The 62329-nt window shown below is 38.4% G+C and overlaps 2 protein-coding genes and 2 long non-coding RNA genes across 4 annotated transcripts; 2 read left to right on the forward strand and 2 right to left on the reverse strand.

The window, feature by feature from the left end:
* Nucleotides 1–987: 987 nt before the first annotated feature.
* Nucleotides 988–1997, reverse strand: LOC140926489 (uncharacterized). The gene is made up of 2 exons (XR_012164435.1): nt 1956–1997; nt 988–1477 (listed from the first exon to the last, which is right to left on the reverse strand). It is a non-coding gene; the product is annotated as an uncharacterized lncRNA (long non-coding RNA).
* Nucleotides 1998–19900: 17903 nt separating this feature from the next.
* On the forward strand, nt 19901–20752 carry LOC140927254 (uncharacterized). Its single transcript, XR_012164550.1, has 3 exons — nt 19901–20040; nt 20401–20474; nt 20676–20752. It is a non-coding gene; the product is annotated as an uncharacterized lncRNA (long non-coding RNA).
* Nucleotides 20753–45898: 25146 nt separating this feature from the next.
* On the forward strand, nt 45899–57278 carry LOC140927417 (uncharacterized). The gene is made up of 9 exons (XM_073377060.1): nt 45899–46408; nt 47562–47734; nt 48459–48560; nt 49952–50067; nt 51029–51160; nt 51778–51905; nt 52628–52677; nt 55418–55511; nt 56065–57278. Exons 1-9 carry the CDS (start codon nt 46196–46198, stop codon nt 56632–56634), a joined length of 1578 nt encoding a protein of 525 aa, XP_073233161.1. The 5' UTR covers nt 45899–46195; the 3' UTR covers nt 56635–57278.
* Nucleotides 57279–57524: 246 nt separating this feature from the next.
* Nucleotides 57525–60670, reverse strand: LOC140924920 (BTB/POZ domain-containing protein 6-B-like). The gene is made up of 2 exons (XM_073374909.1): nt 59700–60670; nt 57525–59653 (listed from the first exon to the last, which is right to left on the reverse strand). Exons 1-2 carry the CDS (start codon nt 60636–60638, stop codon nt 59300–59302), a joined length of 1293 nt encoding a protein of 430 aa, XP_073231010.1. The 5' UTR covers nt 60639–60670; the 3' UTR covers nt 57525–59299.
* Nucleotides 60671–62329: the final 1659 nt, after the last annotated feature.

The following is a 62329-nucleotide window of genomic DNA, read 5'->3' on the forward strand; positions in this document are numbered from 1 at the left end:
AAGCTGACTGCTCGCCTATTGACAGAGTTTATTCAGCAACTGCGACAGTCTTTCACTCCGAATGAATTGTATTCTTCCAAAGTTCAGTTGTATCATTTTTGTTAATACAATTTTTTTGTATAGTTTTTATCGGTATTTAGTTAACGAGTATCTAGCCTGAATTTCATCCGATTACTTCGAGTCGTTATTACTCCCTCAGGAGAAAACGACTCGAAGCAATCGGATGAATTTCAGGCTAACGAGTATCAGGCCCGAAATTCACAAATCCGGTTCTGTCAAATCAGGACAGATTTTTCTGTTCGTTCATAATTAAACCAAAGTACCTGAAATTCGGTTAATCGCCCCACCATAAGGGAATCCGGATTCCAAGATTGGGGAGATTTCTGCTTATGCAATCCGGCATCCGGGAAAATGTTGCTTATGGAATCCGGAATCCAGGGTATTGGAATCCGAAATACAGCTTGACGATTCCGGATTCCCTCTAATGACTGGAATCCGGAATCCAAGTTCCACTGACAAAGACTGGAATCCAGTACCTGGATTGCAGAATCCACGGCGTGGAATCCAGAATCCAAGACTGTCTTGATTCCGTTACATGGAGTGAGGTCAAAGAAGCATTTGCGAAACTAAAAAGGTGTAGTATGGTAACCCCTGGTCTCTTGCTTTGCAGACTGTGCCAGATATCCTTGCTACGCATAGGATCCGCAATCTAAACTAAGTCTTATTTGGGCCTCAGTTTTAGAAACCATCGGGACCCGTTCACGATAAACAGAAATTAGAAATTAGCGTTTGGTTAACTGAGAATCGTCTTAGAACGCTGTTGTGTTTAGAACTGTCTCAACTCCGTTTTACTGCCCCAAAAGGTACGCTATATACTAATTACCATTTAGATTGGGAAACCGGAAGTTTACGGTAGAATACGGTGGAGAAGGTCCTTTATATTTATCAAACTTTTTGAAAAATGGAAGTGACTTCAATCCCTTGTAATTGTTTTTTAACTATTTCGTTTTTTATTCTTTCAACTTTTCTTACTAAGCATAGTACAGTAACTATTAATTCAGGCTTCATTCCACAGACATTCCACTACCACTTTCCTCGCCGATACGCTCGAAAGACACCGTCATGCCCTTCAAACGCTTTCTGTTCTTCTTGGTTACTGTGAAGGGGAATTCTAGCGTTTTCTCCTCTTCTAATTCAGCATTCCAATGCTGATTTTCGAGCACGAACTCTGTTTTATCGTCGTTCACAGACACGATTTTCGCCTGCCACACCTCTAGCCTTCTGATTCCAGGTTCGGGAAATGTCACAGTCATTTTCCAACCGTCGGGTCCTACGGGTTTTGACGGCGTTATCTTGAAAGTGCCCCAGAATTGTCTAGCCCATTCATGTCTCTTCTTCCATTCCGCCTCTCCTTCGGATTTGAGACCGGAGACCAGTAACAAGGCTACTAACGTTAACAAGACTGTGCGCATTTTACCTACAGAAAATAATAATAATAATAATAAATAAAAAACAGACGAAGAACGCATTCTAAATGTCAGTAAATATGCTGGTTTGTATTATACAATTGCTTGACAATGAGAAACGGCCGTCTATCGTTTTGATACAACATAAAATTTCTACAGATTCCACTAAATTTCCTGAGAACATGATTCATAATTTAAATCTAGATCGGATTTATCAATACATTTCTCTTCAATAAGACACATGATTGGCATGGAAGTATAGTCATTAACCTCCGCCAGACACTTTGTCAATCTTAACCTGGGCAAAAGCCGGCTCCTGTCTGAACTCAAATTGAACACGGGGATCTCTCCGACCCGCGCTGTTTGAAAGTTTTAGTAGCGTGTTTGATATAACACTGGTGTTGTTACACGAGATGATTGAATACGTCTAAATGTAACTACGTAGTTTTGCCACAAAAAGGAAGAATGCCATGACGCTGGTTAACTTACCGAAGTCCACACAGTGGTCTTCTTTAAATTGTTCGTCTACGGTTGACTTAAAAGGTAACTCAAAAACGAATCTGAAGCGCATAATAAAAGATTATCCGTCGTTTGCTTAAGTCAGCTGATCAAATAAATATTAAAAAGAAGAATTTTGACGTGTTTATTGACGAACAGTCAACAGAAATGAATAAAAAGGCTCGTTATCGTGTATATTTGCCTACGAACCATCTATTGTGTACAGTAAAACAGTTGCTTAAATAATCATTAAACCTTTGGAAGAAAAATTGAATGGACTTGCTTATCACCCTTTCAATGACCCATAAAACGTTTGAAGTTTGAAGGGCGTTTAATGACGAAATATTTTACTAGAAAGAGTTTTACATCAGAACGTAAGACAATGGTTGAGAGAAGGCTGGGACGGTTCGCTTTTTTCTTACATTCCCTCCCCCATTAACAACCTCATATCGGAGTTTCTCAAGAGCTGTTTGATCGTAGCAAATAAAAAACAGGGATGGTTTTTACTCCAATAAGATATCTTTTCTCTAAAACGCGTAGAGCTGGAATTATTTACCTACTTTCAGTTTCCAGCTTCCGTGAACAGACTTCTCCTTATAATTGGACTCACGTTGCACCATCAATCTGAACACTAACCCGGAGAGTAGTAATATATACGTATGCAAACTTAATAATATATTTTCTGCCTCTCGGTAGACTTTCTCAAAGTCCTTCGCTCCTCATTTCCGGTTTCGGTAGTTGGTACCAGGGCGAGCTCGCTTTTGCTTGCTTCGCGCTCGAGAAAAATTTTGAGCTCGACTCTACCTCTCGGTTAACAGAAGAATCACTGAAAAATGGCGATAAAACGATCATCCCCACGGTATGCAACGTATTGGATAAGATCGTTGACCAATAAATATCGTTGAACGACGTCTGAACAGCCAAAGATGGAATACTTATAATTGGTTTAAACGCCATTATTATTATTCTTTTTTTTTAATAGATACATTCAGTCTTATGGCCTGGTCTTACATACCGAACCTATCAAAACGCAGCATTCAATGGCCGAATTTATGATAGAGCGGTTTTCACTAGACTGTCGAAAGTAATTGAGGTATTGGTTTGGTTTAGGTTTTACTACGCCCTTTGGTTGGCTAGTGTATTTACTTTGGTTTTGGTTTTACGACAGTCAAGTGAAAACCGCTCTAAAGACGAGTTATCCGTCTAGATGGATTTATCCGTCAGACGGATAATTCGTCTAAGTGTAAATCCGAAGACAAATTTTGATGAATAATTTGTCTAGATATTTCATATTTATTTATTCCAGGAAACATTGCGAAAATATAGAAACCAGCCCCTCTCAAGTGGAAACTTCGTAAAAAAACCGTCTACGTTCCGTCTAGATATAAATTTAGAGACGGATAATCCTTCTAAGACGAAGTATCCGTTTGGTAGCACGTCTTCAAGACGTGCTAACGGACGAATCAGCTTCAGGCGAATTTTGCTTAAAGCGTAAAGTGCTGATCGGAACTGGTGCTGGGCTAATACAAAGACGATTTCCTTTAAATAGCAACAAAAAAAAAGAAAAAATAGCCAAAAACGTGTCTTAAATCAATGACCAAATCGCCCAAAGTTTGTTATAACTCGCGCTTGCCAACTTGGTTCCCAACCGCTGTTCCTAACTCGGTTGTTAGTTTAACTCCTCATACAGTCATAGTTTCACTTACGCGGTCCAACTCTTATGCAATGCTAATGATATTGATATTTCACAGGCGTTTCTGTGTAGGTACTGTTCCGTATAATAGATTCTCACGGATGTTTGCGAGAAAATATAATAATGATTCAAATTTATTCACCCATGCGCAAATACGGCAAACTTTATTTTTGAAAATTTTTAACGACATCGTTGTCAGGTGCTACTCTTCCACTGAAAGATTGCCGATCGCTTGCGTTTCATGAAAACCAAGGAAATTCAAGCTGCCAGGATGACATTATGAACAATTTTGAAGATCTGAACCCTTCTGTGAAGTCTCACGAACTTACTGAAAATGTATCAAGCATCGACTCTGATCGCAAAGAGAGCTCGGAACCTCAGGTCTATCCTTTCTTCTTGACCAACCGACGTGGCGATATTATTAACGGATGACGACTGGTTGATGACTGGTAAGTCAGTTGGTAAGTAGAATCAACTAATTTTATATTTTTTCACAACTCAAATGTTTTCAAAGTTAAGTTTGTGATTCGAGCTGGAACATAGCTTGATCTATCTATAGCTTGTCCAAGTAGCCCGCCAACAAAAATATTCTCTTGTTGTCAGGTTTATTTTCATTCTTTGATTGATTATTTTCATTATTTTTTCTTTGTTCAGAGTTTACTTTTTTCAAAAGTGCAGTTTCCCCTGCCGAGGCCGCGCTCTCTGAAGGAAAAGAGCAAACATTGAAACATGACAGTTTGAAAATGTGAGAAATTAATATTTACATACTGCTTTTGTCGTTGTCCTGTCGTGAAAAAAACTGAAAATTTAACTCAATCATGTTTCCTTAACACAAGCTTTTTTATTTTCTTGTCATCAGTTACATGTTGAGATCACTGACATCGAACCGTGGACAGTTGGGGCCCCCGGAATAGTCGAGAGAGAGGAGAGGTAAGTAGGTTAAAACTAACTCAGAGATTCGTTAAATCAAATCCTGATTCCTAATCAAATAATGAAACCGAAAAGAAAAACCAGTGATAATGATCGATATTGGTAAAGTTGAGGATGTACTAACAGGACTTACTAAAAAGTTTTAAAAACTGAATCATTGGATAATGAATTTTAATTGGCTTAGCTCTCATATATGAGCCATTCAGTACCACGCTCTCCAAATATGTAACTGTACCCGTCTGCACAAAATTTAAAAACAAGCTGAAAATCGGTTGTTTTCATGACAAATGAAGTCGGAGAGCCAATTCTCTATGAGCAGATGATTATAGCCGACGCGCCTCGTTGCCTATCTACCACGGCTCAAATCCAACAAATACAGCAGGCATTATGAACATTGAAGGAGAAAAAAAATAAATGTACTCGACTTGTCAGGGGCACCCAACGGCAATTTTTGGAAAATATCTGTTCGGAAGACGATTTGAGATCTAGAATTTTTGGAACATTTGTTGTAAAATTGCTTGCTTGCCTGCCTCTCCTAAGATTTTCGAACATCTACAAAATGGTATAATTACCCATTTTTAACGGATTTTGACCCTAAAAAAGGCCACTTAGAATTTTCGGGAGCCTTTTCCTGGCTGAAATTTTCGAGAAGGTAAGTTTTTATCAATATAATTTTCGGATCGCTAGACTTTCAGCTAGCAAATTCGAACAGATGAAAAGTTTTTAGGGGATAAAAATATGCCTATATCTACCGTTTAAATACTAAAACACGTTCAACAACGCTATGTTAAGTGGTTTTGAACTATATCCTCGTTGGGTGTCCCTGACTTGTGAATCAACGGAGTAGTAGTTTTGAGTATAAGCTAAGTGACTGATTTCCTCCGCTAAACTATGTGGATTTTTTAGCATTGTAAATCACTTGTAATGACACCAGTATTCAGAATACAGAATACATTTATTTCTTGTTATCTCTCTCCGTTTACAGATTAGAAAGGAGAAGGAATTCAGCCGCCTAAATACATGCAACGCCGAAAAAACACTGATGAAGGTACGCATGACCAATTTTGTTCTGTAAATAAGCTTCAAAAAACGGAATTTTTGGAAACTCCAGACAACGTCCGAAATAATATTTTTAATCATTAAGTTTCCAAAACAAAAAAAAAGATGATATATGAAGAAAAAACAATTAATAATGGTAGCTATACTAGCAATTTCATCAAAATTAGATTACACTGTGACCACTGTAACCGGGACACCTGGACAAAGTTGACCAATCGGATTACGAGAAAATAACAATACAATCATAGAAAGTTAGTTGTCAATCCACGAAACGAAATAATCAGCTATGATTTAGTTGCTTCTCTTGCCGTTGAGCTTTGGTTTATGACGTGATACGCGTGATGAGTACTCAATTCTGCTGGCAACGTAGCGTGCGAGCATTGTGAGAACATCATCATAATTCTATAGTCCATGAGAACATCGTTTTGATTTCACTAAGAGAATGTACAGGAAGTAGCTTCCCCCTCCTCTGACGTAGGCGAAAAACATATTATTGCAAAGCGCGGCAATAGTAGCGAGGAAATTGCCGCTGGATGACAAAATAACAGCTTGTGTCAAAGAAATCTGTCTCCTGGGTGTTGGGTATATACAAAGTTTCAAATGTGTTGTTATTGTCCTGTAGTCTGACTGGTGAACTTTGTCTACAAAGCGGCCCCACTTACACCTCAAGAAAGAATGATATCCATGGTTACAGTAGTCGCGCCCTAGGCGGGGTATTCCCTACGTTGGTAGCATGTCACATCATTTCGCGCCATTACAAGTCACGTGCTAGGAACAATATGGCTGTCGGAAACCAGCGTCAGTGGCAGACACTTTTTTCGAATAATTTGGCGTTTCTCCCCTCGTTTCTCGCACAACTAAGAAGAAAATTTGCTAATTAAGTTTTGACTTATGACCTGATCGACCGAATTTTATTGGTCTGCTACACAGAGGACTTGCGTGTAGAGGCTTGTTTTCTTGTGCAGGTAGGCACTTGATCTACAGTTAAGTACGCGTTGATTTCCGTAAATGAAAAATTTCTCTTTTCTTAATTCTGAAGTAGCTTTTGGGTATGACCGCTTGCTGGTCACGGTTTCAAAAAAAAATTAATTGTAACTTGTACAAAAATCTATATTCCTGTCGGGGCGATCTCCTCGGTAATAGCAAATCTAGAAATGAGACTTCCAAAACCGCAGATCGGTTTCTAGCTTGCTGGTGGCCCAGGGTACTCCGGATTTCGGTAAAACATGGGCAGGCGCGGATCCACACCGGTTTCCACTGTTTTACAGTTTTACAGTTTTACATAATTAGTACTGGGCTGCCAGACACTAAGACTTTTGTACAAACCAAAATGAATTCTTAACGTTTTTGATTTCGCTCCTCTTAAATAACATGTTTACGACCTGCAATTAGGAATTAAAGTTGGCTTTTATTAGTTCAATAACTGTAACTGCAAACCATGATGGCCATCTGATATAGGGGGCTAGTTTTTTAAAAATGCCGTAAAATTGTTGTGTGCCACACTTTACCCCCCCCCCCCCCCAAAAAAAAAAAAAAAAAATACAGAACCAATATATGAGGGAAAAAATTTCTGATTAGAGGTTTCCAGACTACATGAACCTCTAAAAATGTTAGCTCCATTGTTATTTGATGAGGAGTAAGTGTTTAGAGTCAACATAAACACAGAGTTGTGTTCTTGTCATTTTAATCCTTCGCACCTGTTTAAAGCTATCAGTGGTCAGCTTATTTATGTATGTTGCATCTTGATTTTGTTGGTACAAAAGTTTTCCCAACATGAGAGTGCCTCCAGGATTGAACTCTGTTGTAAAGATTTGATAGCCTTTTTTTTTGCAATTTTGGAAAAAAAAATGAGTCACAAGAAAACTTTGTCCGACACTTACTTGCAAATATTGCAAAAATAGCAAGAATGACAGATATAACAAAATTGTAGACTTATAAAGAGGAAAGGCAAAGAAGGCCCTCTCGAATTCCACAAATTTTGCAAAAATCACAAAAGTAACAAGACTATTTTTTCTTGTTATCAAAAAAGACAGGGTGACAAATGTCGCAAGAATAGTAAGAATGACAAATTCAGCAAAATTCTAGACTAAAAAAAAAGAAGAAAGGTAAAAAAGGTCCTTGAAAAGTTTGCAAAGACAGGTTAACAAATATTGCAAGAACAGCAAGAATATCAAAATTTAACAAAAAACTCTAGACTAAGAAAGAGAGAAGGCAAAGGCCGTCGAGAAATTCCCAAATTTTTGCAAGAATATCAAGAACTACTGACAACTAAACAACTGTAATGAATGACACCCTGTGAGAAGAAAGGCTCTTGCTCAGGATGTCAAAAAACTCAGTACTCAGTAAAAGTGCTGCTCTATCCAAAGTAGTATTTGCAGAAATTACAACCTTTGTGGACCTGAAGGTGGCACACAATTGGATTACCCTGTGAAGCTTTGCTAAAATATCGTAAAGTCCGGCCAAAATCCCCCCATCTTTATTAAACAAATATGCGTCCTTGAAAGTTTTGGAAAGAAGAACATTGTCTGATGAAAAATTTTGGTTTTTGGTAATGTTTGCCGTCAATATTTTAAATGTTGTGGTTGGACTAACTTTTCATTTTCTAATGACAAGCTTATTGGCCCAAAACTAATTTTCTTGAAAGTGTCCCCGCTTACAGTGGTTGTACCATAAACATATCAAGGTATGAGGCACTATTACAATTCGATTAGAATATTTAGAGGCAGCAAATGACTGAAGATTTCCAAATAAGCTGCAAAAAAGTGTTTAAAATGTTTTTTTTTTCTCAGATTTAGAAGCCTGTTTGGTGAATTTGAAGCTACCTTAAAAACTATTTATCTGTTTGGATGTCTAAAGGGAACTTAAGTGGTCATGCACATCTCAGAATGTAAGTGGCTTTTTTTCCTGCCATAGTGAAAAAGTTAACTTCTTTGACGCCTTACTTGTATTGGTGCAGAATTATGTGACTTGCTACTTGGGGTTTTGTGATGATATTATTGCAATCATAAATACAATTACAGTTTGACTTACTCTAACTGGGGCCACTTTGACAGATTGGATTGCAGGAAAAATAACAATACATTCTGAGAAAGTTTATCATCAATTATAATATTATTACCCCGAAATGAAGAAAAAAACCAAGATGCATCAAAATCAACTAATACCAGCCTGCAGATGTGACCTTTTGAACCTGCTGAAGTAAGCCCGTGTTTCCTGGTAGGTCGCCATTACACTGAACAATGGAGGCAAAAAACATAAACATCAGGGAAGAAATTCCTGGTAGATGAAAAAATAACAGTTTGTGTCAAGCAAATATGTCTCCAGGCTGTTGTATGTAACTTTTGAATAGAAAAACATTCTCGGATGAAACATTTTGCTTTCTTGACAGATGTTAAATTAGCAATCAATGTTTAATCATTGTGACGAGCTGCTGATTGGTCAACAACCAGCTTTCCTGAGATATGATTGGTTAACTTTGTCTAAGTGGCCCCGGTTACAGTACTTGCCCAGTAATATTACAACACTGAGGGACCCGGAATAATAAATTACTCAATATGTTAACAAAATTGCTAGCTATCATTGCTCCATACCTGGAATTTTGGCACTTTGTTCTTTTTTGTTTTCTTTTTTAATATGGAGGTGGATGTCACAAAGGATTTCATGATTTCAAAAATGTCCTTTTTTAGCACAAATAAATTCTCCTGTAAAACCCTTGTCAGAAAATGCCGTATCAGATTGTTTTAAACCTGACCATGAAAGCTGAATTAAACATAAATTCAAACAAATTATTATTATTTTGATCATAATTCATTTTGTAAATTACCATACACCTTTTACACAATCTGTTTTTGGAAAGTTTCACCTTACACTTAAAATTGATGTGCAAATTATTTCTCAGCTAATTAGTCAATCACAAACCTGTTCTACAATACGCATATTTAAAAGCTCCATTATCTTCATCTGTTTAATTTGTTACTTTCTCATTTTAACAGATAGAGAATTAGCAGAAAAGCAGACCAAATGTCTGCAGAAAAAAAAAAGGCATTCAACTCATGAAGGGAGAGGATAGAGATTTGAAAATAATGTAAGTGCTATCTCCACCATTGCCTTATGTGCTGTACATAACTAGCATTGTCTCCCAATAAATAAATTAATTACCATTTAAGGACCCAGCAAAGAGCATCAGCTTTCAATTATCATACTTCCTATGATTACATTTAAGGTTGCTGGGTCTAGCATGGGAGACAGGTGCTGTACTGCAGTCTCTATACTTCAACTTCCTATTAAAATTAAGGTAAAATAAATTCCAACCCAGCAACCAAGAGAGACAGGAGTTCCCGGAACTGATACTTAAGTCTATGATATGTGGAACTTACTAGTAAAAATAGATCAACTGCGAATCCAACCCAGCTAGCCAGGGAGACAGGAGCTCCCAGAACTCATACTTCAGGATTACCGCCCAGCAAGCAAGAGAAAGAGGAGCTCCCTGGACTGATACTACAGTCTATTATAGTTTAAAATTACCATTAAAACTAGATAAACTGGGATTCCAACCCAGCAAGCAAGGGAGACAGGAGCTCCCTGGACTAATACTTCAGTCTCTTATGGTTTATAATTACTATTAAAACTAGATAAACTGGGATACCAACCCAGCAAGCAAGGGAGACAGGAGCTCCCGAGACTGATACTTCAGTCTATTATGGTTTATAATGACTATTTAAACGAGAAAAACTGGGATTCCAACCCAGCGAGCAAGGGAGACAGGAGCTCCCTGGACTGATACTTCAGTCTATTATGGTTTATGGTTACTATTAAAACTAGATAAACTGGGATTCCAACCCAGCAAGCAAGGGAGACAGAAGCTCCCGAGACTGATACTTCAGTCTATAATGGTTTATAATTACTATTAAAACTAGAAAAACTGGGATTCAAACCCAGCAAGCAAGGGAGACAGAAGCTCCCGAGACTGATACTTCCGTCTATTATGGTTTTTAATTGCTATTAAAACTAGATAAACTGGAATTTCAACCCAGCAAGCAAGGGAGAAAGGAGCTCGCGAGACTGATACTTCCATCTATTATGGTTTCTAATTACTATTAAAACTTGATAAACTGGGATTCCAACCCAGTAAGCAAGGGAGACACCAGCTCCCGAGACTGATACTTCAGTCTATTATGGTTTTTAATTGCTATTAAAACTAGATAAACTGGGATTCCAACCCAGAAAGCAAGGGAGACAGGAGCTTCCTGGACTGATACTTCAGTCTATTATTGTTTATAATTACTATTACAACTAGATAAACTGGCATTCCAATCCAGCAAGCAAGGGAGACAGAAGCTCCCGAGACTGATACTTCAGTCTATAATGGTTTATAATTACTATTAAAACTAGATAAACTGGGATTCCAACCCAGCAAGCAAGGGAGACAGGAGCTCCCTGGACTGATACTTCAGTCTATTATGGTTTATATTTACTATTAAAGCTAGATAAACTGGGATTCCAACCCAGCAAGCAAGGGAGACAGGAGCTCCCGAGAATGATACTTCAGTCTGTTGTGGTTTTTAATTGCTATTAAAACTAGATAAACTGGGATTCCAACCCAGCAAGCAAGGGAGACAGGAGCTCCCGAGACTGATACTTCAGTCTATTATAGTTTAAAATTACCATTGAAACTAGATAAACTGGGATTCCAACCCAGCAAGCAAGGGAGACAGGAGCTCCCTGGACTGATACTTCAGTCTATTATGGTTTATAATTACTATTAAAACTAGATAAACTGGGATACCAACCCAGCAAGCAAGGGAGACAGGAGCTCCCGAGACTGATACTTCAGTCTATTATGGTTTATAATGACTATTTAAACGAGAAAAACTGGGATTCCAACCCAGCGAGCAAGGGAGACAGGAGCTCCCTGGACTGATACTTCAGTCTATTATGGTTTCTGGTTACTATTAAAACTAGATAAACTGGGATTCCAACCCAGCAAGCAAGGGAGACAGAAGCTCCCGAGACTGATACTTCAGTCTATAATGGTTTATAATTACTATTAAAACTAGAAAAACTGGGATTCCAACCCAGCAAGCAAGGGAGACAGAAGCTCCCGAGACTGATACTTCCGTCTATTATGGTTTTTAATTGCTATTAAAACTAGATAAACTGGAATTTCAACCCAGCAAGCAAGGGAGACAGGAGCTCGCGAGACTGATACTTCAGTCTATTATGGTTTCTTATTACTATTAAAACTTGATAAACTGGGATTCCAACCCAGTAAGCAAGGGAGACACGAGCTCCCGAGACTGATACTTCAGTCTATTATGGTTTTTAATTGCTATTAAAACTAGATAAACTGGGATTCCAACCCAGAAAGAAAGGGAGACAGGAGCTTCCTGGACTGATACTTCAGTCTATTATTGTTTATAATTACTATTACAACTAGATAAACTGGCATTCCAATCCAGCAAGCAAGGGAGACAGAAGCTCCCGAGACTGATACTTCAGTCTATAATGGTTTATAATTACTATTAAAACTAGATAAACTGGGATTCCAACCCAGCAAGCAAGGGAGACAGGAGCTCCCTGGACTGATACTTCAGTCTATTATGGTTTATATTTACTATTAAAGCTAGATAAACTGGGATTCCAACCCAGCAAGCAAGGGAGACAGGAGCTCCCGAGAATGATACTTCAGTCTGTTGTGGTTTTTAATTGCTATTAAAACTAGATAAACTGGGATTCAAACCCAGCAAGCAAGGGAGACAGGAGCTCCCGAGACTGATACTTCAGTCTATTATAGTTTAAAATTACCATTGAAACTAGATAAACTGGGATTCCAACCCAGCAAGCAAGGGAGACAGGAGCTCCCTGGACTGATACTTCAGTCTATTATGGTTTATAATTACTATTAAAACTAGATAAACTGGGATACCAACCCAGCAAGCAAGGGAGACAGGAGCTCCCGAGACTGATACTTCAGTCTATTATGGTTTATAATGACTATTTAAACGAGAAAAACTGGGATTCCAACCCAGCAAGCAAGGGAGACAGGAGCTCCCGAGACTGATACTTCAGTCTATTATGGTTTATAATTACTATTAAAACTAGATAAACTAGGATTCCAACCCAAGAAGCAAGGGAGACAGGAGCTCCCGAGAATGATACTTCAGTCTGTTGTGGTTTTTAATTGCTATTAAAACTAGACAAACTGGGATTCAAACCCTAATTCTAGAACTAAATGAAGTGCATTACATCTTAGCTTTAATTATTATTTATTGTATTATACTGTTGGAGCAGCAGCAATTCTTTCAATAAATTTAATAGCAGCCGTAAGTAGAAAAAGGGGATTCCAAAAACAAATTGGCCTATTGTTGCCAATTCAGTGGCCTCAAGCCAGGTGGAGGGTTTCGTGCGTTCCACAGGGTGCTTGTCTACTTATGCGGTGAGAGTGGTACTGAGCCATCAGTTACACCGAGGTCTGGGTGGTTGCCTCTGACCGACAGGTGATGTATTGGGCGCCTGATAAGAAAACGGCCGTTGCACTCAAGTGCTTATCGACTCATTCTGCAGTGGTGCAGAGCTTTACGAGTGATACTGCACGGGCCGTAGCGGTGTACCGCTCATCGGGTCATGCCATATCTCAGCTTCTGTCACGAAACAAGTCTGTTGTAAGCGCTCATGCCCAGGTGTCCCGGTATGGACGCAAGCGGAGGTCCCCCAATTTATATGGCCGTTGCACTCACGTGCGTCTCGGATACTGCACAGGCCATACACCCTTTTCTTTAGGTGATGCCATATCTCAGCTTTTGTAATGAAACAGGTTTTTTCAAGCCTTTAATTTTTTTTTGTTGTTGTTTAAATAAAAAAATCTCATTTATTTTAGGTATTATTTCAGATTTTCTTGGAAAGAGTTGTTGCTCTAAGAAGATTATCACTGATTTTCAAAATAATATGCACTTAGGACAACTTAGAATCCAGCCCAGCTAGCAAGGGAGACAGGAGCTCCCAGACTGATACTTCAGTCAATAATAAATAAAACTTCCTATTAAAACTAGATAAACTGGGATTCCAACCCAGCAAGCAAGGGAGACAGGAGCTCCCTGGACTGATACTTCAGTCAATAATAGATGAAACTTACTATTAAAACTAGATAAACTGGGATTCCAACCCAACAAACAAGGGAGACAGGAGCTCCCTGGACTGATACTTCAGTCAATAATAGATGAAACTTACTACTAAAACTAGATAAACTGGGATTCCAACCCAGCAAGCAAGGGAGACAGGAGCTCCCTGGACTGATACTTCAGTCTATTATGGTTTATAATTACTATTAAAACTAGATAAACTAGGATTCCATACAAGCAAGCAAGGGAGACAGGAGCTCCCTGGACTGATACTTCAGTCTTTTATGGTTTATAATTACTATTAAAACTAGATAAACTAGGGTTCCAACCCAAGAAGCAAGGGAGAGAGGAGCTCCCTGGACTGATACTTCAGTCAATAATAGATGAAACTTACTATTAAAACTAGATAAACTGGGATTCCAACCCAGCAAGCAAGGGAGACAGGAGCTCCCTGGACTGATACTTCAGTCTATTATGGTTTAAAATTACTATTAAAATTAGATAAACTGGGATTCCAACCCAGCAAGCCAGGAAGACAGGAGCTCCCGAGAATGATACTTCAGTCTGTTGTGGTTTTTAATTGCTATTAAAACTAGATAAACTGGGATTCAAACCCAGCAAGCAAGGGAGACAGGAGCTCCCGAGACTTATACTTCAGTCTATTATAGTTTAAAATTACTATTAAAACTAGATAAACTGGGATTCCAACCCAGCAAGCAAGGGAGACAGGAGCTCCCTGGACTGATACTTCAGTCTATTATGGTTTATAATTACTATTAAAACTAGATAAACTGGGATTCCAACCCAGCAAGCAAGGGAGACAGGAGCTCCCTGGACTGATACTTCAGTCTATTATGGTTTATAATTACTATTAAAACTAGATAAACTGGGATTCCAACCCAGCAAGCAAGGGAGACACTCCCGAGACTGATACTTCAGTCTATTATGGTTTATAATGACTATTTAAACGAGATAAACTGGGATTCCAACCCAGCAAGCAAGGGAGACAGGAGCTTCCTGGACTGATACTTCAGTCTGTTATGGTTTAAAATTACTATTAAAACTAGATAAACTGGGATTCCAACCCAGCAAGCAAGGGAGACAGGAGCTCGCGAGACTGATACTTCAGTCTATTATGGTTTAAAATTACTATTAAAACTAGATAAACTGGGATTCCAACCCAGCAAGCCAGGGAGACAGGAGCTCCCGAGAATGATACTTCAGTCTGTTGTGGTTTTTAATTGCTATTAAAACTAGATAAACTGGGATTCAAACCCAGCAAGCAAGGGAGACAGGAGCTCCCGAGACTGATACTTCAGTCTATTATAGTTTATAATTACTATTAAAACTAGATAAACTGGGATTCCAACCCAGCAAGCAAGGGAGACAGGAGTTCCCGAGACTGATAGTTCAGTCTGTTGTGGTTTTTAATTGCTATTAAAACTAGTTAAACTGGGATTCCAACCCAGCAAGCAAGGGAGACAGGATCTCCCGAGACTGATTCTTCAGTCTATTATGGTTTATAATTATTGTTAAAACTAGATAAACTGGGATTCCAACCTAGCAAGCAAGGGAGACAGGAGCTCTCAAGACTGATATGTCAGTCTATTATGGTTTATAATTACTATTAAAACTAGATAAACTGGGATTCCAACCCAGCAAGCAAGGGAGACAGGAGCTCCCGAGACTGATACTTCAGTCTTTTATAGTTTAAAATTACTATAATAACTTACTATTAACATTAGAGAAACTAGGATTCCAACCCAGGAAGCAAAGGAGACAGGAGCTCCCCGGACTGATACTTCAGTCTATCATAGTTATCTGGACTGATTCTTCAGTGTATGGTAGATGAAACTTACTATTTAAACTAGATAAACTGGGATTCCAACCCTGCAAGCAAGGGAGACAGGAGCTCCCTGGACTGATACTTCAGTCAATGAGAGATGAAACTTGCTGTTAAAAGAAATCATTCACTGGGATTCTATTGCAGCAAGTAAGATAAGTAATACCTGGAGTGATACTACAGTCTATTATGCATGTAGTTGAACCTTAAATACCCTAATTCTAGAACTAAATGAAGTGCATTACATCTTAGCTTTAATTATTATTTATAGTATTATACTGTTGGAGCAGCAGCAATTCTTTCAATAAATTTAATAGCAGCCGTAAGTAGAAAAAGGGGATTCCAAAAACAAATTGGCCTATTGTTGCCAGTACAGTGGCCTCAAGCCAGGTGGAGGGTTTCGTGCGTTCCACAGGGTGCTTGTCTACTTATGCGGTGAGAGTGGTACTGAGCCATCAGTTACACCGAGGTCTGGGTGGTTGCCTCTGACCGACAGGTGATGTATTGGGCGCCTGATAAGAAAACGGCCGTTGCACTCAAGTGCTTATCGACTCATTCTGCAGTGGTGCAGAGCTTTACGAGTGATACTGCACGGGCCGTAGCGGTGTACCGCTCATCGGGTCATGCCATATCTCAGCTTCTGTCACGAAACAAGTCTGTTGTAAGCGCTCATGCCCAGGTGTCCCGGTATGGACGCAAGCGGAGGTCCCCCAATTTATATGGCCGTTGCACTCACGTGCGTCTCGGATACTGCACAGGCCATACACCCTTTTCTTTAGGTGATGCCATATCTCAGCTTTTGTAATGAAACAGGTTTTTTCAAGCCTTTAATTTTTTTTTGTTGTTGTTTAAATAAAAAAATCTCATTTATTTTAGGTATTATTTCAGATTTTCTTGGAAAGAGTTGTTGCTCTAAGAAGATTATCACTGATTTTCAAAGTAATATGCACTTAGGGCAACTTAGAATCCAGCCCAGCTAGCAAGGGAGACAGGAGCTCCCAGACTGATACTTCAGTCAATAATAAATAAAACTTCCTATTAAAACTAGATAAACTGGGATTCCAACCCAGCAAGCGTGGGAGACAGGAGCTCCCTGGACTGATACTTCAGTCAATAATAGATGAAACTTACTATTAAAACTAGATAAACTGGGATTCCAACCCAGCAAACAAGGGAGACAGGAGCTCCCTGGACTGATACTTCAGTCAATAATAGATGAAACTCACTATTAAAACTAGATAAACTGGGATTCCAACCCAGCAAGCAAGGGAGTCAGGAGCTCCCGGACTGATACTTCAGTCAATAATAGATAAAACCTACTATTAAAACTAGATAAACTAGGACTCCATACAAGCAAGCAAGGGAGACAGGAGCTCCCTGGACTGATACTTCAGTCAATAATAGATGAAACTTACTACTAAAACTAGATAAACTGGGATTCCAACCCAGCAAGCAAGGGAGACAAGAGCTCCCTGGACTGATACTTCAGTCTATTATGGTTTATAATTACTATTAAAACTAGATAAACTAGGATTCCAACCCAGCAAGCAAGGGAGAGAGGAGCTCCCTGGACTGATACTTCAGTCAATAATAGATAAAACCTTCTATTAAAACTAGATAAACTAGGACTCCATACAAGCAAGCAAGGGAGACAGGAGCTCCCTGGACTGATACTTCAGTCAATAATAGTTGAAACTTACTACTAAAACTAGATAAACTGGGATTCCAACCCAGCAAGCAAGGGAGACAGGAGCTCCCTGGACTGATACTTCAGTCTATTATGGTTTATAATTACTATTAAAACTAGATAAACTAGGATTCCAACCCAGCAAGCGAGGGAGAGAGGAGCTCCCTGGACTGATACTTCAGTCAATAATAGATGAAACTTACTATTAAAACTAGATAAACTGGGATTCCAACCCAGCAAGCAAGGGAGACAGGAGCTCCCTGGACTGATACTTCAGTCTATTATGGTTTATAATTACTATTAAAACTAGATAAACTAGGATTCCAACCCAGCAAGCGAGGGAGAGAGGAGCTCCCTGGACTGATACTTCAGTCAATAATAGATGAAACTTACTATTAAAACTAGATAAACTGGGATTCCAACCCAGCAAGCAAGGGAGACAGGAGCTCCCTGGACTGATACTTCAGTCAATAATAGATGAAACTTACTATTAAAACTAGATAAACTGGGATTCCAACCCAGCAAACAAGGGAGACAGGAGCTCCCTGGACTGATACTTCAGTCAATAATAGATGAAACTCACTATTAAAACTAGATAAACTGGGATTCCAACCCAGCAAGCAAGGGAGTCAGGAGCTCCCGGACTGATACTTCAGTCAATAATAGATAAAACCTACTATTAAAACTAGATAAACTAGGATTCCATACAAGCAAGCAAGGGAGACAGGAGCTCCCTGGACTGATACTTCAGTCAATAATAGATGAAACTTACTACTAAAACTAGATAAACTGGGATTCCAACCCAGCAAGCAAGGGAGACAAGAGCTCCCTGGACTGATACTTCAGTCTATTATGGTTTATAATTACTATTAAAACTAGATAAACTAGGATTCCAACCCAGCAAGCAAGGGAGAGAGGAGCTCCCTGGACTGATACTTCAGTCAATAATAGATGAAACTTACTATTAAAACTAGATAAACTGGGATTCCAACCCAGCAAGCAAGGGAGACAGGAGCTCCCTGGACTGATACTTCAGTCTATTATGGTTTATAATTACTATTAAAACTAGATAAACTAGGATTCCAACCCAGCAAGCAAGGGAGAGAGGAGCTCCCTGGACTGATACTTCAGTCAATAATAGATGAAACTTACTATTAAAACTAGATAAACTGGGATTCCAACCCAGCAAGCAAGGGAGGCAGGAGCTCCCTGGACTGATACTTCAGTCTATTATGGTTTATAATTACTATTAAAACTAGATAAACTAGGATTCCAACCCAGCAAGCAAGGGAGACAGGAGCTCCCGAGACTAATACTTCAGTCTGTTGTGGTTTTTAATTGCTACTAAAACTAGATGAACTGGGATTCCAACCCAGCAAGCAAGGGAGAAAGGAGCTCCGGAGACTGATACTTCAGTCTATTATAGTTTCAAATTACTCTTAAAACTAGATAAACTGGGATTCCAACCCAGAAAGCAAGGTAGACAGGTGCTTCCTGGACTGATACTTCAGTCTATTATGCTTTATAATTACTATTAAAACTCGATAAACTGGGATTCCAACCCAGCAAGCAAGGGAGACACGAGCTCCCGAGACTGATACTTCAGTCTATTATGGTTTTTAATTGCTATTAAAGCTAGATAAACTGGGATTCCAACCCAGCAAGCAAGGGAGACAGGAGCTTCCTGGACTGATACTTCAGTCTATTATGGTTTATAATTACTATTAAAACTAGATAAAATGGGATTCTAACCCAGCAAGCAAGGAGACAGGAGCTCCCGGGACTGATATTTCGGTCTTTTCTGGTTTATAATTACTATTAAAACTAGATAAACTGGGATTCCAACCCAGCAAGCAAGGGAGACAGGAGCTTCCGAGACTGATACTTCAGTCTATTATAGTTTGAAAATTACTATTAAAAGTAGATAAACTCTGATTCCAACTGAGCAAGCAAGGGAGACAGGAGCTCCCAGGACTGATATTTCGGTCTTTTCTGGTTTATAATTACTATTTAAACTAGATAAATTGGGATTCCAACCCAGCAAGCAAGGGAGACAGGAGCTCACTGGATTGTTCCTTCAGTCTATTATGGTTTAAAATTACAGGCATACTCTAAATTAAATTTTGGTAGGTCAACTGGGATTCCAACCCAGCAAATATGGGAAACAGGCGCTTCCTGAACTATTACAGGGAAACTCTGTTATTTCTATAAAGCAATGATACAGTTAGTGAAGCGGGATTCCAACTCAGGCTTTGTTTTGCCAAAAGCTGTACAAAAGCAAGGTAATCTGATTATTTAAGACACTAATGGCGAGGATGCCCAAGGGAAGCCACTAGGCTTATAACTCAGCAAAATATTAGAGACAGGTGCTCCCTGCAGTACTACAAAGAATTGCTGATATTTATACAAAGTATTCTACACCTACAGCTGTAAATGTTGTTGTTTTTAAGGGAACACGAAAGTAGAGTTAACCAGGAACTTCACTCAGAACTCGCTTCTAGAACCAATTTCAGGATCTCTTTTTACCGGGAAAAGACGGTCTGTAAAGAATCAGCGCAATAATTCCTCATTAAATGGGTTCAATATTATTTTAATTGATGTCTGCTGGTAACATTTTCTAACCGATTATTTGTTTTTCTTGAGCATATTTATTTTCTAGATCGAATGTATCGGAAAATACCTTGGAATGAAACTGAGTCGCCGACTTAGTTCGCTCATCGAGTAGGAAAACGTCGATTAAGCTTCAGGTGATTTGTACTATAATAGTTTTTTTCTTCCTATTAACCCTCGATTTTCTCGTTAGACTTACATATCAAGCCCTTTGGTAGTTAAGCCCTGAAACAAGTTCTGGACTAATATAAGATAATAACGTGGTACATGTTTTTGTATACTAAACAGAAAATAATAATAATTAATAAAATAATTAATAATTAATAACTAAACAACAGAAATGAACTCATTTATCCCTGTTGCAAAACAGAAGCCATAAGGAATTAAAAGTTTCTTATAGCGCTTATCACAATATCAAAGGGTAAAACCTGTATTTATTTCAGATGCTTTATTTTTTAACGAATGGTTGCTTTGATCGTTATCTTTGCTGGGTTTAGGTTCCTTCCCAACTGCACTTGTTTATCATCTGACGAAAGTCGTGTCATTGATGCGAGAATATCAACTCTGTAAGGTATGTGATTTCGTGAGTAACCAATAATTACTAGCTATTGTTACAAAAGTTTTCGAGCAGGGGTATTCCGAGGCATTCATTTATCATAGTTCTATAATAATTAACCATTACAAAAAACAAGAGCAAGTAATACCAGGACTCAAATTTTTTCATAGCTTATGTACGGTCAACTAATTAACGTTGCACTCTCTTCTGATTTAGGACATGTTTCTTAAATGGACTTCATGGTCATCATCCTACCGGCTGTCAAATTCCACCAAATGAAAAGTGCCTGCGACTTATAACACAAAAAGTCAAGCATCGTTAAAGAAGAAATATTTTAATAACTTAATCTAATAATGTTTCTAAAAGTAAAAAAAGAAACGAAATAACTGTAGAATCATGCTTGAGTAGCAGCATTTGCAAAGGAGGAAGTTTCCTTCTTATCAAAATGACTGCTACCAAGCAACAATAGCCTTTTTATTTTGTTTCTAAGTTACCTTTTTCTAAGGATAGGTGCGTTTCAATACTTTTAATGCCGATGCGTGAAATTTGATAGACTCTTGCTAACCTTCGGGGCACTATCGGTCACTTTCGACCACTATATTCTCGGCTTCGGCTTCGGCTTCCGTTTAATGTTTCTGTTTACTTTATACATAATTACGAGCGCACGCTATCGCTAATGGCGTAAACTGTACTGAACAATCTTGCCATCCCTCGGCGGTACTTTCGGTATCTTTCGACCACTATCGGTATCTTTCGATCTTTCCGTATCTTTCGACCGCTATCGCCGACTACTTCGGCTTGCGTTTTCCCTGTTGATCTTCATTTTCACTTATCATTACTAAGAGCGCTCAATATATCGTAATCGCTTAATAGATGCTTTTGCCGAATTGCGTACACATTCGACCACTGTCGACTACTTCGACTTGCATTTATTTTCGTGTTTACTTTGAACTCTCTCGTCATCCTTTGGGATACTGTCAGTTACTTACGACCACTATCGACTACTTCGACTTGCATTAATCTTCGTGTTTACTTACCATTACTACGAACGCGCGCTATCGTAAACCCTGTTGCTGCCTTTGCCAAATTGCACACTGTCCGTTCTTCGGCTTACAGTTGATAACTTGCGACAACTATCGTCGATGTACTTCGGCTTACGTTTATGTTCGTGTTTACTTACCGTAACCTTTGTCTTCGTCAAATTGCACACACTGCAATAAACATTCGGTTTGATCGTAACTTTGGTACGTCCTTCATTGGTATCAATTACGTTTATTCTAAACAAGACCCCAATGCTCCTACGACAAGACTATCATTTGCTTGTGTTAACTCGAGTTCGTTCTTACATAGTCGTGTGTTACTCTTTCTACCGGCGACTACAGCACATAGCTATTCTCACGTATAAAATTAAAAACAACATGTGCCCTACGTACATTAGCACTCTATTTAAACAGCTTGCAAAATAACTATAAATTACGCAATCATGATTTAACACTGTCTCCTTTGGAAACTGCACTTGCTCAGGGAAATGGGCCTGAAGGTAAGGAGCTCCGTTCCTGGTAACGTGAAAGAAGCTTCCACGTTGTTCTCTTTGAAATATAACGTTGAGACAATAATTGCTCGAACTGCTCTCTTTATAGTTCCTATTTTAATATGATTATGGATACATTTGTACTTATACTGTTCGGCCGAATTTCTTATTTGCACAAACTGTAAAAAGTTTTTCTTAATTTCTTTTTTGTAACATTCTGGGTTTTTTTAATTATTTATTTATTCTTTTTAACTTATTTTAGTGCCCCCACTTAGTGGTTCAACACCGCTATTACAGTTTGACAGGTATTATCATCATCATCATCATCATCATCATCACCAATCGTCTTTTATCAGCTTAGCGTGTCGCAAAAAATCCCACACTTTACGGCTCCATGGTTGTCGTTAATTTGCGTTACTCGAAATAAATATTAAATTCCTTGCGCAGCGTAGCTACTTAATGTATAACCTTAAAAAATGTGAAATTGACGCTGTTCAAAAGGGTCTTAACCGGCGCTTCGGTAATGCTTCCTTCTTCAGGGTACAATACTAAATATCGTTAAAAGTTCCGGTTAAATTAGCTCATGTGCCCGACTTCATACACGCGCGCGTTTCATATGTGAAAGCGCGCGCCGACGCACAGGTAAAAAAAGTGAGTAATTCACGTGGAACTAAAGTCTTGATTTAGGCCACTAGGACCTACAGTCCCATATTTGCAGTTACATACAGTTACTAGCTGTGTATAACGGTTAGGCCTTAACTGTCGTACTCCGGCCTTTATTAACTTAAATTATCTTTAACATCCTTGTGCACTTTTGAAATGTAATGAACATCAGTGTCGTGTGCCGAATTGAATCATTACTGTCCTGTTCACTGTATATCTTGAACATCCGGAAGTGACTTATCGCTATTAGAGAAAATAACAAGTTTTGTTCGTTTTCATCAGTGTTTGTGCGCTCCCGCAAAACTCGAGTGTTATGAGTTCGTGTCATCCATAAATCTGAACAGGGCCTGTAGCTATCGCACGTATACTTGGTAGATTCTGTGTGTTCTCTAAAACGCTTATATCAATTTATATTATATATTTATTATTAATGTTGTTGCAAAATTCCCTAGCGATGAAAAATTACGCATACTCTTGTAATCTCTAGAGTGCTGTAGTCAATGTTTACTTGCATTGCATACATAATAAATTTTGGGGAGTTGTAACACAGGGATAACCTTCTCTTTCAGTATGCACCGTCTTAATATTTTAAATCTTGCATCTGTATTAATACATCCTGAATATGTAACTTTAGGTCGCACGCTTTCGTAAACTTTCGAACTCGCATCAACAACTTCGTAAACGGTACTAAACTGTTACCTATTCTCGTCATCTTCCATTCTCTGTTATATGTCTACTGTATTCTTGGTTGTAGTCATCTCAAAATCATTATTATCTTAATGACAATTACAGTAACCTACGTGTAGCCGCACACCCCCAACCCCACCCCCCCACCAATTACAGTTTTAAAGAATACCTAAATAAACTTTAGTGCTCGATACTCATTAATTCGAGTCAGTGTGACTTTGATGATCATAAACATTCGACTACATGACGATAATAAACGATCGTCGATCGTGTAAATAACAATTTCTCTCTGTTCGAGAAAAGCGATTTGCTATGCGTTTAATGTGAATGAGGTAAAGTTAATATTTTTGATATATTATACATGATAAGAGCAATATGTAACGTCAAGAATCATGAAGCCATTTAAAAGAATGCGGAAATAGCGTTTTATATATGTGCGGCAGTTGCTATGTTCGCTGATGTAAATTTATAATTATGAGTTGCGACTATTGTTGAATTCGCAAGGGTTTTTATTTCTAAAGATACTATCCAGATGCAGCAGTGGGAAAGTCAAAAACTGGTTTTATCAATTAAGCTGTTAAAATAAAATTTACCACAGTATTGAGATTTTAATGCTTACGCGTCTCAAGCGACTTTGCGCTTATGGGTGTCTATGAAATGAGTGGAAACTGGGAGTGAATTGGTTCACTTGATTGACGCTTGTTCTGGTTTGAGTCCGAACCATAATGATTTTTGTACACTTTTAAACCTCATAGCTCTTCTTAGGATCTTACTGATTTCGTGTTCGCTCATCACAGTCCTCAATGTCTTCGTCACATGTTAAAGCTCCTAAACCAGCTGTTGTTCGGCTCAAAAGCAAGCATTCATATGGCAGTTACAATATTTTAAAATCAATTCTACACGGTTTTGATTCAAATTGGGCAGTTGGCATCGTAATTATCTTTAACCTATCACCGCCCCTGCCTCTTAGTTTCGTTTGCATGTATAAATAAAATGCACATGCACGAAAATCCCCCGATAAAAGTTTTAGTATGACGGCTCTTTTATGAGCGCTGTCCGCATGTCCGTTGATATTACATTAGCCGGCCATAAACATGTTAACATCATTTTAAATTTGTTGAAAAACAAATATAACTTTCATAGACGCGAGGAATTATGTAGCACTCTGTTGAAACAAATTGTAGAGAGCGATGGCCAGCATAAACTAGCTGGCCTGCTGCCCGCGGGAATAGGCGTATGTTTTCGATCCCACGTGTAAAAACAAAGGGGTTTAGAAATTCTTTTACAATAAGCACTATGCGGCAAAGCAGCAATTGTAAATAGAACTTTTATACTAGATTTGATGTAATTTTATCATTATATAATAGTTTTTTTTTTCTTATGATAAAGTTAGGAATTTTTAAAAGGTTAAATTTTTATCAACATGACAGATGTACATAACACAAGTAATTCAGCTTATAGCTGCTAGTTGTGATTTTGAATGAACGCTTTATCTATCTATCTATCCATCTATTTATCTAATTAAATAACTTGTATTTAACGACTTTAAAATTCCTACTTAATGTTAAAGTACATGTATTGGATCCCCCTATAATAAATACTACGTAATGAAAGGGTAAGCCATGGATATAGTTGGTGCGGTACACTATGTAATATAATGGGTATGCTTTAATTAAGTTCGTGGCATGTACGCGAAGGTGAACCTGAGTTTCAGATAAAGATGATTGAACCAAATATGCTCTGCTGTTTGCCATCGCTTACTTTCCTCTGGAAAAAGCGCGAAAAACTGGGAAAGATTGTGTTGGCTAGGAACCTGTCCGATAACGCTATCAATGGTGACTATGGTGAAGAAGCCCAAAAACCAAAAGACCTCTAATAAGCAGCGTCCAGGTCTTCTCTATTGGCCTAATAGGTAGTTTAGCGGGGGCATTACGGTTGGTTTTTGGGGGGAAATAATGTTGATTTGGGAAGGAAATAAATTAGGGTAGAAAATTAAAAGTATACACATAAACCAGTAAGTCCGCTAACGGGATCAGAGGCACCTTGTGAAGGTGGGCTATTTGATAATTGTTTACTAACAGACTCATATGACCCCGAAGCGTATAACTCTGTCGCAAAGCTCGGATTTTTTAGGGAACCAATTAAAATTTACTTCCTAATATGGAATTACTGATAAGCGAGATTGTCGCGCGAAACTTGTATCGCGATGTAAATGATGCGTTGCAAAAAGCATTTTATTTTACTGTTTAATACGAGGTAATATTTTTTGAAAAAAGGAATACAGTATTAATCCCCAAATGACTTCAAATGACCAGGACTGAGTTAGTTCCTGCTAACAAGACCAAGTCTATTCCAAATGACATGCGCCGTAAGAGAAGCGATTTCTTAAAGTTGTTACTTCAAAAACGGTTTTTGCGTGACCATTAAATGCTTGCATGCATTAGGACACCCTTCTTTAAACATACTAAGCACACTCCTTTAATTGTTGCCACTCTCTTTCTCCTTATTGAAAAAAAGGTCAGCACGTCGATCCGTGAATAAATGGGTTAACACATGTAATCATGTTTTTCAGAACTTGATAGATATGAGCAAGGTGCCAAGGTCTTGTAATGTCTACAGAGTGTGTTTTTGACAACATGGGAACTGGGTTTTCCAGGTTATAGATTCTTCGGGAGCCTAAGGTCCCTGGAGATCAACTGAAATGGTGAAATTTGAGCGAATACCTTACGACTTTTTGACGGCTGACGGTTAACCCTTTTGAGACGCTGAGTTTCATAAACTCAGTGGCACCCTCCCCACAATAGTAAATTCAGAGGAGTACCCCGGGACGAATACAGACATAATAGGCTGATTTAAGCAACAAAGCGGAAACGTCAGTGGACGACGGCGCACGCAAATCAAATTGGGCACCGGAGGACGTGTTTAGTCCTTTCCGCGCGCTTTCTCGTCGTGAAATGACGTTCAATTTCCCCGGCTTCTGTTGCTAATTTAATGCCGCCAACAACTAATTGACCTCGTCTGACCGTGTTCATGAACAGTAGTCATATTTCTCAACGGTCAAGTTCTCTTTTACCCTGGGAACTAAACTTGCCCACAAGCCGGTCGAGTTCAATTTTTTTTCCGAGAGCGAGGGGCAAGCTAGTAATTTTTTATGTTTTCGGCCGCAAAGCGAGCGACGGAGAGAGCGGGAGCTACCGGGACCGGAAACGAGATGCGAAGGACTCTGAGAAAGTCTCACAGGCCTGGGTATAGGAGAGTTTCTCGCGTGCGGCTGAGGACTTGACCGAAACCGGAAACAGCGCATGAAAGGTCCGTGGTAACAAGGGTAGTTCTCCTTTGTTCAATTTGTAATTTTAGATCACGTATTCGCTTCAGCTTTTTATAAGCAGAATCTCACTGGAATCTGTAAGTGAACTCCTGGCAAAAAATAAACGCGAGAGGGAGAAGGCTATTAAAAACTGGACTCGGTGAAAAAGAAGCGGTCCTTTTACCGGCATTTGTTGGGTTGTGGTACATGTTTACTAGACTCTATGCACGGCAAATTACACGGCTTTTAAGACGAGCGACTGACTAAAACACTTTTTAGATTGAAGGCGTGATAAGGACTGAATACAATGCACTTTAAAAAAAACGCCATACATGCTTAAATGTGCGCATAAACAACAGGGCCCGATTTTACAAACAAAGCGAACTGGTTAAACTTGGCGGAAATTGTCCTTATTCAGAGGGAAAATTACACAAGAAAATAGTGGTCAGGGGATGGTGTATAAAAACCTTACCCAACGAAACCACCCCTTTTTGCGGACAAAGCAAAACGTAGTAGCTTTCTGTGAGGGGTCGCGGGGGGGGAGTCGATTTTTTTCAGTGTGTTTTAATTAAAGGTGTGTGTATCGATAATTAACGTAAAGTAATGCTGCAATTGAGTACTTTTATTTTCAGCGTAATTTATCACTTCGGTCAAAAAAATTGTCTCCGTTGTGATTTTATCCCTAGGAAACCTGTACAGTACAGGGTGGAGTATTTTTAGTCCGTCTGAGACTGGATTTGAATATGCTTTTAAAATAACTGCTTGTCAATCCTTTTGCTTTTCTAAAAGTCTAAGAGCAAATTACAATTTTATGTCGTTAAATGCACGAGATAATAGGATTCTTTCATCATCAATGAAAAATCTTGTATTCCTTCACAGGAATATTCCTCTCTTCACTTGCTTCCCTCTTATTGGGCACTTCTTCATCACGTGATGGTTGGGAGTCTACACACTGTATACGAGCAAAGTCACACACATTTTGTAACGTCCTGCGAATTTCTGCGTACTAAAACAAAGTCAGGATTAGATAAAGTTTAAATCAATTTTCCACAAAATTTACAAAGAATTAAAGAACCCTGATTCTTTCCTTATATCTGTCCCCAGCCGAAGAGGATGTTAAAGGGACAGGTTCACGGTTAAGCGCATGCTCATGAATTAAATTACTTTTTCCAATTTATTATTAATTCTATCGGTTAATAATCCCACTCACATGTATCTCAGCGATCTCAGAGTGTATTTCAAAGTACAAGTGTATTTGAGAGTAACGAAGAAGGATGGAGGAGTACTAAAATCGCAGAAAAAATTAGTGGATTATGCCAACACTACCAACATTGAATTTATTGTTGAGCCGAAGGTTTTATTCCATGGTTGATTAATTTACAGCTATTTGCAAATATGTAAGTTGATCAAGTGCAAATGAATGCCAGGGGAGTGTGCAGATTGGTTCTTTGACAAAATTATGACATGATCATATTGCTTGCACAGACGATACAGCATGTCCCGGCAGAAAAACAGCATTTTGATAAATGAGCATGCGCTGAACCGTGAACCTGTCCCTTTAAACATAAAAATTGGTTTTAGCAGGAGCCCATGACCCGGCGGAGTGTGCAACTGCCATAAATTCGTACAACGGCGTTTTTGCGAGGTAAATTTATTTTTAGATAAGCCCTTCCCTCGAAATTCAACTGTTCCTGACGACGTCCACATCTAAAACTTAAGCATGGGTTCTCGGTTTTAGCAACTGAGTTGTTTATAATGTCAATTTCCAACGTCAAAAAGGAGTGTAAAGCGGCCGTCTCAGAAGCCCATTAACTCTGAGCGTGCAACTCCTATACTTGGCCTATGCAACGGCGTTTTCACAGATGAAGTTATTTTTAGGACCATCATTTGAGCACTTTTCCCGCGAAAATGGACGCACCGTCCCGTGTGCGTGCGCATACGATAGCTACAAAAAAAAGGAGTAAGTGCTATCAACAAGCCAGAAATACTATTTTTAGTCTCAGGTTTTTGATTATGACGGATTTGTAAGACTTATTTTATATTCAAAATTCGTAGGAAAATCGATCTAAAAATAAACTGGCCTGTGAAAATGTCGTTGTATAGGCACATCGGAGTTTATACTTGCTCCTTATTACGGGCTTTTGCCGTTTCCAGCTCTTACTTTTTGTCAGATCTGATAAATTTACGTTTTTATGACTGAGCTAAAAACAAAGTAGCTTTTGACAACTTTAGACTACCGCTAGTTTGGGAATTCGATAGTAACGTTGAACTGCATCTTGTTTACAAAAAAATTAATTGAATATGACTGTAAATATCCTACCTTGTTCATGCCAGATCGTTTACCTACTCCTCCCCTTGCAAAAAACGCATCTGTAAACGTAAGACAGGAGAACAAGAAGAAGAGACAAAATAAAGCAGAAACAGTCTTTGCATTCTCCATATTGCTTCAAAAGGTTACTAAAGCAGACTGATGATCAGGAGAAATTCTTTGTTGAACTAGCAACTGTGTTGCAATTGCCTCAGTTTCACGATATAATGATTCATCGTTCATCGATTCCTCATTATATAGCTTACAACTCAACATCAATTTTAAACAAATTCGCTGTACGCGTCCTCCATTAAACTTCTTCCGGCACCCTGAAGGGCAGATAATCAGTAATATTGGAAGCTATATCTTTTCTTGTTGTGTAAGGACAAGGTGTTTCTTGAGAGGAACAAAGAAACATAACGCCAAATGCCTGTATTGCTAAATCATGGGCATAGTAATTATAAATTTTTGTATGTTTGCAAATCTTCAAATTAACGACCACTAAATTTTGTGCCGCTCGCGTGACGTGCCTCAATTACTGCAGAAAAACTACGCTGAATTTCTTTTATTTTGATATTTCATTAAGTCGAGAGCGACATGCATCTCTTGAATAGTCATAAACAATTTTTGCACCTCTTCAGTGTAAATTACTCCCACTTGTTGCTTTCAAAAGATAAAAACTATTCAAACAAAACGTGGATAATCTTTCAGAAGGCTAAATGTACATCACGGCACGTTTCAAAAAATCATTTACTGCACACGACATTTCATTGACCAAATCCCAACTCAGCCACTCAGCGCGATTAGCTCTTGCTATTTCTGAGTGGCTGTGCTCTCTCTCTTTTTTTTCACGATTATTTCCTTTTAATGTCTCAACACTTTTTGTATCAAGAGCACAATAAAGATTGTTGTTGTTGTTGTTGTTGTTCTTGTTTTTAACCTCGTTCCAAATCTTTGAACTTCTTACTAAGAAGTAATTCTCCCTGGTGGGTCATTAATATCCCAAACAATGTATTAAACGATTCTGTATAGACTATTGGCCTAGCTCTTTATATAGAGTGATAATTCGTGAATTTGACAATAAGTTTTGACCTCAGAAAACGGTTTAATTCATCTCGCTTTCACTCCTCCGCAAATATCAGAGCTCTTAAACTAGGAAGTTTCATCTAGTTAACCTATTTTGTATGCATACACCTGTCAGAGTTTGTGAGGGCTTTAAACAAAGAGTCAGCTCAATTTTCATCTCCGGCTCAAACTGTTGGACGCCCTTTTCAAAAGGAGTTAGAAACTGGCTTTTATTCTAGATGTTCTTGATAACATTAAACTCTTCAGTTATACTTCCTTAGCTTGTATGATGACATTTATTTCTGTGGTTTTGACTGAATACGAGCGACTCGCGTGTGCTATTGTCTTCAATTCGAAGCAATTGTTGCTTTATTGATGCAAAATTGTTTCCAAGGATTCTTGAGAGAAAATTGAAATCTTTTTTTTTTTTAATCGAAGTTAACGATGCCATTGAAAGCAATTAACACGATTCCTTCCTCTCATTTTTTTAAAGCGCGAAGATCAAGCAACTTATAGTTATGATTTTTTTCTTTGTTTTAATAAGTGATCCACGAGTATAGATGAGTGCTCGTAACGTTTTTCAGCAAATTCATGTTTCCTTTTCGTAATTTTTCCTTGTCTTATACCTGGCTTGCTCAAACGACCAGTCATTATTACCAATTTTCGCGCTATAAACAATTTCTCATTAGCTGTCATCTTATCTTAAGTTGTAAATGCTTGCTATGGAGGCTTACTTTAAATTTTTAGCGTCAATACAGAATGATTTCTGTGGTCTGTGCAGTACGCTATCTTGACGGCTTTGCTTTTGAAAGTGTGATCTGTTTTCTTGACCTTTACTATGCTGGACAGGGTTGGAATAGAACGTAACGTATAATGCTACCCTAGTCTGAAACTTTTCTTTATAATTAAGCAACTGTCTCACTGTTGTTCAGCATGATTCAGCACTTATTTAGAAAATTATTAAAATTACCACTTGGTGAGGTATATTGGCCCCCTTCTGTTATCTTGACAAGTTCCTTTCTCTAAATACAGAAATTCTAGATTGTTCATTTCAAGTTTTTGGCCTTAGAAGGTAGGAAGGAAAAGAATAATCCGTTTATCGTTTAAATATCAGGACTAACTCTCATAGTTCACCTGACAGAAGGGACCCCGACGCCTGGCAAAAATTGAGGTTCCACGAAGCTCTCTCACGCTGGGTGTAAAATTCATTTATTGTAAATTGATTTGACACTACGAGGCTTTTCACCGTTTGTTTCAGTGATGTACTATGTTGCTTTTGACATGTCAATGCCATGCATGAAACAAAAACATGAAAGGACAGCATATAAAATTGGGAGAAATTCTGGTCTTAAAGCTGGGCTTGCTACGTATTTTTGGTGAATGGCATGCAGTGCTATTAGTTAGCCTAGCATTTTCATGAATCTGAATTTCGGTGTCAAACTTTAAAACGAATTCTTATTGACATCCGTGAAGCTCAGTGTTCCGCTTTAAAAGAGGAACTGATTGCGCCTTAGCTGCGAAAAGTCACTTTTCCGGTAGCCCGCAAGCAAATTTTCTATTCGGGGAAGCGAAGCGAGCCGTGCCAGAACGTGCTAGAACGAGCCGTGCTAAATGTAGAGCTTACTCGCTAGTTACTTTGCGTGCAACAAACAATTTATTACTCTATGACTTCTTAAGAATCAGACCAACCATTAACGGTAAGGAAAGAGGAGACGTAGAAAGTTAAGGCCAATGTCACCGGCTAATGGATATTTTAATATGTTTCAGTGAAATCCCCTAAGATTCCCTTAGGGTCTTTTATTTACTCGTCGAACGTAAGAATAATTCGTTAGAAATGAGAAAAAATGCTCGAAGCCAATAATTTTCATTGTGTTCTTTACTTTTAATGACCAATGCCAAATATTCACCTTGAAACTACATTATCGTGAAAAGAGGAAGTATCGCCCATGTTCTTTACTTAATTCACGCAAAAAGCAGTCAGTTCTTCTCGAGAGAAAGGCTTCCCTGAGGTTTATGTACAAACCTATGATCCGTCCATCAAGTCACTTCGCCGTTTACTGTCAAAAACAGGGTTGTTTCTTGGTGTTTCGGAAGTTATATTACTCAAGTCATGACAGATTAATGGCTATTTTTGGATCCTAATTAGAGTTTTTACAGGGACACCGGAAATCGAAACTTCTTCCGCGAGGTGAATTTCAAAATCGTATGAATCTCGTCACGTTGGTTCGCTTCTGTTTCTGCCTCAGAAACGGCTCTCTCACCATGCGGGCGCCTCGCGCTTCGTCACCAGTCACTTACGTTTCGCGCTCGCCTCTACGCGCCGGAAAAGTGGGGAACCTGAGGAAGAGGCAGCTTTGATTTAGTGGTGCGGGTATTATTCGGTGCCTTTTCATAGCCTGGTATAGCCTGAGTCGCAGACGTAAGTTAACCTCGGTAAGTAACGTCTGCGAAGCAGCGCCGGTATCCTTATTCTGGGAACTGGGCACCCAACGGACTCAACGAATTACTGGAAGAGCGTTACATATTTCCTTTCTTCTAGACTGGCAAATCGACAATGGCATTTTAAACAGACTAATGATGGCGCGTACTCAAATCTGGGTACACAGGTAGGGGCCAAGAACAATGATTTCGGCGCTGTCTCGCAAACGGACTGCGTATGCAGCGCGAAGTGCGGAAGGAAAATACCTGGTATCAGGTCTGACCTGGTATACAGAAAACGGAATTTGTCAATTCTAGCAAGCACCATACCATGGCTCTTGGAGCTACTGAACACCAGTTCTCTTTTACCACTAAAGACTCGCTTGACCTCCCGGGAATGACTATTGATAGTCAATTGAATTTCAATAAACAAGTCTCGCTTATTTGTAAAAAAAAAAGGCTACAATCAGCTGAATGTTATGCGGTACCGGATGCAGACCTTGAGATAAGGGGGGGGGGGGGGTCATCCAGACCTTTAGATAAGGGGAGCGGGGTCGGTCTCACAAAAAGAAGAACAAAAATAAGTGGCCCCCCCACTGGATTCGCTATGATAAGATTCCGCAAGCTTTATAAGGCCTTTGTTCTGCCACATTTTCAGTATTGTTCTGTAGTATGCCACTTCTGTAGCTCTAGGAATAGCGAAAAACTTGAGCCATTGAATAAGCGTGCATTGCGTGAAGTTTTTAATGAAAGGGAATCAACATACAGTCAGCTATTAGACAGAGAAGCAACTACATCACTTAACAACTTGAGAGTACAAAATATGTTAGTCACGATTCATAAATGCCAGCATATCAATTTCTACCCTGCGTATCTTAAGGACTATCAACGTTGCGCTCAACGGTCTACTCTCTTACAGGAACTGATATATTGTCATTGTACAGACCTACATCCACTTCTTATGGTCTTCACTCTTTTAAGAATTTTACCTGTAAAACTTGGAACTCTCTACCAGAGAACATTAGAACGGAGTCTACTCTGGTTGGTTTTAAACCTGTAATACGAACAATCTCCTTTCATAGCACTTAGTATTAATAGATCTATATATAATAATTAGTACTTAGTAATGTTATTTTATTATTTGTATTTTTCTTTTCTTTTCTCGAAGATGTATGTACCAGAGTGGGGCAGGCTATTTTATGGACTGTCCGAGCTACTTTTTTTGACGCGCCTGCGTACAACATGGCGTAAGCCACACAAGACGCATTTATGACATTTTGTGAGGTTTTTATTTACAGAAATGTTTCTGTCACAAAGACAGTTGTCATCACCTCGGCTGGTTGTAAGCTCTCTATTTTTTTTATAAGCGGAACATCAAGAAAAACGTTTCCAGCTACTCATTGTTTTCACAAACGTCTGAGTTTTAACCGTGCTACATAAATATGCAATTTAATATTAATTGCTTCTCTGGACAGTCGTAGTCTTTTGACCACTATAGTTTTACACTCTAAGATGCATCTTCTTCGTAGTTTAAGAAGACAACTCTTATCATGTGAAACGAATGTGTGAATGACAGAATCAGTGTGAGAAAAAATGACCTACAGCTTTCATAACTGTGTTTGGTAATTTTGACTTAGAAAAATTATTTGCGAGGTCATCGGAATTCCAGGCAACTTTCGGATGAGCCGGCATCTGTCACTACTGTACAGTGCCTTCATATACATTCTTTTATAATGATATTAAGATGGTCCGTAAATACATAGCATTGGGGGTGAAACGTGAAACCGAAACAAAAAATGAAACTAACGGTCCCATTTGCTAGCAGATATCTTTCTTTCTGGCAAGCTTTTACTTCTGACTTACACCAAGTCAGGGCTCCAGTCTCTGGTATTTCAATCGAGCACGTTAAAGACCTTACCAAAACAACACTCGTCTGCTTGAGAGGTAGAATATTTTTACTAAGCGAGACAAACTGATAAAGACTGGCTTGTCCTCTGGCCCCAAGTGCGGGCGTATTTTTTCCAACCCTTATTTACCAGGACAAATTTTATTCAGGTTAATTCAACACTTGGGTATGACTTTCCTGCATTATTAATTCATGTACACCAGGAATTATTAACAACGGAAATAGTTACTAAAATCTAAAGGCCATAAAAATGGAAAGAGTTTTACCATCCTGGCCCCGGTTGTTCAAACGTCGGATAGCGCTGTCCAAGGGATAAATCACTATCCAGCGGATAAGTATTACGGAAATCAATTACGCTATCCGCTGGATAGTGATTTATCCAGTGGATAGCATTATCCGCTTTTGGGGCCAGGTGTACCATCAGTTAGACCGATCAAGTTTTATTAAAAGAGCCGGGATGCATAACCTTTTTTCAAAATCCAGACAGGCCTAAAGAAAGGTTACTTTGAGGCAGCGCCATATATGAAAAACGTTGGTTTTCGTTTTCCAGTAAACAAAAAAATGTATAGCTGGTAATTACACTAAAAAGAGGAAGGCGGTACTGGCGTCTTCTATTATTTTCAATTCTTTTAACAAAACGCCCGGAACGATTAAGACATCAGGGAGGAATTGCGTGGTAATGATCACTCAGGAATTCGAGTCATTGATCAATTGCACCATAGGCTGATTCACTAAACTGACACTTTTTTAACAAACCCTTTAAAAAGATAATCGATTACTTTCCATTACAGCTGGGTACTTTTGATTCTTGTCCCTCCGAACTGAGCTATCCGGTAGCACTTAAATTTTTAAAACTAACGATTGAAAGATTACGGAATATTAAATTTTTTACATGAATCTCGAAAGAACAAAAAGCAAAATACGGAGGAACATTTTACAAAATGTTACCAATAGTTAAAAAGTGAAAAAGATAATTGAAAGCTTTCAGTACTGGTGGACAATGATTCTAAAAAACCATAATCATTTGGAACAATTAATTATTTTTGCCCGCCCGCGACGGCTGTAGTTGGACATATATCATTAAGCATCCATTTCACTGTGATAAACGAAATAAATCATTGCTTAAAAAACTCATTGATTGTCTTTAGAAATGTTCATTAGCGTTGTCAAAGACCGCACCTGTCCTTGCCTAACGCGTTAGCAGTTTTTTGTTCAACCATCTTTTAACATACCAAATAATTTCGTGGGAGGACAAATTAGAACGTTAGCCCCACCGTTTATATTGTCATTCGACATCCAAGGTGCTGTCCCATTTAAATTTCTAACGGCAGATCGTCTATAAATTGAGTGCACGGCGATGGAAAGTCTATAAGCTCAATTTTAAGACAACACGCACCATAGTTGAACGAGACGTAAACGGGGAGAAGAGCAGAAACGCCCAAGAAAGAAAAGATGAATGTCAAGTTTTGCGCTTCTGTTATTCTCGCCTTCTGTTTAGTAACTTCATTTTCCACGGCGTTTAATATGGGAAACAGCAAAATTGGAAAAAGAAACTTTAAGGTATCAGAAAAGTATTTAATGTTTTGTTTGATTAGGTCATTTCCTGAGCAATTTTTATGGCAAGAGCTACGTATTGAGGGTATGTCATTTTTAAAAAAATAGAATTATAATGCATTAAGTGGTATATTTTTGCTTTTTTTTTTCCTTTAAGGAATTTTAGTCTCACGGCTTTTTGGTGACTTGGTTTCAAAAATTAATGTTACTTCGTTTCCATGTAAGGTCAAACACAATACGTTTTCACAGTGAACACTGTTAGTGATAATTCAAACCGTAGGACAAAGTTAAGATAATCAATCACGAATATCTAATATGCAGTGGCGAAATGGTCCTTAGGCAAATGGCCGCTTGCAAACCTAACGTTCGTTAATTGTAGAATCAAATTAGTACGTTTCGTTGTAGCACTGCTGTAACACATGTCAGCTTTTTTGATTTCCGTTCCTGGTGGCATCGAATAATTGACTGAATTAGTCGATTAAAAGAGGTTTTCACATTTGCCTACGAAAGCGACGCTTTTTAACTGATAATTTGAGTAGGTAACAACTTCTATTTTGAAATAATGGTCAACTCTTTATGGTCTTTACGAACCTCTTCGCATTTAGAGAGGTTTTTTGTGCACTGCTATGATGAAAACATTAAAAAATGTTGGTATTTTTACTGAACCTGAAGGTCCTTGAAAGCATCCTTGATTCAAACAATCGAGCAAAACAAATTCAAGTGCGATTAAAGGCTTAATTTTTGGCTAGCGGTCCCTAAAAGTGCCAAAATCCCAGGGGCACCCAACGAGAATACAGTTCAAAACCACTTAAATATAGCATTGTTAAACGTACGGTAGATATAGGCATATTTTTATCCCCTAAAAATTTTTCATCTGTTCGGATTTCCTAGCTGAAAGTCTAGTGATCCGAAAATTATAGGGATCAAAACTTACCTGTTCGAAAATTTCAGCCGGAAAAAAGGCTCCCGAAAATTTTAGGTGACCTTTTTAGGGTAAGAATCCGTTGAAAATGGGCAATTTTACCATTTTATAGATGTTCGAAAATCCTAGGAGAGGCATGCAGGCAAGCAAGAAATTTTACAACAAATGTTCCGAAAATTCTAGATCTCAAATCGTCTTCCGAACAGATATTTTTCCGAAAATTGTCGTTGGGTGCCCCTGAAATCCGTTTGATAGCAAACAGGTAGAAGTAAAAAGGCTCTAACTTCCAAGTGCAATTGACGCCAATAATGAACAGTCTTTATTCTTGCGACGAAGGCTTGAATTAGTGGATCGCGGTTTCAAGCTCTTTTTCGCTATTTTTTCTTTTCCATGTGGTAAGTTAACCAATTGAAAGTAAATTTCAATCCCTCGTAGCTCGTGGGTATATGCTTACCAGGGAAACTTCTTTGTTTTTACACGTGCGCTGGAAATTGGAAACAAAATAAGGCTCTCTTTTGCTTTCTGGAAAAAAATCTTTTTTTAAAATTGCCGTTTTCTATACTATTTTTTAATCAGATTCACATAATTTTGAATCGGTGAATGATGTATCGTAATATTCCCGAATTCCTCGTAGCACTACAAGAAATTCTGTATTCGAAGTTTATAGTTGCTGATCCACATGTTTTCTTGTTACAGACTGGATTTCCAGAAATTGAAAGAGACTATCGACAGTTGTGTCGGACCGCTATGCAGTTATGCCAAGAGAGAAGTCAACAAGAAGATATCGAGCCACACCTTAAACGAGGGGTGCACCCGGAAAAGTCTGAAACAAACTATTGATGCTCTTATCAAGACCCTGTTATTTTTGTTTTGATCTTGTTGACACTTTTCTAATAAAGAAACGCTGATCATCGATAAGCCGTCTTAACTACATTATAAAAAGTCAATAAAACTTTTGTAATTTCAAGTTTATATAGTTTCTCTTGATTAAAATTTGTCATTGATAAGAGAATATTGATGTTGGTCACTCTAGCTAGTCATGAAGCCTTTTTCAGGGCTTAAAAGCTTAGCACAATGAAAGCAAAAGCTTTAATAGATCTTACTCAAACCCAGAGGAAATCCGGCCGGTCCCTTTTTAGCCTACATATTACCCATTTCCATATTGTTGAAACCTGGTTAGATTGATCTTTTCTTTCGTCATTTTATTATTGTTGTTGTTGTGGTTTGGAGTGAACGGAGAAAGCTACTCAGTGAAAAAGAGGCGAAGGCCTACCCAACCTCGGCCCAGGGCTTTTCCCTTAAAAAACGGAAGGGGCGGATTTTCTAAGGAAAAAATCCTGGGCAAGGGGTTGATAGCCTACTGGCTTGTAAAATGGAGATAGGGGGAAGTAACCCCACGTCTTCTAACCACACCTAAACCACGATAGCTTTTACGCGTTAAGTGGGGTGGGGAGGAATAAATCAGATAACCCCTTGCTTCAGGCCGATAACTCTTACTTATTGTATATTCCCAATCAAAAAATATATGTCGTGTAATGTAAACCGAAATGCGAGAACAAGAAAGGTTTGTTTGTAAAAGTTATAATCTATTTTTCATCGTCTATTTTATGATCATCTGCTCCCTTTGAAAATCAGGAAAATAGTAAAATAGAGAAAAGAAAATTTGAAATTGAATACGAGGTTTTCCTCGGGCACTCTATTTTTCAACGCGAAGGAACTATTACATGTACAGTAAAAGTATGTATAGCTTACAAGACTTTTACTACTCAGACTAGATTTAACCAGGAGCCGATTACTTGGACTTAACAGATTGATTATGTTACAGGACTAGCTCAGTCGCAACTTTATCCTTCAATTTTTTAACACTAGGCTGTATTCATAATGTATACCGCAGGGGGGAGCAGAGGACTTTTTTAAAGGGGCAAACCTTTTTAATATCCCCTCACATCATACAGAATTTTTTGACAACCCGCCTCTTGGCCAGAAGATCCCCACTTTCTGTTGAAAATATCCTCCCCCTCCATCATGCCCGACCCCTCCACCTGTGGTATACATAATGAACGCAGCCTTAGTGCATTCATGGTTATTAGAGGTGCATTCAAACAAAGTTAATTCATTTGATATTATCAACCTGAATTATTTTACAACAGTATATCTATCTAACACGAATAAGTGTTTTTGTTGGTTAACCCGTGATTTGCCAGATAACCAGTCCTTAATTACAACAAGCAGGTACGATTTCAGAAACCACTAAATTTAACAGGGAGCAAATCTTCTGCCGCACATCGAACGTGGCCATGATCTCTTGAATCCGCGACGAGATTCTTTGGAATAAATCTTGGGTAGGCGCATGCGCATCTCCCAAAATTTCGGAGGTTCTTTACCTAGACCATTACTACGGCGGAGGTCAGAGGTCTTGGGCAAGAGCGCAGCTTCCAAGCCTGATAGAAGGACGAGAATGGCAAAAAACACCAGAAAACTGGAACGAGCCTTCATGTAGATACGTTCTGATATTGTTGTCAAGTAAATACAGTTCCAAAGTCTAGTTACAGCGAACTGCAAAACAAAGAACAAACTGCGCGTCAGAAATAATATCAGGCATGAAAAGCAATCACGTTAACGTACAGAGTGAGAATAAAAGCGCGAGAGTTTGACACTTTTGACATAAAATATACATCAACCAAATGTTTATGCTATATATATTACAAATATTTTAAAAAAATAACTATAGTAAAAATGATAACACTGGTTTACTGTTCGGTATCTGTCAAATCAACCTGTTCAGTGGGTTTCTTATTATGTGCCTGAACAACTTAAGCAATAAGTATAACCATTTCATGACCTACCATCAAAAGAAGATAAAAACTTCTAAGCAGTTCTTTCAAATGATCCTGTTTATTTTGCTTCGCAAGATAGTTCTAACTGTAATTGAGGAGACTGTTGGAAACTGCTAGATTTCAACCCGTTCATTGTAGTTCTGATTTTGTTTTGTATTCGCCGATTTTCTTATTTCTCTGTTGGGATTATCCGGCGCATGACTCCATGAAGTGCCGTCTATAGACCTTGTCACGGTTTTCGACGCCATCTTGACGAGTAGGCAAACGCGTGAGAAATTACAGTGATTGTATGAGAATCTAATGTCGAATAATTTCCGTAGAACGGCTGTTCTGAAAAAAATATGATTTGTAAACTAAAGCTTCACTCCTAAGGATTCTCCTGAAAAAATTTGAGGGCGTGACATGCACTAGAAGACCTAGAACCACTTTTTAAGATTTTCTATACATTTGTCTGTAAGAAAGTCCCGGGAAAATTACAGACAAATATATGGAAAATCTAAAGCAAGCCTCTGGAGAAATTTAAGCACAGGTATGCCCCCAAATCTTTCTAGGACAATCCTTTGCTTTGTAGCTTTAGTTTACAATTGATATTTTTTTCAGAACAGCCGTTTTACGGAAATTATTCGACATTAGATTCTCATACAAACCCTGTAATTTCTCACACGTTTGCCTACTTGTCAAGGTGGCGTCGAAAACCGTAACAAGGTCTATTAATTTTATTTTGTGACCATAAAAAAACTCTTCGTTTATTTCAGCTCGTTCAGTACGGTTAACGTTCTGTTTTCCTCTCAGTGGTTCGGTACTTTTTTCCGTAAATAAAATTCTAAATAAAGGTTTATCTTGAACATTGATTTTCAAGTTGTTCGTGGTGGATTAAAAGATCAGAGGAAACTGCCTACATCAGATCCTCGGTTATGCCAAATCGGGAAAGGTTGTTTGCCATCTTTATCATAAATACTGCCACGTAGACCGAGGTACGTCTAGAATTGTTCAAGCATCGTGAAAAAGATAGACGCTTGCCTGGTTAACTGGGAGTTAGCCGAGAAGAACATTGAACGTTTGGTTAATATGCAGCTTCAAACCGTAGGAACAAGATTGATTGTGCTCAATGCAAATTCGAGGAGTGGCCATTTTATGATTTGAAATCCTACGGTTCTAAGCCGCTAGCTGCAGTAATATACAGTAACCACATTTTTTTGGCTAAATCCCTCGAAAAGTTGAACAAAATAAAGTGCACTTTAAATTTTCTTACCTAGAAGCAGGTTTTCTTTTTAACACGCTACTTTGCTTTAAGTCCTCAGTTAAAAGAAATGGAAGTCCTCAGTTCAAAGTTCGATCAGATGAATCCGCGCATTGATGATTTTGATTTTGATAGTGAATGGCAATCTAAGCTTTACAAAAGGCAAAATATATCGAAAAATCAAGAGGATGATTTATTCAGTTATTCTATTTGCTTCATTTGTTACCTTAATGACAATTTTACTTCCCTTCCTGTCAAAATGCATCAGTGCACAGCCGAATTTTAATTATCGGTTCCCTTTTGTCTAAACACTGGAAGAAAATTGTGATTATTGTGAATCCGGAGTACGTTTTTATATCATTCTTTACAGACTGCATATTAAGTACGTACGTTAAGTGTAATAACATCGTAACACTCTATCATAAATGGATAAAAATAATTTTGGATTTTGTTGAACAGTTTGGTTTAATGCCTCAAGTACACCTTAAAAAAGGAAAGATTTTACAAGCCCTTAATCTGCCTAATGCTTTTTTTTTTCACCGTATCTTAAACGTGTTTTTTTTTTTCAAACACTTTTCATGTCCCAATGTTTAACAGTACAATCACGATAAGAAAGCTAGAAATTGATTCTGCTGAAAACAATCTTTCTTTAGCTGATTTCTATCCTTCTTTCTTACACTGCAGCTGCTCCCCAAAAATATTCAAAAACAGGCCTTGTTTTAGTTACAATTGTTTTTGGCAAAACTTTCTGGGAGAATGGGGAAATTATGGGGAAATTCAATTCAATGCGTTTAGAAGTTAGTTACATATTAAATTAGGCTGTCCTAATTGGTTTTTGTTAGATTTTGGTTAATGTTTCCTAATCGAAAGCAACGCTCTAATGCTGAAACGAAAGATAAACTTTGATCGTTCAATTTTCACTTAAAAGCCCTTTTTTCACGTGTCAACCAGTAGTGAAAAAAAAGTAAGAAAAAAAGAGCATTCTTTATATTATCTTATAATTGTTTGGTCCAAATAAAGATTTTAATTTCAGTCGTATATCATGAATTTGTGAGATAAATCTTGAAATTAGACGATAAATTGTCAAAAAATAAAAACGACATACACATTCTAAAAATGTCTTTTTAGCACTAATAAAATATGCATCAAATGTTTAATGGTAAGCGGAGAAGTACAAACTTCCTTTGAGTTTTGATAGATGGCCATTTGTGTATCGCTGTTATCATGTCACCACAGGAAACAAATTTTAGCAGTGATTTAATTTGTGGCCACCTTGAGCCCGCTTTATCGCCTGCATTTTCCCAGTTTAATTCAAACATGTTCTTACATATAAAATACTAATTTAAGGCACAAATTTCGGCTATTTTATTTTAATACATAGTAGCTATGGGTATATACCGGTATTCAGCTTTATTTATTAGTAAAATCTGATTACCATTATGTAGCAGTTGAAGTAGTAAGGCACACCTATGTTTCCAAAAAGGATCCTGAATGTTGACTTATCTTACTTGCCCAAGCGTTTTTACTGTATCAGAAGATTTCTTGTCGACTAAAGAAACTCTGATATAGCGAACCCCTAAATATAGGGCATTCCCTGCGGAATAACGAAAAAATGACACTTTTCGCCCAAGTTATAGTAAAATATATTTACAGGGTCCACACGTACAACTTTCTCCGTTGTAACGTTTGTTTAGGGTAAATTGCATGGGATTCGAGGAAGGATGGACGGCCTCTCACAAGCAGTGCAACTCAGTGAATCATTGGAAACTTGAAAAAACGGAAGAAGTCTTTGCTTATGGAATCGGTAATCCTGGGTTTTGGAATCCGGAGTACAGCTCAAGGAATCTGGAATCCCAGTTACGACTGGAAGTTCTACTGACGAATAGTGGAATCCGGTACCTGCAATCCGGAATCCACGGCTTGGAATCCAGAATCCAAGACTGTCCTTGATTTTCTTACATGAGGCGCGCAATTGATGAGATCGTAGTCGTTTCCGACTATTAAAAAGGACCTGTTAGGGGCTGTTTACATGGAGGGACTGAAGATCCCCTGAACACCAGGAAGATCCTAGAAGGCTCGGATCATCCTGCACACCCTACGTTTTCTATATTCAGTTTATATTACACAGGAGCCCATGTTACATGCATAAAGTTGTCGTTGTCCCTAGCGCTACGATCTTCGTAGCTGAGGTAGGAAGATCCTGTCTATGAAGATTCTAACACCATGTAAATCGCTTTCGCTAGGAAGTTCCTTACTAGGGACAAACCACACAAAAATGGCGACGGGTCGCTTACTGCAATCGTTTACCTCACGGACCGCGATTTCTGCAAGTAAAGTGTAAACCAAACGACTAGGGTCTTCCTGGTGCTAGGATCTTCCTCCCTCGATGTAAACAGCCCTGAGATTTGATTCAATAGCTGTTCGAAGTTTTGCTACAGTGGCCCGCGGTGGCAGATGACCAACAAATACCTGGAGCAGTCTGATCTCGAAAGAGGTTTTTACGACAACATTTCATGAACTGTCGGATTACTTTTTCTTTATATACGACTATATGCTTCAGTATAATAATATCGAAATTGTATCTCTTTGAACGTCTGAAAGAAATCAGGATTTTTTTCAGTTCATTTAACGGCTAAAACGCAGTTCTGTACAAACTTACACAGTACAAAGTTTCAAAACTCTGTCTTAGTTTTAATAATCTGCATCCGTTTTAACACTTTAACGACTGGACTCTTCCCATCACAAGTAAAAAAACTGGATTTTTCTTCTATTACTACTTTTATTTGAAAATTTATAGCCTTCTAGCGGGAGCTCTTGCTACTGGCCTCATTAAAATTATTTTAAATAGTAACCGGTAACTTTAATTGTTTTTTCTTTTTAGTGTATTTTACTAAGCTTACATTTCTTGTTTATGATTACGAACGTCTGGGGAGAGAGAATACCTCTTTCAAAAATAACCGGCCATCGTAGGTAAACAACAGACTCGTTAAGTAAACATTAATTATAACGAGAAAACACGAATCTTTTTGCAAAATTTCTCACTTATAAAAGGCCTTATGATAGAGACACGAGTAACTTTAAGTTGGTCTCTATAATTCCTTATGAACACTAGTTCTTAAATCAGTAAATCACCCCCATACTTACAGAAACCTATCAAAACTACATATGCAGCGTAAGTGTTGCCTATAAATTTCGTCCTTTAAGTTGATTGTACCGGAGATGACACATAAATCTCAGGCTTACCGATTTTTTAAGATCAAAATTTCTCAACTTTTTCGTCAGGTTTTGTTAAATTTCGTCACTTAGTTTGACGGATCAACTAAAAATTAAAATTTGCTTCAGTGTGACCATGATCAGGGCCCACATGACATATCAATAAAATTGATTAAACCTGGGGGGCCTGTTTTTTACATAAAGTAAAACTGCTTTTCTTGAGCGACGTCTCCGTGTTCTTAAACAGCTGTTTTCAAATCCTTTTCAGCGGAACTTGAAATGATTATTCTACCAAAAGCGAGTTGTGCGAGGTATGGCTCTTGCCCCGGGTATTAAGCTAATCTCATTGTCGCCCGATCTTAACTCGCTCACTACTTGCAGGTACGTATAAGCTCGACAAACCGCTTATTTGACGATGTAGTATATTCTTCAAAGCGTCAGAGTCGTTCGCTAAGATTAAGGACTGTACTAAAAACTGTAAATCTAAAAATCTCGCGACTACACAGGGTAGTGAATAGTTCTGTGTGTGTTACCCCATACCCATTGGTTCATTCAAAAGACTGACTTGCTCAGATAGTTAATTTGACTGACCTTCCCAGCGCATGGATCCCTCGACTAAAATCCTGCTAGCTGCTTTTCAGAAATGGTCAAATTTTTGATAAGCTTAAATCATCTCGTCACTTTTTTCATGATAACCAATCCTGAGCAGTAAACAATTAAGATAAAACCACTTAGCATATGATTAAAAATGTTTTGTTCTGACATATGCTAGATAAAAGCCTAATTTCTCAGTTTCCGGCGCACTTCTGATCAAATATCAATAAAAGTCATTGCCAACCAAATTAAGTCAACCAGTTCCGCAATAAAACTGAGCAAAAATCATTTTAGCAATTTTTGTTTTTCTATCCCGTGGGTTTAAAGGATATGCTACGATGAATGCGCAAAAAATGCTAGTACGGAGAATTGGGGTACGAAAATCATTAGAATTGCGCATACAAAGTGACGATAATATGCTGAGGGCTCAATAATCGATAATATCATGCTATGACATGTGCGCAGACCAGCTGGTTTATGGCTGAATACGCGAGCGAGCAAGATGAAGCTAGCCTTGTGGCTGATTGGCTAAGAGAAGGTAAGATGAACTAATCTTACTCGCCTGGATTTCCCGCGTTGGTCCTGCAACAAAAAAAAACTATCCTTTATTGAAAAAGCTTGTTCAGTCAAGATTACTGGATATCGGCCTAGTTCTTGGTCATTAACGCATATTCACAGCTTATATTACATGTAATTTAAATATGTTTGAATCTAAAAGCGGGCAAGATGAACCGGATACTGAGCTGATTGGCTACCTGAGCGGGCAATGGGGAGCGCCGGCAAGTTGAGCCCAACTTTCCCGCGCGGGATTTCCCTCTTTAGTCCCGCAAGTTTTCCGCTTTTTGGCCATTTAGTAGATCTTTATTTGACCAAGCTTGTCTGTTGTTTCATGACTGTGCACCAGGGTAAAATGTGCCAGTTTCCCCTGTAGTCCGGTTTCAGATGAAATCCACGTAACGGACGCAGTCGGGTGAGTTGGCCAACAACTTTTTTTTCCACGGAAGAACTATTTCCTACTTTTTCTGCGAAGACAGAAGATATAAAGAAACGTACACCTGATCGCTAATCGTCCTTGACTCGTCATAACATAAACAATGCAAAGAAATGTACAGTTGAGGATCGCACGTTTCCAAACGGTTTCCCCGAAAAAGCTCGAAAAGGACTAAAACGCGCAATCGAATGATCTAAATGACGTCATCACAATAGGTTCATCTGTTTTTTATTTGTTCATCACCACGACAACAACAAAGGCCCATTCCTCCGCGCCAACTTTCACAATTGACAGTCATGGCGACGAAGTGTTCGCTCATTCAGCGAGAAAAAGTTAAACTTTTCACAAGTTAGCAGGTCTCGATCGTCTGATTTTTGCGTGAGGATTACCAGGAAAATGAGCACTTTATGTTCCAGCCTCATGGAAGCTCTCTACCGTTGATATATGCAAAGATAAAATTGTTCTGAATACCCGCGAAGGAAAAATCTTTGACTTTCAGAATGACTCCTGTTCATGGAGCGGATGGGACCGCTACATCTTCCAGGACTTCTTCGTCTGTGGCTGTACAGCAAAGGGAACGTATAAATGGCTGGTCGTGTCCGTGGCATCCTTTACAGTTTGTGGCATGGTTTTTTCTTATCTTCTTCTCTGTATTATATTTCGGTGTAATTGTCTTCTATCTCCCAAAAGAGTGGCGAGCAGCTGGATTTATTGTATCCTTTCCCATTACCTTTCGCAATTCTTTATAGGTTTCGATGAAAACTGTCGCTTCAGCTTTTGAAAGTTTACTTTAATGATACGGGTGATATTTTGGCTACTTTATGACGCGATCGACTTTTCCCGTTGTTGTACACAACACGCATTAATAGTCGATGTGGTTGTGGTCTTTGTTATTTATCAAGCTGAATTTTTATGTCCTCTATCAACTTTCGATAATTTGATGGATCTGTTTTCTTCTTACTGCGTTTAACGGTTGTTGCTCAGTCTAATAGGCTAAGAGATAATTCTACTTTATTTCGAGGTTTATTTTCACTAATTTTAAGGTCCTAAATTAATGATAGGGATTTAAAAGCCTGAGGAGGACTACATTATGCACATCAATTGAGTATCTAGCACTGAAGTGAAGACTGAAATTAAATCTAAATTGTCTTTATTTGTGAGTGCTGAGAAGGGAGAGTCTCCTCAAATCCCTCTGAACTGGAAGAAAATGCTTTTGATCCCAGCAAAAAACTCACAATGAAATGTTCTTAATTTAAATAATTTTTGTTTAATGAAATGATTTTTTTTCTAGTCAAAACTAAGGGTTTTTTAACGGAAGGAATTGTAAATATAGTGTTTTGACGAAATGGGTTTTTTTAAAGTGAATTAATTGAAAATAGGATTTTAATAGTTAGCATTGTTATCAATAAAATATGTTCGATCTGCTACTGTAAAAACTCACAATAATAATAATAATAATAATGATAATAATAATAATAATAATAATAATAATAATAATAATAATAGTAATATCGGTGAGATTTTCTGAGGGGAACTCTGAAAGTTATTTCTGAGGAAGTGTTGCATCAGCACCTTGATCTTTGGAATATTTCTGAGGGATATGGAAGAAAAATCCTTTTTCTCTGAGGAGGGAAAGAACAAAATGGGTTATTTCTGAGGGTTGGACTGTGTCATTACATTACGTGATTCTCAGGGGGTAAAACTATGCTTCACTGAACTTAGGCTTTTTAATGGAATGGCCCTCACATGTACCTCTCCCAGCACTCTAACTGATTTGACTTTGAGGCCACATGTTATGGGGTAAACCACATAGACAAGGAAACTAACTATTTATGTTACATATACTTTCCATGACCATAAATTAAGATTCCGAGTGGTTTTTGTGGTATACATATTGTCTACCACCTACTGGCATTGACAATTGACCCTGCAGATCCCAGCATCAGAGGAGGAACTAAGAAAAGCAAAGCAGTTTTTGATAGAAGCCAACATCAGCATGTTATTGAAAATAGTCACTGTTATATCTGCCAAGTGGATGTGTAAGTTTTGATTTGTTTCATGTACAGTATGTAGTTTTAGGTTATGTAATATAACATGTAGATGCAGTAAAAACGTGCAAGTATAAGAACCTGGTTTTGTAAACCTGTTAGGCTAAAATTTGCTTGTTACGCCCCCTCTATACAAGAACTTCTCTTAGCCTAACTGGGTTCTTATTTCTATAACCTTAAAAAAAACTTCTGTACACTAATGAAAATAAGATAACTCAAATTATATTCAGCTAGAATCCTGATCTTTGGAGACTTAAGTGCCTTATCACTCCAACTCCAATATAATGGTATGCAGATTTTATGAAGGGAATAAATACTCCTGGCTACAATATATTTTTTTCTTTAAAAATAAGACCCTATCTCTCACTTTTAAAATTATGTCATTATTTCAAGGCCATATAACTTGTCGGCCTGACTGGCAAACCTGAAAAAGTAGCACTCAGACTGTTATGTAAAAAATGAGCAAAAATTATGTTGACAGTTAGTAATAATTTATCTGCTGGAAAGGTTTCAACTTGCTGGGTATATTGATTTAGTACACAGATAATTGAACTGCTAGGAAGTTCTTTTGGTTATAATTTATTTTTGTTTAGTTTCATACAAAAGTAGCCAGGGGAAAACCCCAGTCCTGGATGTAATGACAGCCCTGAATATTTATGTAATCGTAATAATAATTATTTGACCCTACTCTTTTTTTTTTGTTTTGTTGATATAGTGGTTCTAAGAGCAAGCATTGCTCAGTGTGCAACAAGTGTGTATCAGAGTTTGATCACCACTGTAAGTGGCTAAACAATTGTGTTGGAGGCCAGAATTACAGGTAAATGATATAGACCCAGTCCAAATGCAGTTTCAATCAAGTGCTGAACCTAATTGATGATTTAGATAGATAGACAGACAGACAGACAGACAGACAGACTAGACAGACTAGACAGACAGAAAGACAGACAGACAGACAGACAGATAGATAGATAGATAGATAGATAGAGAGAGAGATAGAGAGAGACAGACAGACAGACAGACAGACAGACAGATAGATAGACAGACAGATAGATAGATAGATAGATAGATAGATAGATAGATAGATAGATAGATAGATAGATAGATAGATAGATAGATAGATAGATAGATAGATAGATAGATAGATAGATAGATAGATAGATATTCTGTTTATTTCACCCACTTGCAGCAATACCTGAATTGTTGGGGAAGGTCATTGTCACATACAATTAACCATTTACATACATTCGGCTGAAATTTATAAGTTACAAAGTCATTAATTCTTCTGGTATGACCTTGTTGACGTCTTAGAAGTTGGACCCTTATACTGTAATGAGACTCAATAGCGGCAGGGGAGGGGATGATGTTCTTAAGGGGGGACATTTGGCGTGCAGTAGCAATAAATTGCTTGTAAACAAGCTCCTACTCTCCTGTCACTAAGAGACTCCAGGCCGGCCAAGACCAAGGTCTCCGTATAGTCTACCCAGCCAAATATCATTTGGCTGCTGTACAGACTCAATTAACTCGTCCAGAGTTAACAGACTGAGTTTGACATACATGTAAGAGTGACATATGAGCCAGTTTGTTTGCGGAGTTTATTCATGTACTGATGATACTTTTCTTACACATCAAGCCCAATGTTATTCAATTTTGAATATGTATTTAGCACTTCCAATAATTCATTTAAAATTGTGTTTTGTGGTTTTGCTGTTTCATTTTTTGGATTGCCTAAGTTGTAAGTACCTTGTTTCAATGATTTGTTGTTCAATTTTGTCAAAGTACAATACTGTTGGCTCTTTCAGTGAAACTGCATTTTCAACCATACATGTACATTAGTATAATAAACTTCTGTTCAGTATAGAGTTACTTTTACAAAAATTTTCTTTGATTTAATGTTCGATTCTCACTTTTTAATGATAATATTATTATTGTTGTAAGTACTGCAGAGATCCCCATTAAAAAAGGAAACGACAACAACTTTTACCAAGGGGAACAAACCCTAAATGCGTTGAGACAATTTGTGCTTGTAATTAATAACATTGTACATTGTACATTGTACATGTACACCAGTACATAGCATTATATTCGTTAATAGCTAGGGCCTGTTTACTGTTTAACTGATGATGGTTGCTTCATAACAAAGTGATCATTGAAATCAATAACAAAGTGACTAATATCTTTGTCATTATTTTTTTATTTTCATTTACATAGGTTATTCATCGGCTGTATTTCCAGTGCATTTGTTTTAGCAATGTCCGTATTTGCAGTTACCTTGTATGTCTTTGTCTCGTTTTTTACAAGAAGAGACAGTTTAAAATCTTTATCAGGTATGTTACCTTTCAAAGAAAAAAAGTAAAATACTGCTTACTAAATAATGCTGATTTGGGGGTGCACTTTGCCTTCCTTATAACCCAGGATTCGATACATAATAAACTGTTGCCAGTGATCTGGTGTGTATAGAACTTGAAAATAACTTGAATTCCTCCAGCTTGTCCTCAGGACAAGGGACTCCTTAATTCCGCTCTCTGGTTTTGATTTTCTGGTGTGGATGCACCTGAAGGAGATACGATAAGGGTTAGATTTCAAGTTTTAGCACCCTTGGTCACACCTACACAATGAAAAATTAAACATCCTGAATTTGCTTGTCTAGAGTTGTTGTATCCTCCTCTTGATCGAGTTTAATAGCAAGAGGATGACTTCCCTGGGACCTTTCTTGTAGGACAAGTCGGCATAAAAAAATGAAGTATTTCACTACAAAAGGAGACACTGTTAGCAGAGCTAGATCGAAATTTACTTGCCTGGCAGGAAAATGGTCGATGGCTGGATGGGACATTATAGAATTCTGGGCAGGGTACTTAAATGTTCTCTTTGACAAGTGAAATCCAATGGCAACCAAAATTTGACCCCTCTTACTGATTGTTTTAGGGACCTTGATTAAAAGGGAGATTTACAGTCAAGTTTACGGCAAACAGCAAACTTCAGATTCATGTTGAGAGTTTCTCAAAATAGAAAATAGGCAAATAAAAACAGCTCAGAACAATTCTTGCGGACAGAAATGGCATGAAACTACTAATTTTTGTGTAGAAGTAATGAACAGTAAATGACTTACAATAGAGGCCAAAACTTGGTCACGTGGTACAAATTCACATTTGCTGTGTCCTGTTAATGTGACTTTTAATCTCCCTAATAAGGTGTTAATTAAATTATCATAACACTGATGTCAGCTCCGTCGGAGTATCTATTGAATGTATTTGCCTTAAAGATATTTTTCTTTCTCTTATCCTATAGGAGGAGAATTCAAAATATTTGTTGCCGTCTCATCAGATGAATTATTTGCATCAATACTTGGAGTTGTGGCAGGACTGCTGCTTCTCGCTATAGTCCTCCTGGGACATCTTTTAGGATTTCATATTTATTTAAGTAAGCTGCATGTCCAGAGCTGTGCTTTGTACCTATCCGCAGAGCTGTCATTAGGTTTTGAAGCAGTCATAGCGAATGGAGATTCATCTGTAACATCTCAGAAATAATTATTTTATAGTGTCATCTTTATAGCTTTCCACCTTGCTCACTTGTAACATCAAGGACAAAAAATCAATTCTCACTCACTGTAACAAGCATCTTATAATCCACTGAAGAGGATGTTCAGTGACAAACAAAATTTTATATTGTTAAAGGGTGCTTCTTTGCCCTTCGCCTCAGCTTTTGGGCTTTGTATTTGTTTTGCATTGTTGGTGAAATGCAGTGCCTGTGCTAGGATAGGTGAAACTCAAATTTAAGCTGCAGTTATTTTAAATTTTTCTGTGACAGCAAACCGGAAGGCCTGTACATGTATTACCGATATTTTTAGCTTCTCTAACTGTTTGCGATAATCCATTACCATATTAAGGTGTCGTCCATGTCCCTTGCTGTTTGCCAAAAAACTTGAGAATCATTTGTTTTCAGAAAATGTTGTGATTGGACAATTTTCTTTCAAGTATCCCTGTTTTGAGTGTCTGCTCTGTAATAGATTATTGATATTTGTTTTTTCTCTTTGGCAGTTTATCATAAAATCTCAACATATGAATTCATAGTGAGTTCTCGAGAGCAAAGATCTGAAGCTTCTGATGTGGAGGCTGGTACAGATAAACCCTCTTCATGTAAACAGTCAAATAAGAAAATGTTTAAGGTGGGTTTGCAAGAAAGTGACTTTCAGTTTGTTTCATCCTTAACCAAGGACATGATTTTGTCACAGACCCTCACATGATAATTAGCAGGGGTCATGGAAAACAGGAAATAGGTCCTTTGCAGCTAGCCATTCACGTGGTACAAAACCGCTGTGCTGGAGAGCAAAAGTCGCACTGGGACAAGACAAACAAAGAAAGTTACCATTTCAAATTATGTATGTCTTTTGTTTGTCTTGTCCCAGTGCAACTTTTGCTCTCCAACGTGGGGGTTTTGTACCACGTGAATGGCTGGCTTCAAAGGGCCTATTTCAAGAAGTCAGTTGAAGTCATGGAACGTGAAGAACTCAAAAAAGTATGAACCCTGATTAAGCATAATATAATAGTGTGAACGCCAACTGGCTGGAGGTTTATCAGTTGGGTATGTTATCAAGCATGATCAAGGAGGTGATTATACTTATACTCAAATCAAGTCAGTGATCAGGGCAAAGTCCAATGTGCTGACCACTCCGTCCTGCTGGCTCCAATTTCATTGGCAGGGCTGTCACGCACGACTGGGAGGACGGGGGGAGCAGGGATTTTTCCTTGGCTTCTTTGAGCATGATCACTCGCTTCATAGGGAAAAAATGGACATTAAAGCTGGAAACTAGAAATCTTAGTGACTGCCCTTCATTGGCAATTTGATCCTTGCAATATAATAAAAAAAATTTAACTTTCTCTCTTGTAGAATAAAGTAAAGCCTGAAGAAGAGAGGAGAGAGAATAATGAACCTCAAAGGTGAGGTTACAAATATGGTGCTGTAAAGCCAAGTATTCTAAATATAATCATTTGACTTTAACATGAGAGGACACAGAGGCTTTTTACTGGAAGTACCATCCCACGCAGGGATGTTTTCTCCGCGGGCAGCTAATCCGACTTAATCCCATTTAATATGTCGCGCTCCTCGAAAGTGCGAAAATTTTCTTGTCGTGTATTAGATTTCAGATACATTTTCTTAATCTTCATTTCGCGCCAGAATAAATTAGTTTGCACGCAAAGGGCTCCTAAAAAAATCACAAGGTTTGTCCCACTTCGAGTCCACCTTCTGGAGATATGCCGGCTTGGTAGCTGGAATACATTGCCAGGGCGAAGATCTGGCATTTTTTCCTCCTTGTTGTATTTTCTTCAGGACAAAATTAATGTTTAATATATTTGTAGTGAGAATGCAGCGCATATCGGTGGATTTTACTTCATGCGGCTTGCTAATTCTGAAAGAAGAGTGCCGGATTTCATCGTTTTGTTCATGTTTATTAGTGTTGGCCAATGTAAGGTAAATGAACCAACCACTCTAAGGTAAGAATTGAAGTTTTAAATCTGTTACTCGCCAAAAAATCGTGGAATTGGAATTCGTGAAACTCGTGAGTATTACCTCTGTTACCTAATGTCATGCGATGACTCCTCGCTTTTTCGATGCGTAACACGGATACAAGTGATAAATTTCTTTCGCAAAGTGAAGTATAATTCACTTAACGAGACCATTTGGCGAATATTTCTTGTTATATGCTTTATTCATATTTGCTTGGCTTATTCAGGCTACATTCCAGGAGTTTGATGACAATGTTTTTGTGCTATAATTATGCTGATAAGTTTTTGCACCTTTATATTGAAACTCATGTAAGCCAAACGTTTGTTAACTCTTGACTAGCAAAACACTCTTCTATAATGGAGGAACTTTTAACGTCTTTCGGGGCCCTAATATGGTGTCAAATTTTTAGGGGAAACAAAGCTTGATTTTTGGCCAAACAGACTATAGCTTTTTTGTCTTTGAAGAGAGCGCGAGGCAAACGTCCGTGAGTACAGTGTAAGCCAGTGATTCTTTAGGTAGAGCTAACAAACATAGGATGCACTTTAGGTGGCACACCCATGGGTGCAGTGTAACCCAGTGATTCTTTAGGTAGAGCCAACAAACATAGGCTGCACTTTAGGTGGCACACCCATGGGTGCAGTTTTAACCCAGTGATTCTTTAGGCAGAGTTAACAAACATAGGCTGCAATTTAGATGGCACACCCATGGGTGCAGTGTAACCCGATGATTCTTTAGGCAGAGCTAACAAACATAGGCTGCACTTTAGGTGGCACACCCATGAGTGCAGTGTAACCCAGGGATTCTTTAGGTAGAGCTAACAAACATAGGCTGCACTTTAGGTGGCACACCCATGGGTGCAGTGTAACCAAGTGATTCTTTAGGTAGAGCTAACAAACATAGGCTGCACTTTAGGTGGAACACCCATGGGTGCAGTGTAACCCAGTGATTCTTTAGGTAGAGCTAACAAACATAGGCTGCACTTTAGGTGGCACACCCATGGGTACAGTTTGACCAAGTGATTCTTTAGGTAAAGCTAACAAACATAGGCTGCACTTTAGGTGGCACACCCATGGGTGCAGTGTAACCCAGTGATTCTTTAGGCAGAGCTTACAAACATAGACTATACAGGTGTACATCAGATGGTTACAAGTTTTCCAGTTAAAACTTTGTCATAAAAAGCTACACCATGCCACTTCGACTATTTCATTATCGCGCTTGTTTTGACGCACAATTGATAGTCAGGGGAAGTCGTATTGTCTAAAACCATAGCAAAAGACAAATTTACACACATCACAGCGTTAAGGTAAGGTAATACAAGGTATTTCCTTCAGGTACATTTACATTTTCTGTTAGGTTATAAGCAAAAATCGCATGCAGCGATGAACAAAATGCGAAGCCAGATCGAAACAAGATCGAAACAAAACTGACCTCTGAAATGGAAGAAGAAAAGTCTTTAATTTTTGCCTGCTTCGGCCTGCCGACGCGATCGGTCTGTTTTGTTTTCATATGATGACATTTTCCTGACAGAAAGGTGTCGGGAGAAACACCTCGCGCTGATCATACGTGACAAAATCCGCCGCGCCTAAGCTAATTAAGAAAAGTCTCCTCGAAAGCTCCATACAATTCCTTGTAACAAAATTATAAGGAATTGTATGAAGCTCTCTGGGATACTTACAGTGCAAGCCCTGTGTGTCTTCTCATGTATCAATCATTATTATAAATAATTCATTTGCCTCTGGCATGGCCAGAAAATTGGGGTGGATACTGGCAGGTCTAAAGCACAGGTGACATTCCATAGGTCAAGAGTACAGGTCACTGCTCCATCAATAAATTACCAAACCACATAGATTCCCCTCGATCAAATAGAGCATTAATTTTTGTTAAAAAGATTAGGCTTAGGAGACATTCTTTTGGCTGTTCATTTATCTGTATCATGGTGACCCATACTCTGACCTGTGGAAAAGTGATCTGTATTTTAGCTCCGCTGATAGGCACCATGCAGCCTCAACTAGCCCCAAACATTTTTTCCCATAATTTTTTGGGTAAAATGAACCTACAAACCTTAAAAAAAAAGAAGCGGATATCTCTATTAACTTGACACAAGCAAGGGTTCCACCCCTTGCTGTTGGCTAACACAGGTTTTTGCAAAGTTTCTTTTATTCATCATTTCAGAATTGAAATAAGTGATCATGGTGCTTCTGAAGGGTCTGATGATACTCTACCAAATGAAACAACTGTAAAGTTTATTAATGAAGTCAGCTCTAAGGTGAGTCATATATTAGTCCTAGGAGGCGATCAATCATGGTCAAGAAAGTTCTTTTGAAACTGTCTGCTTACGAAGTGCTTGACTTATCATACCGTTATGAAAGTAACTGAAAATTTACCTGCTCATTAATAATACTGTCGAACCCTGTACATTTTACAGAGAAATATACGAAGTGAGTACAATTCATGGTTAGTTATATTGTCAAGGAGCCAGATTTACAAAACCTTGCTAATTTAACCCTTTCTTTTCCAAGAATGCCCCAAGTGACAGGGCTAATTGTTTAACAAGCTGATAGTCATAAAGGCTGCTACGCTGAAACATCTATTAAGCTAGCAGATTGACATGTTTACAGATCGATTGACTTGATGGGACACTGATTTCCTGGAATATTATGCAGACATGCCAGCACAATAAGAATAGTGTGTCATTGCAGTTTGTCTGTATTCCATGCTTATCTTAGGTTTTTGGACCAACTTTTGATGGGGGGTGTCTTGTAGAGCCCTACCACTCCAGTCATCTTATGTCTTATGTCTTTACTCTACTTTTACATCAGGCCGCTGCCAAGCAGAACAGATCCAGTGTAGAAGAAGATACCCTACAGCAACAGGATTATTCAGTTATCACAAGCCCTGATACGGCTCATTACTCACCCCAAGGAATTACAGAATGTGCATCATCTTCAGAGGAGAGCCTTAAAGAAATTACACCCCAACCTACTTCCCCTCGAGTAGAGGTTAAACAGCCAGCTGGCGTAATCACATCACAGCTTCAAGAGACAAGTTCAAGCAATCAACATCAGAGTGAATTGTTATCTTTTAATCCGGGACCTAGGAGGGTTCCCATGGTAACTTTTAATGACCAAGTAGAAGAACTTGTTCCCAGTTCTCAGGGAAAGAAAAAGAAAAAGACCAAGGTGAGTGAAGATGCAAATACAAAGACATTGAACAGTGGAGATTATGAACTTACTGCAGTCAACAGAGAAAATGCTAGTACTGGACAGGATACTGTTGATGCTGTTACACCCAGGAAAAAGAAGAAGAAGAAACCTAAAGCAAACTCCCCCGACAGCCTACCTCCCATTGTTAGACGCCCATTGCCACAATTACCGCCCCAAGATGATTAGGCCAATCAGACTTGATCCAGAGTTTACATTATTTTTTAAGAATTATACCTTAGCCAGTTTACACTTTCTTAACATCCAAAGTGAAAGTTTATCACATTTTTGTTTTTCACTTGTCACCCTTTTCACAATGAAATTTTTTAAGATGTATAAATGAACATAATAATATTGTTAGACCCTTTCAATTCCTTTCTAATCATGTGACACAGCAATATTTGCATCAAACCAATTGAATTGCAATAATTTATTATTATTTTACAATAATTAGTTAAGCTATTTTTTAGTGATTTTGGCTGGGTTGTTTAAAGGATAATTAAGGTCAGTTGCCATAACAGCTCATGCATTCTCTTCTGTAGTTAATCAAGGATTACAGGTAACAGTCCAAGCTTCTAACAAGTCTGTCATGGTCGTAAAAATTTTAATGAAATTTTAGCGGAGCGAGAATCTACTTTGGCCTTGCTAATATTTTAAGCAAATCTTATCACTATTTTTTAAAATATGAATTCAGTCAAAGTGTAAATTGTATATATGAACATACCTGTTTCCTAATTATGATGTACAGTAGATGAAATATTTATAGCTTTAAGTATAAATTATGTATTTTAACATGAAGATCTTAAAGCCAATCAACTTCCATTGATTTCAAATCAGTTTTTGTCTTGATGATATTAATGTTAATCATCAATAAGTGAAAAAATGGTACAGCTACAATCCAAACCTGCTAAACTTAGAGCAGTCTCTCTTCTTCTCAGATTTAGTGAGGGGAATGCATGCCCGTGCAAGAGTTGTCATTTTCGTTTCTCGGCGGTTCGCTCGGTGCAGTAAGAAAAAAGAGAGAATGCTCATAGTTGACAGACCCGCTGAAGTTTTAAACTTTAAGCAAAAGCAGCTGCTTATTTTTATGCTGTAATTTATCTAGATTGATATTCATACATTACAGCCAAGCTGTTTGCAAGCAGTGTACTTTCTAGTCACATTGTCACCTGTACTGTTATTTATAGCAATTTTTGTCATTAAAATGCTTATTTATTTACAAATTAGCACTGCAGTCTATGTTCAAGGTCAATTTATGTCTCAGTTCCAAAAAACAGGATAGTACATAGGAAAAAACCTCTGAGGCTTAAGTAAAAAATAGAAAGAATAAAATATTGTCTTTCAATATTTGGTTATAAAAAATCTCATTTTGTGAGATAGCTTACAAATTAGGTGAAGCTTTGTCTCTATTGTCTGTAGCCACATAGCTCTCTAAGAAACCTCTACATTCCATATTATTGTCCTTTGGAAACACACCTGATATTGTTTTAGAGTAAGGGGAATTTTTTGGGTTCTGTATAGTCAATCAAACATCTTGTTTTGAGAGCTTTGTGACATTACAGTGAAAACACATCTTCACACTTTCCTTATTGTTGGTCTGCGGGTCCTTACCACTTGAGGCTGAGAGAGGTTTTTGAAAGCAAATGTCTTCTTAGATCACACTCAATTTATCTCTGTGACAATAAGGTCTATATTAACCCTTTCACTTACAGCAAGGAGCTCAAAAGTATTCTTTCATGTAGACATTAACCAATCAGAAGTCGAGGACCGTTTCCAGCTGGCTCCTGATTGGATTAAATCTGTACAAAAGAATGTGAATAAATCAAAAGTGGTCACACTTTCGGGCTCCTTGCTCTAAATGTTAACAACAGCAACAACAACAACATGTTTTTGTAAAATCCTGAGAAATGAGTGGTACGTACTACGCAAAAGTTCTACCATGCAAAGTGGTTCATTTGAATAGTTACACGGGGTTTAACCAAAGTTTCAAAGTTAGCTAGAATAACAAGTAATCTTGTTATGTTAAATGCTGTACTTAATTTGCCAAGTTGGTGATGGGTCCTGCATTCCCCCAATATCCTTTCTTGTACTAGGACAACTAAATCAAAGTATTGCCCACAAAAAAAAACCATGCCCATCCATAAGTTGAACAAGAAACTAGCATTTAATTCTGATAACTCTAGCAAAAAGATCTATAAAAGTTATCCAAGGTTACTGCACTTCCAACTTAAATTATAGAAGCTCGTTTTTCTCCTTGGAATTCTAGCAGCTTTAAAACCTAGTCTAATCTCTATTTAGCTTTGCTTACAAGTTGAGCACACACAGGTCTAAACAGTTTGCGGGCATACAATAATGGAAAATCGTCCGTCTTGTTTTACTAGTAATTCTCACCCACTTGTTTCGATATTGTGGCTGAAAAAGTTGACCACATATCCTTGTCTAACCTCCCAGTATTAAAAGCAGGTATCCTTACGCAGGGTTAGATCTCTCTCTAAACCACTTTATATACATGTACACCAGGGCTCAGTTGTTCGAAGGCTGATTAGCGCTTAACCCAGGGTTAAATAACCTGGGTTTCTTCTTCTTGTGTTCAAAAGCATTTTCTTGAATAATTTTCTGTGCTATTTTTAGAGCTTCCAATCAGCAACTTGTAGACAAAAAGAACTAAAACTGAAAAGCCTTTTAAGCTTTCAAATCTGAATTCAAATCACGCACTAACCGTGGGTTATCTCAACCCATCTTTAAACAACTTGGCCCAGTAGTCTAGATGATGCAGGGGCCAGCTGTAACCCAGGTTATGGTTACACAGTATGTGGTATAATGGTGTATGGGTTGGTCCAAATAAAAGACTCTCTCAGTTGGGAAGAGAAAACAAGAATTCAGCAAACTGGCCTTGCTCCACACTATTTCTGTCCCCAAGGGCATACCTAGTGGGGGTGGGTGGAGTTAAAAATGTAAATGTCACGCCAGCTATTTTTACACTTTTTAAGCCTTTGCATCCCTTTCCAGATTTCGCTCCAGAAATTAAGACGCTAATATGGTATAGAGTGTTCTGTTTCAAGGAAGGATTAGAGTTAAACAGAACTTCTAATCCATGATAGCTAAAATTTTGGCATGATTCTAATAGCTTTGAAGGATATGTTGAACGTTCCAATTTCACCAAACGTACCGGTGATTCAAACACTGAATATGGGCTGCCTTGGTATAACTCTAATGCATCTAAGATGTATAAGTTGCTCTCACTGCCAAATAACCGCTTTAAATTCAATAACATCCCTACTTAATCCGTTACAATCCCAAGAACTTCTTTGCATCAGGGTAAACCTTCCACAACGGTGAAGCCATGAGCGTCTTCGAGTCTCCGAGAACCCTAAAGGCAGAGAGATCTCTTGTGAACTAAAAAACTTAAAAAAAGTGACAATTTCATCCGGAGTAAGAATTTTTGCATCAAGAACGACACCAGCAAACTCCTCTTGCTTCATCACTCCATAGCGTATTGCTTTAATAATTTCCTCGCCAAGAACTCTTCTTTTTAGTTCACCATCAGTTGCTAAGCCCTGCTTTCTGCATTGCTTAATTGCCCACCGATCACAACCTTTAAACAGCTCCACTTCTCTGATCTCCAGCGTTTCTCGTTGGACCAAAGCTTCAAGCAAGGTCTTCTCGATCATCTCAAATCCATCTGATTTCAAAGCCTGTTCAGTCTGACTTTCGATTACTTTCCAACATCGATCAACCAGGTTCTTCTCTTCATATTTCAGGGCAGTTGGCAAGATGGTGAAAACGTTCGAAGGATCCAATTTATCTTGCAGATAATCCTTGCATTTTTCAGTAAGGGAAGGAACCATGTACTTCTTGGCCAAATAGAGTACTCCCAGTACACTACTTCCGCTTAAGTTTACTTCATCGCTGTACAGGTAACGAAACAACTCCAACAAACTCTCGTAATCACAGTCAGGCAGTTGAATAGTGTCTTTAGTCTCCGCTAGCTCACCGTAAAACATGGCTTCAAACACAGGACTACCAATGGAAAGCACAAACTTGTGAGCAGTGATCGATCGATTTCTTTCACTTTCGCCGTCGTTGCCTCGAACGACGAACTTCACATCGCTCAAGTGTTCATTATTGAACATAAATTTGGTTCTCTCTCTGACGGTGGATCTTGTTATTTGCCAGTTAGTTTGAACAGCCATGATCGCTCTGCGCAGTGACACTTGTGGACAACGATACGACTTATGTTTTTCTTTCAGTGGCCGCCTAAAGACATCACGCGATTCCTCAAGACGTCACGAGAGTATTGCCCAGTTTCCAATCGAGAGAGGATGGGTACGAGTAGGTGTTCTCATACTTGTTTTTGTATTGCGTGTCATTGCTTTTCACGTAATAATCTATTAAAGCTTGTTGCTGCGATGTTGTATTTGAATTATCTTCCACGTGGAGATTGTGCATTTTCAGCAAGTTTTGTAAAGGAGTGTACTGAATGATGTTAGTGGCTAGAGAAGGTGCAGAGTTAACTGCACATAAGGAAAGTGTTGTTGTAGACAGGTAGAGGAAATAAAGGAAGTGGAGCTGAGATCTCGTCGTGCGCAATTTATTAACGCGGTCATGCACCTAGCAGACCGTCCGGTGAAGAAGTTAGGGACCGATCGTTTATTGGGGGGGGGGAGGGGGCTGGGGGGTTGGGGGGTGGCGGGGGCTTTCAGAAAAGTGTGTTGTATCAAAACTTTATCCCCCCACAAAATAATTACAAATGAAAATTGTAACCCCCTTTGGCAACAACAATTTTTAAAATGCACGTGCCCCCTCCCCGTTCCCCACTCCAACCCCTTCTAGACCGAGTCTCTTCGTCCATCCTTGGGCATTGATTTCATAAGCTATAAGATACCGGTAGTTGGCAGCGTAGCGTGAGATTTTGAAGGTGCACGGAGGGGAAGAAACGTTAGTGCGCCGAAGGCGCCCCAAACCTGGGGGGTCTGGAAAGTTTTAAATTTGGGGTCTCGGAAATGCCATCTCTTACGTTTTCTGCAGGACATTTTCAGAAAATAAAGACGAAGGAAAATACAGTAACTAGTTGTTTATTTTACCCATATATCTCTAGTGTTATGGGTAAGGTACAGACTGTTTACGGCAAAAAAGGGTAAAACAGTGACGCCATCAAGGAAGTTACACGCAAAGGGCGACATGTGTACCCTTCAGACGGGCAAACTCTGTTATAATGCCATCAATATCAATTACGTCCTTGTGCTTGCGTATGTGCAGAATTGCAAGAGAGCTCAGGCAATCTCACGTGTCATGGTCCTTCGTAAATTAGGAGTTTGCAGTCTCTTCATACCGCTGAAGCTACGCTCACCTGTACATGTGCATGTTGACAAACGTCAAGTAAACAAAGTTATGCGAGAATTACATATACTATACTAACTTATAATAGAATTGAAGTTGGCTTGGTCAAAAGTCTCAACCAAGTACTGTGGCTTCACATTCGGATCCTTTTTTACTCCACTTAATCAGTAAAAGGATAAAGGATTTCCTAACACAAAAACACCAATATAATGCGAAATATCTATCCCAACTTAATGATAAAAATGCTTTCAGGAAATATAAAAAAAAAACTGGAGGAGGCCAAACAAGAGCTACAGGAATCTTACGATCAAGAGAAGTATGTGAAAGATTCATGCAATTACTGACGCTATACAACACCAAAAATCCGGTCTTGCATGGGAAACGGTAAACGACTTCACAAGAAGAAAGGGCACAAACAGGGGTGGAATAAAAGCCAAAAGTCCTGAAGACCGTGTCAGTAAATGGAAGACACACTTCTCAAACCTGCTAGGTCAACCACCCAGTGTCACAATAAAACCAACTGCTTCCATAATACATGAACCTC

This window comes from Porites lutea, chromosome 2 (genome assembly GCF_958299795.1).
Source record: "Porites lutea chromosome 2, jaPorLute2.1, whole genome shotgun sequence".
Classification (NCBI taxonomy): Eukaryota; Metazoa; Cnidaria; class Anthozoa; order Scleractinia; family Poritidae; genus Porites; species Porites lutea.

Bases quoted from the DNA above. Each gene is read 5' to 3' on its own strand.
- LOC140927417 (XM_073377060.1), top strand. From the start codon at position 46,196: ATGACTCCTGTTCATGGAGCGGATGGGACCGCTACATCTTCCAGGACT. The intron at 46,409-47,561 runs GTATCCTTTCCC...CCATAAATTAAG, and splicing joins GGCGAGCAGCTGGATTTATT to ATTCCGAGTGGTTTTTGTGG. The intron at 50,068-51,028 runs GTATGTTACCTT...CTTATCCTATAG, and splicing joins CAGTTTAAAATCTTTATCAG to GAGGAGAATTCAAAATATTT.
- LOC140924920 (XM_073374909.1), bottom strand. From the start codon at position 60,638: ATGGCTGTTCAAACTAACTGGCAAATAACAAGATCCACCGTCAGAGAG. The intron at 59,654-59,699 runs GTTATTTGGCAG...GATGCATTAGAG, and splicing joins ATGTTATTGAATTTAAAGCG to TTATACCAAGGCAGCCCATA.